Source organism: Aegilops tauschii, chromosome 3, assembly GCF_002575655.3.
Source record: "Aegilops tauschii subsp. strangulata cultivar AL8/78 chromosome 3, Aet v6.0, whole genome shotgun sequence".
Classification (NCBI taxonomy): Eukaryota; Viridiplantae; Streptophyta; class Magnoliopsida; order Poales; family Poaceae; genus Aegilops; species Aegilops tauschii.
The window spans coordinates 126,036,763-126,106,757 of record NC_053037.3 but is presented as its reverse complement, the minus strand read 5'-3'; the positions used below and the strand labels follow the sequence as shown (position 1 = coordinate 126,106,757).

The following is a 69,995-nucleotide window of genomic DNA, read 5'->3' as shown; positions in this document are numbered from 1 at the left end:
GCTGTGTTACAAGGTGTGAGTATTGAGTAAGACTCAAGACCTGACCACAGCAGAAGATAGAGAAAGGACGAACATCGTCCCCTATGCTTTAGACGTAGGCTCTATAGTATGCTATGCTGTGTACTGCACATGTAGTGTGCCTTGCCATGAGTTGGTCAAGAGGGTACAATGGTGATCCGGGAAAGGATCTCATGACAGCGGTCGAACTTATCCTTAGTACCTGGTGGATTAAGGAATTTTCTCGATTATGGAGGTGGAAAGGAGTTCATCGTAAAGGGTTACGTCGATGCGAACTTTGACACTAATCCGTATGACTCTGAGTAGTAAACCGGATTCGTATAGTAGAGCAATTATTTGAAATGGCTCCAAATAGCGCCTGGTAGCATCCACAAGATGACATAGATATTCGTAAAGCACACGGTTCTGAAAGGTTCAGACCCGTTGACTAATAACCTCTCTCACAAGCATAACATGATCAAACCAGAACACATTGAGTATTAATCACATAGTGATGTGAACTAGATTGTTGACTCTAGTAAACTCTTTAGATGTTGGTCACATGGTGATGTGACCAGTGAGTGTTAATCACATGGTGATGTGAACTAGATTATTGACTCTAGTGCAAGTGGGAGACTGTTGGAAATATGCCCTAGAGGCAATAATAAATGGTTATTATTATATTTCTTTGTTCATGGTAATTGTCTATTATTCATGCTATAATTGTATTGTCCGGAAATCGTAATACATGTGTGAATACATAGACCACAACCTGTCCCTAGTAAGCCTCTAGTTGACTAGCTCGTTGATCAACAGATAGTCATGGTTTCCTGACTATGGACATTGGATGTCATTGATAACGGGATCACATCATTAGGAGAATGATGTGATGGACAAGACCCAATCCTAAGCATAGCATAAAAGATCGTGTAGTTTCGTTTGCTAGAGCTTTTCCAATGTCAAGTATCTTTTCCTTAGACCATGAGATCGTGCAACTCCCGGATACCGTAGGAGTGCTTTGGGTGTGCCAAACGTCACAACGTAACTGGGTGACTATAAAGGTGCACTACGGGTATCTCCGAAAGTGTCTGTTGGGTTGGCACGGATCGAGACTGGGATTTGTCACTCCGTGTGACGGAGAGGTATCTCTGGGCCCACTCGGTAATGCATCATCATAATGAGCTCAATGTGACTAAGGCGTTAGTAACGGGATCATGCATTGCGGTACGAGTAAAGAGACTTGCCGGTAACGCGATTGAACAAGGTATTGGGATACTGACGATCGAATCTCGGGCAAGTAACATACCGTTTGACAAAGGGAATTGCATACGGGATTGACTGAATCCTCGACATCGTGGTTCATCCGATGAGATCATCGTGGAACATGTGGGAGCCAACATGGGTATCCAGATCCCGCTGTTGGTTATTGACCGGAGAGGCGTCTCGGTCATGTCTGCATGTCTCCCGAACCCGTAGGGTCTACACACTTAAGGTCAGGTGACGCTAGGGTTGTAGAGATATATGTATGCGGAAACCCGAAAGTTGTTCGGAGTCCCGGATGAGATCCCGAACGTCACGAGAGGTTCCGGAATGGTCCGGAGGTGAAGAATTATATATAGGAAGTCAAGTTTCGGCCACCGGGAAAGTTTTGGGGGTTACCGGTATTGTACCGGGACCACCGGAAGGGTCCCGGGGGTCCACCGGGTGGGGCCACCTATCCCGGAGGGCCCCGTGGGCTGAAAGTGGAAGGGAACCAGCCCTTAGTGGGCTGGGGCGCCCCCCTTGGGCCTCCCCCCATGCGCCTAGGGTTGGGAACCCTAGGGGGAGCTTCCCCCTTGCCTTGGGGGGCAAGGCACCCCTTCCCCCCCACTTGGCCGCCGCCCCCCTTGGAGATCTGATCTCCCAAGGGCTGGCGCCCCCCCCCAGGGGTCCTATAAATAGTGGGGGGGGAGGGAGGGTAGCAAACTACAGCCTTGGGCGCCTCCCTCCTCCCCTGCAACACCTCTCTCTCTCTCGCAGAAGCTTGGCGAAGCCCTGCCGGAGACCCGCTACATCCACCACCACACCGTCGTGCTGCTGGATCTCCATCAACCTCTCCTTCCCCCTTGCTGGATCAAGAAGGAGGAGACGTCGCTGCACCGTACGTGTGTTGAACGCGGAGGTGCCGTCCGTTCGGCACTCGGTCATCGGTGATTTGGATCACGGCGAGTACGACTCCGTCATCCACGTTCATTGGAACGCTTCCGCTCGTGATCTACAAGGGTATGTAGATGCACTCCTTTCCCCTCGTTGCTAGTAGACTCCATAGATGCATCTTGGTGAGCGTAGGAAAATTTTAAAATTATGCTACGATTCCCAACATATATATGATATGGATAGGCCTCCATTTCACACACATTTCATGCAAAATTTTGTTTGAGATGTCATCGACACATATTCCCACAAATACATTCACGAAATCAACCTCCCCCCCAAAACACGAATGCACAAGCCATTTGTCTAGGTTTGTATCTCTCACACACACCCACGTAGGTGGGGGACGTGCGCGAAGAGAAGAGGTGCACGCACGGCGCACGTACTCCCGTGTCTTTCCCAACAACACCCGCGCGGGTACACGGTGGAGCTCATTTCTGTACGAAAAGGCAGCCCACGTGGTAACTTGACACGTGTACTGGTTGTCCACTAGATGGAGGGAGGATCGTCTACCACGGGTGAACAAACAAATTGCGACTTGACGCGTTATGTTAAAAAATAGGCAAACCATGTGGGGCCTACCTTAGAGGCAAGGCTCTATACACTGGAGTACTTTTGATGTGTCCCATCAACTCGCAGAACGAGGAGAAGCTTGCTTAGTACGCCGTCTCCCCCGCCCACGGCGCAGTGGCTCGCAGGATGAGGTGAAGCTTGCTTACTACGCCTTACACCCGCTCCCTCGCCCACGCGCGGTGGCTCGCAGGACGAGGAGAAAAATTTACTAATACTCCCTCCATTTACTCCTCGTCCCTACCTTGGTTAGAGAGATTATCATATTGTAGATTTCAATATAAACTACTAGTACATACTCCAAACACTGATGTATATAGACGTATTCTAGAGTGTAGATTCACTCATTTTGCTCCGTATGTAGTCCATATTGAAACGGACATAATAGTACGCACTCTCCCTCGCCCCTCGACCCTCGCCACGTGGTGGACGTGCAACAATTCATTCGGTCTCATATAGCCAGAACGATATATACTGCAATGCCATTATTGCTCGACTTCCCGAAGAGGCGAAGAGCCAATCGCAAGGTTAATAGTTTGGAGATGCCAAGCGCAAGGTTTATAGGAGAACGAGTAGTAGGTGCCGCGTCATTTATAAATAAAGTTTTTTTTCTTCAGTGGCACGTACGCAATATAAATAGGTTCGTATGGAGAGAAAAGGAAACCGCTCCACTATATACATAGGTAGGACGAGCCTACACGGTTGCTTGCTGGGGTTGCTCTCTTCAGTTTTCACACTCTCTCGCACAAAACCACTGTGGCCACATCTCTAACATCCCGGCGGATCACATCCGCCGGGGGAAGGGGTGGATGCTTAGTGTAGATGCGGTCGCCGTTGCCGACGGTGAAAACCCACTGTCGGCACGTCCCGATCAGGGGTCCCCGCCATTCTCTCTCACAAAGTCGGTGAGGTTGCCTTCGTCCATTGCTCACTGCCGCGACGTGGGTAGTTGCCTCCTCCCGCCGCCCTCCTCTAGGTTGAGCTACGTCCCGACATCCCTAAGGTACAACTCCCTTTACAGCCGGCTTGCACCACTGCTCCAGCTGCCCACATCACTCCATGTGGTTATTTCTCTACTTCTTTGCCCCGCACATACCTCTACTGGCTTCTACGTACTGTATTTGTGATGAGTTTATGTCTCATCAACTAGTCCCAGTAATCTTATTCTAATCACGCTTCTTCAATTTCTTTGCCACAGGGATGCTCATCTCGATTTTGGTGAAACTGCACAAAATGATCCGATGGTCGAAGGGTTGCAAACTTCATTTCTTAGGAAGCGCCGACGTTGCCAGCAAATTAAAGCCTGGTTAGGGTTTACGGTTCAAGGGTTAGGGACTGCATGGATCATTTTTTTCTTCAGCTGTCTCTGTTTCAATGGCTAGGGACTGCATGAGTAGTAGTAGTACTGTACGCCTTACGCCCGCTCCCTCGCCCACGCGTGCGGTGGCTCGCAGGACGAGGAGAAAATTTTACTACTCCCTCCGTTTACTCCTCGTCCCTACTACCTTGGTTAGAGAGATTATCATATTGTTTGGAATATATATGTCCTTTAGTAGATTTCAATATGAACTACTAGTACATACTCCAAACACTGATGTATATAGACGTATTTTAGAGTGTAGATTCACTCATTTTGCTCCGTATGTAGCATAAAGTTGAGACACTTATTTTGGAACGGAGGGAGTACATATTTGCTATGATCTGTCAATCATTGAGATGCAATAGCATGCATGTTAGTCTCCTTTGTATTTGATGAAATGTTGCAACGGGCAACCTTGGACGCAAGATACATGTAACAGAAGCTGGAAGCTTCATAGCGTTGTACTATCTCGCTGATAAATTACAGTACGTACTATACAAGTACTTCCTCCGTTCCTAAATATAAGTCTTTGTAGAGATTTGACCATGAACCACATACGGATGTATATAGATGCATTTTAAGTGTAGATTCATTCATTTTGTTCCGTATGTAGTCCACCTAGTGGAATCTCTACAAAGACTTATATTTAGGTGTCGCACGGTGTCCAGAAAATATGGTGATAGTGTGAGGTGGGCCATGTAATCACTGAGCCTGCGTGTTTTCACTGCTCTTGCACTCCTCCGTCGTAAGAATGGAGAAAATTGTAATCTAGTAGTACCTCCTTTCGCCAAAAGTGTGGGACATCCAGCAATCCTACCACCTCAGTAATAATGACCAATGAGCCGTCAAATCACATAGACCCAGCAGTAAGTTGGACGGACGAAGCAACCATCACTCTTGAATCCGCTTCTCCCTTCAACGCAGGCGCCAGTGAGAGGTCGCGTCCGCTCTGCCCGGGCATGAATGCGGCACCGATTCTTTGGAGCGGCGCTGACCGTTTTGGGCGGGAAGCGTGCGCGGGCGATGGAGGGGCTTTGGGTGGGCCAGGCTGGTCAGGAGCGGGCGTGGCAGCTGTCCGCATGTCCCTACTGGACGCCCGGAAACGAGAGGATGCACCGACTCTCGCGGCTAAAATCGTACACTACACACCATCTCTCTGTAGGAGTAGGTCGATCTGTCGCTCCCTCTAACACACACATGTTGTTTAACACACACGCGCACACGCACATGCACACGCACACACACACACACACAGGTTCATAGAATAGGAAAATCATGCGAGTGCGAAGCCATAGGAAGTGAGATACAAATGGAGTACGTACAAGAAGAGAAGAGGTGACGAATATTCCATCAAACCTGGACTAAGGAGTAGTACTCCCTCCGTCTAGGTGTTAAGTCATCCTACGGAAATCAGATATTCCCAAAATGTTTAGGCATCGTCCATTAACTTCGCATCTCAATCCCCTCCTGGGCTCGTTGCTAGCGAGCGTTGTTACTTAGGGAGCGTTTGGATCCTTAGCAAGAACAACTTATAGCATAGCCGGGCAAGGTTAGGCGTTTGGAACTGTTAAAATATGTTAGCTTTTGTGTGCCAGCTAGCTTGGGTGGGCTAGAAAAACCTTGCTAGCTCAGGAGAGCCCGATCGGCTCGCTTCCGACGGCAAACTTCACGTAGTAGTAACATAGACTATTAACATATGCATGTTGTACTAGTCCAAGTTACTCACCACTATGACCAGCCTAAGCAATGTAACCAAACGCTCCTTAATTACTCTGCCTTGTTATCTCCCCCGGAAACCCAATGCATGGAGCGCAACTACGCGTTGATCAGTCAAGAAATCAAAGTCGGCTTGCATGCGAGTTAACACGTGGCCCTGCATGGTAACTAAAACGGCATCTCTTAGTTGTTTGGATTAATTGTTGCGTTTAGAGACATAAATCAGGGCTTTGATTGGAGGAATGATCGGTCAAGTTTCTCCTTCTCCTCCAATCTGCTTGCACCTTGGTCCCGCTGCACCTTCTAACGTGACTTATTACACCTAGACGGAGGGAGTCGTACGAGATACAGTGGCACACTGACTTAGGTCGAATACAAGTGCCCAAAATTGTGTGCATGTTATAATAAGGATTCACTTAAAATAGTATGTGAGCGAACAGAGGGATCAATTGGACAGTGTTCCCGAGCAGTAGCGAGATGTGTGAGGTAAGATACACCGCTGGCGCTTTTAATTTTTCTTATTAATTTGTTTGTTTCACCCTCTGACTGGTGGGACCCAACGTACTACGTGGAGAGAGGTAAGGTGACTAAGGCTGCATTATTTCTGCACCACTGTGGATAGTCTTACCACCAAAGCTACATGACACGATTATGATTTAAATCCCAATGACTCCCACACACAAAAAAACATGGCATGCTTGTCACACGAATGCAGGAATGTATAAAAGGTTATTTTCCTCTCGTTGAACATAACAGGAGGGTTGTGTAGCTGGTTAGCCTGTTCGCTCATCAAACTTGAGGTCTCGGGTTCGATAACTACACTTGAGCATAATTCGTGCCAGGAGGATTCTTTGACTGGTCAAAATGGATGGATACGGAGCTATACGATCTCATAGTGACCGTATAATCACCCCATCACGTATAAGCTGCAGCCTCGGCGCTTGTTTTCTAGGGTTTGCACTCTTCACACTCTCTCCAGTATATATATACACGTTGGAGCCTCAGCGCTTGTAGTTGCTCTCTTCACACTCTCTCACCATCTCCAGATCTAAACAAGACTTCGTTGGCCTCTCTCTCTCCCCTCACTGCTGGTCTGCTTGTAGTTGCTCTCTTCACACTCTCTCACCCTCTCCAGATCTAAACAAGACTTCGTTGGCCTCTCTCTCTCCCCTCACTGCTGGTCTGCTTGTAGTTGCTCTCTTCACACTCTCTCACCCTCTCCAAATCTAAACAAGACTTCGCTGGCCTCTCTCTCTCCCCTCACTGCTGGTCAAAGAGCCGGCAGGATCCGTCCACCAGGAAGGGAAGGAGGCTTAACGCTGTCGCCGTCGGCGAGGGAGAGAATCCACTACCGACGCAGCTGTTCACTTTCACCCAGCGGCGGCACGGGAGGGCCTCCGACCCCTTCTTCTTCGCCGCCGTACATAGTGTGGGTCGAACGGCCTCCGGTCGCCCACCGAACCACACCCCAAGAACCTTAAGGTATAATTTACTTATTCTACATGCATTGCTCTAGCTGCATGTGGGCTTTTTCCGCTTCTGCACTCGAATCTAGTTGTTAGATCAAACAGGAAAGTAGTGGGGAAAGTTGTATACCATGAATCTAGGACATGGTTCAAAGAGGAAAGGAATGGGGGAAAGTAGTGGGAAAAGTTGTATGGCATGAATCTAGGACATGGTTCAAAAAGGAAAGGAAGGGGGAAAGTAGTGGGGAAAGTTGTATCGCATGAATCTAAGACGTGGTTCAAAGAGGACAGGAATGGGGGAAAGTAGTGGGGAAAGTTGTATAGCATAAATCTAGGACGTGGTTCACAGAGGAAAGGAAGTGGGGAAAGTAATAGTACAGACTGGCTATCCAGCACCTACGTTGGTCGAAAAGGGAAAACAATGACAAACGCAGTACGCACATCTGTAACGAACCGATCTTTCGTTTTGGGGGACAAGGCTGTAGAGTTTGAGCAGGACTAGATTTGCTGCCCTCACATAGGGAAAGGTGTCTAAAGATAACAAAACTGGGACCAACACAAATATGCTCCTTGGTTGTTTGTTCTTTGTTGCAACAGACTGTGCATCACCCCAGTACATCGGTAGATGCACATGGTGCTGGTGCGTCCACTGTCCCGTGCAACTCTTTAGCTGTTGTTAATCTAAGGCCCTGTTTGGTTAAAAACTCCCTAGTCCCTACCTGCTTGGTTCCAGGGACTAAACATGGACTAGAGGTTATTAAATGACATGCTAAAATACCATGTTACCCCTAGTAGTGAACTAATAGGGACAAGGTGCGATGCGTGGCAGGGGCAACTATTGGAAAAAGTCCCAAAAAGAGTCTCCCTCGGGGTCTTCTTTCTTTAGTCCCAAATGCCCACTTTTAGTCCCTAAAAGTCCCTCCTGTTTGGTTTAAATGGGACTGACACGGAGTTTTTTTAGTGCCTCCACCTAAATGTCCCTGTAAACAAACACCCTCTAATAATGCCGCTGGAAAATTGATGCAATGCCACAGTTAAAAGCAAATTACATGTTTAACAAATTTTATTGTTAATATAATATCTCTGTTAATATAAATCAATGCCACCGTTTGAGAAATGCTACTGTCTTGCTTTCTTTCCCATTTAGATAAGGTAGATGCTTCTTTTTGTTGGCTTCTGTATCATCCACCGTTATTGACCACTAGTTGTTTCCTTTGCACCTCTGTGTAAACAGGGTTATCTACTTCACCTCGTTGCCATTGTGACCTTTTGTTGCACTGCTCAAAACACTTTTGTTTTAAGAGTATTTTGTGCAGTTCAACCAAAATGTCACACCGACAACGTTGCTTGATTTTCTTGATCTTAGTGGAACTGCACAAGAGGAGATCTTACTTCCTATCCGTGTTGGCAAATTTGGTTCAGATCTTCTTATTGTGAGTTGTTTGAATTCTGCGTCATGAGAGGTCAGTACTAGCCTTCTTTCACATGATTCTGCAGTGTGCTTTCATATGTTGTGCTACTTGTATGGTAATGTTGCTTGATTTTAGTGAACTGCACAAATGGAGACAAGACTTCCAATCTGTATGTGCACCGTAATATCCCATTGAGGTAAGATAAGGGTATTTCACAACTGTTGGCCTGTATTTTGCCACTTTCATCAGAAAATTAATGTCATTGTTTAGTGCTATACTTGTGCAACCTAACTGACATGCCAAATCTTACATTGAAGGCGAAGCTTGTCTACTATTGAACCAAGTGATGAAGGGGAAGAACAAGCGGAAGAAAAACAAAAATCAACTCCTGGTGCTGTAATGAAGCACTGGAACTGTGATGACACAAGTAATGATATAGTTTTGCATCTTAATTTATTGCTATGGCTGGAACGAGCAATTGTTTTGCCACTGATTTGATGCCACTCTTAATGTAATACGTAATTATCTCTACTTGTGCAAACAGGGATCTTCTTTGAAGATACCATATATTTGAGTGGAACTGCACAAGAAGATGTTGGAAACATTAATCTAATCGAGGAGTAAGTAGATAGCAACAGATGGTTCCGGAGAAGTGCTTCATCTGTATGCTCTACACAATAAGCCTCCTGACAAAGGTTGGAACTCGCTCACTGATTTCATCCATATGATTGAGCTTTGTCATCTCTATTGGTGTTGTGCTACTATTTAGATACTGTCATCAAAAAGTGGTATTGTCCTTGAGAAGTGCTTCATCTGTGCTCTTTTAAATATTTCCTTTCCTTTTTTCGAGCAAACAGGGATGCTAGCATTTAGTTATCCTCTTGTCTTTGCACAACAGGATCATCCTCCTCTGAAGAAGAATATGGAGTACGTGAAGTGACTAGTTCCGATTATGCCAGGATGAAGAAGCCCTCTCTATCTTCTCATCACAAGGAGCAGTTGAAGGATGGTTACATTACCCCCACAAGACCAAACTAACTTCAGCTCAGAAGGACTGACAAATCTCCATTTTCTTGCTGTGATGCGCGAGTACAATGTTGTTCTAGGATTCTTTCCAGTGAGTTCCATTTTTGTAAAAGTGTGCTCTACATGGACCATGTAGGTGCCTGTTTAAACTGTCAATTCATAGTACAGTTTGCTTTATACTAATCACTTTTTTTGTATAACAGGGGTGCTCAGCTTGATTTCAATGGGAACTGCACAAAATGTTCATGAATACATCGAATCATTCATTTCCACCACAAGAAAGGAGGTGCCGATAAGTTCAAGGCATTGCAACATATAAGGGCGAAATCATACAAGCTACACGCGAATTTGGTTGATTTTGGTGGAACTGCACAAAAAGAACAGCTGGTTTATTTAGCACGAGGTGCCATGTCAATGTCCGAACTGATGGCAAACCCTGCCCATTCCACAATCGTAGGCATTTGATATTTTGGAATGGGAAACCCTTGTCAAATTTTGCTCATCGATTTTAGCAAGAAGACATGCGTTTGATATTTTCGAATGGGATGCCCTTTGCTGTCAGCAGCGTCGATCCATTTTTTTCTTTATTCTTTAGTTGTGAAGTAAATATTGGCTCTGACATGGGAATCGCTGAGATGCATAATCATCGATTGTTTTGAATGTTCTCTATGACATGTGAATCGCTGTGATTGCAATGTACAGGAACGCTAAAAAGCTGCTCAAACTCTTTGTGCTCCTTATGTTCCTTTTTGCTTTGCACATTGTGAAAGTGCATACTTTTTTCTATAAGATTGGTCAAAGTAGAGATACTTTGACTGCAGACAAAACTTGTATGCAGACTAGAAAGGACCGGAGGGAGTACATGTGAAACTGCTGCAAACGAGGTGATCACCCTGGGAATAATGCTAGTACGTATTGTTTTGCATGTTCATCCAATACCAGTGATACAAGAATTCGAACTAATCGAAATAAATTCATTCATACATGGTCGGATTTCATATAAACATGCCGGATTTCATTACATTTCATACATTCTTCAACTAAAAAGGGATGCGCTAGAGGTATAATTAATTAACCGAAGCTACCCACCTGTGTCCGGCTGAGCCGAACAGAAGCTTCAGTGACTTAACTGCAGGTGCAGTTGCGTAACTGACATGTGGCCCAGATGCCTGTTGAGCCCACGTGTCAGTCAGCCAACTGCACCAGCAGTTAAGTAGAAGCAGTGTCCTTCTCCAACATAGCTCTCCAACTCCACGTCGCCGCCAAGAAGCTAACCGGCCGTCAGTGGTCAACCCGCCTAGCTTGTCATAGCGATTAGGGTAACTAGGAGCCCAATGACCAGGATCCCCACATGACAAACACCTTTCTTCTTGTCATTCTTCTTCTTGAAGTTCGTGTGTTGCACAGCCTTGTTCTTCCCATCAAACTTGCCCTTGTTCTTGAACTTGTGGGGCTGGAAGTTCTTCTTCTGTACCAGATTGGCACTAGATCCTCCCTCAATTCCTTGAGCACGTGTGTCCTTTGCTCTCGCCTTTTCTTCCACATCAAGAGTGCCAATGAGATCCACGAAGGAGGAAGCTTAGTGACGATACCTCCGGCAACAAACTTGTCCGGTAGCATACAACCGAAGTGCTCAAGTTCTCTAGCAAATGACTGTATCTCATGAGCTTGCTCAACCACAAAGCGCTCTTCAATCATCCTGTAATCATAGAATTACTCCATCATGTACAACTCAGTGCCAGCAACCGGAGGGTAGCAGCGGTGGCCTTACTTGGACCTGAGCGGCGGCGACCTAGCTACCGTGTTCTACTCTTCCTCATTTTCTGTGTGGCGGCGCCTCGTTGGCAGTGGGGCGGGGCCTCGGTGGAGCCGGCGATGTCCTCTATCTCGTTGCCGGCGGGCGGCGCCTCGGCGGAGCGGGGGAAAATCCTCCCCCTCATTGCCGGCGGGGTGGGGCCTCGGCGGAGCCGGCGGTGTCCTCTGCCTTGTTGTTGGCGCTGCGGGGCCTCGGCTGAGCAGGGCCTCGTCGACGCCAGCGGAGCGCGGACTCGTCGGAGCCGGCATTGTCCTCTGCCTCGTCCTCGGTCTCGCCAAACAGCGCCTCGGCCGCTTCATCGCCCTCTTTGTAGGCGGCCGCAGCCTCCGCCACCCGCATGCGGTACCGCCAGTGCTCGAGGCGGCCCTCGCGGGCGGAGCGGTACGAGTTGAGCAGCGCCTCCTGCTCCGCCCGCTCCGCGGCGATCTGCTCCTCCGCCTGCAGGTGCTCCTGGAGGAGATGGTGGTTGTAGGCGGCGTCGGCATGCGCCTCCCGGAACTGCTCCTCACGCTTCTGCCTCACCGTGTCCATATATTGGGCACGGGCCTCGCCGATGGTCATGGTGCAATGCACCGGCGAGGATGGCGTGGAGGAGGGGGTTGGCGCCGGATCGTCGACTACCATGTTCTCCATTGGGACGTCGTCGTCCTCCGGCTGCCTGCCGGCCAGCCAGTCGGCAGCAATGGTTGCCATCTCCTTGTGGTCCGTCGTCCGCCCGTCCTGAAGAGCGCTGGAGCGCTAGGAAGCCATGGTGGGCAGTAGTGGTGTGGACAGGAGAATAGGAACGGATGCGGATGACTGCGGCTATGGCCGGCGCAGTAGTTTATATAGCAATGGTGGGCGACGGAGGGATGGACCTGTGGCGCCGGAGTAGCCGCCTCGGCAACCGCGTATCATTAATGTGGGCGGCAGAAGGACGGACGGACGGCACTTGTGTCGTTTGAAGGCGGAGCAATTGCATGCACCGGGAAGCGGGGCGGTCGGCGCTGACCGTTTCGGGCGGAAAGCGCGCGCGGGCGAGGGAGGCGGTCTGGATGGGCCAGGGCAGTCAGACTCATGCTTGGCAGCGGGTCGGTCCAGCAGCCGGACATGCTGGCTCGCCAGCTACCTCGCCGAGCTGAGCGACGACAATCAGACGATGGACGTAGCTTCCGACCAGGAGCCGGCGCCACTGTCCAAGCCGGTTCATGCCGTGTTCACCATAGAGCAGGTGCGGCCGCACTTCGACGCCCTAATGGCGGAAGAGCTACCAGCGCAGGAGGACCTGTGCTGCAACCTCCGTCTCCTCAACGAGCACGGGTGAACAAGCGAACGACAATGCAGTCGCAGACATGTGGCCCTATGATCCTGGCTTCCCGAATGAGCAGCGGGCGTTGTATCAGACCATCCGTAGGGCCCGCGAGGCCCTCTCCGTCGTCCTTCGAGTTGTTGTGCTCGCCGTGGCGCCACCGTCTCGCCTTGTCAACATGGTCAAAGGACATGAGGATGAGGAGATGACTTTACTTGGAGAGGATGATAGCAAGTGCCTCCTCATTAGTATATAAAACTATAATTTTTTTGCTTCCTCCTGGTTTCCTGACATCACGGTCCCACACAATTGTCAACCTATGTAGTCAATAAACGAGAGAATTGCACAAGAAGCGGCCGACAGCTGGGACCAAGCAGCTCGAGCAGTATTTGTGTTTTTGAGGTGTTAGCACTGCAGAGTTTTTCTTGAGCGATGTTTAGCCCAGATATTAATTTTTCTCCTCTGAACAACAACGAAAACATCGCTGCAGCTATTAACTGGGCGGGCTATGGCCCGTCCAGCCCAGGCCAGATATCTATCCCAGATATTAATTTTTTTCAAGCTGAAAATGGCTAGCCCAGCTATACTTTTTTTAGGAATACATAGGCAAGGTCAAATTGTTATTCTCCACCCCGCTGGGCTGCAAATCTTTTCTAGGAGGGATGCATTAGGCTTAACAAGAAAATGGGCTTTAAGAAATAATAAATGGGATGTAATTATAAAAACTGGGCAGTAACTATAAAAAATGCACCAAACACGTAATTACTTTATAAAATATTATTTTTGGATATTGAAAATTTTAATTTCATTAATTGTTGCGAGCGCAATGTTTCGTTGGATTTTTACGTAATATAAATTTATATTGAAATTGTATTTAATCTGACTAGAAATTTCGGGATAAAAATATTTCGGATCCCATCAAAATGTGGGAAATTTTATTGAATTCTGTTTTGAACGGTTGGTTGAAATGGACTGTACTTTTAACAAACTGTAAATGGGCTGTAGTAAATTCCATTAGAATTCAAAAATTGGCTGCACATTCTTACAAATCACAAATGGGCTATAAGTTCTCTGCCACACACTTGTGGCCTTACTAAGTCGACGCGTCCCCTAAAAAAAGAGAGTTGGCGCGTATGCAAGGCTTTGTCAACTTATAGTCAACACACGGTTCTAGCAGCAGTGGCCGTTGGATGTCCATCCAACGGATGCCGTGCTTCTTCTTCAATCTCGGATATTCTAGCTTCACCCGCCCAAAAAAAGATTCCTCCCCCTGACATCTGGGGCGCACCGTTTCGGAAGCTGACCTGTGGGCCTACAAAATGACGCGTACCAAGGGCTTCATCAACTTAGTCAATATAAATGATTCTAGCTGCAGTGACCATACGATGTCCATCCAATGGCCGTAGTGCATCTTCAACCTCTGGTCTTCTTGCTCCAGCCGCCCAAAGCAGCGCCGGTCGTGCCGCATGCTCCTGCCTCCTGTGGCCGGCTGTGCTGCCGCAGAGGCCTCACCGCCCCCTACTATTCCCACCGCTAGCCAGGCCCTGCGGCGACGACAGCCTCACACCGCAGCCGAACCAGTGAACCCTCGTACTCCTCTCCGCGCGGGCTTCCACTGCCGCGTCTTCCCCGGCTCCGCGTCGTCCCCTTCCTAGGCCTCGCCGTCGTCCACCGCCCTGGTGCTCTCGGCGCGGCATGGTCAACGTGGTCAAGGAACGGCTTCCATCGGACGTGGACTGTACGTGGAGAGGCTGACAGCTGGGTCCACGACGGCAGCAAGGAAGTGCCTCCTTATTACGCGGAAAATAATGATTCCTCCACCTGACAGCAGGGACCCACCGGACGGGCCACCGTATTTCATGAAAAAAATGTTTCCCCCCTGACTGTTGGGACCCACCGGACGGGCCACCGTATTGCGCGAAAAAAACGTTCCCCTCGCTGTCAGCTCGGACCCACCGGAAGTGCCTCCTTATTACGCACAAAAAATGAATACTCCCCCTGCTGGTTGGGACCCACCTTGGTGGGAGGCTGACTTGTGTGCCTACTAAGTTGACGGGGACGGAGTGCTTTGTCAACTTAGTCAATATGAACGATTCTAGCTCCAGTGACCGTACGATATCCATCCAACGGCTGTAGTGCTTCTTCAACCTCTGGTCTTGTTGCTCCAGCCGCCCAAAGCAGTGCCGGTCGTGCCGCATGCTCCTGCCTCCCATGGCCGGCTGTGCTGCCGTGAAGGCCTCACCGCCCCCTACTATTCCCACCGCTGGCCAGGCCCTGCGGCGACGGCAGCCTCACACCGCCGCTGAACCAGTGAACCCTCGTACTCCTCTCCGCGCGGGCTTCCACTGTCGCGTCTTCCCCGGCTCCGTGTCGTCCCCTTCCTAGGCCTCGCCATCGTCCACCGCCCTGGTGCTCTCGGCGCGGCGTGGTCAACGTGGTCAAGGAACGGCTTCCATTGGACGTGGACTGTACGTGGAGAGGCTGGGTCCACGGCCGCAGCAAGGAAGTACCTCCTTATTACACGCAAAATAATTATTCCTCCACCTGACAGCGGGGACCCACCGGACGGGCCACTGTATTTCACGAAAAAAACGTTTCCCCCTGACTGCTGGGACCCACCAGCTACATCTTTGCATGCAAGGAAGTGCGTCCGGGCAAAAAAAACGATTTGCCCCCCTGACTGCTGGGACCCACCAGCTACATCTTCGCAGGCAAGGAAGTGCCTGACAGTCGGGACCCACCTGGTCGAAGCGTACGTAGCGTTGTCATTCTGGTCGCGAACGTGTACGTACATACTGGTCGATGTAGAGGCGCGCACGTGTCGTAGTAGAGGCACGCAGGTAGCATGTACACGTACGTACAGCGGCTAGTGTGCAAGAAAGAAAATACGGCCACGTACATACATACGGGCAGGGTCTCGAACGCCTACTTGCCCATACGTACGGCCAGGGCTCGTGTACATGGCTGGGTCGGAACGGAGAAACAACATCGTCGTCGTGTTCATGGGGAGCCAACCGGCTGAGTCGGAACGGAATGCGTCGTCGTGTTCATCGGGAGGGCTTGGACGGAACAACCGATAGAAACGAGGCCTGGCGTACCGCAGAACGGAGGAAACGACCTTGTGTTCGACCGGCCACGTTTGAAATGGGATCCTGTTCATCGGGAGGGGTCTGGCGTACCGCAAAACGAAGGAAACGGACCTCCTATGGTCGAAACGGGGGTCCTGTTGATCGGGAGGGGTGTGGCGTACCGCAAAACGGAGGAAACAGACTTGTGTTGGAGCGCTATGGTCGAAACGGGGGTCCTGTTCATCGGGAGGGGTGTGGCGCACCGCAAAACGGGACTCCACGGGATACTATTCATCTCACCATCGACCCCCTCCAGCCTCCACGGGCTACTTTTCATCCACCGTCGACCTCCTCCAGCCTCCACCTGCGACTGTTCATCCACGGGCTCCTGTTCATCCAGCCTCCACCGCGCGCTACTCCACCGGCTACTGTTCAACCCGCCCTCTCCACGGGCTCCTGTTCAACCACCCCTCCACGGGCTACTGTTCATCCAGCCCTCCACCGTCTACTGTTCATCCTGCCCTCCACGGGGTGGTCCTGTTCATCCTGCCCTCCACGGGGTCTGTTCATCCAGCCCCAACCGGCTCGATCGATCGGGGTACTGTTCATCCAGAGGCAACACCACGGGGTCCTGTTCATCCACCCCCACCGGGAACTGTTCATCCAACCCCCCCCCCCCCCCGCCGCAACGCTCACTGTTCATCCAGAGGCAGCATCGATCGGCTTCAGTTAGCAGCAGTAGCGAAGGAATCGCTCGATTGGGTTCAGTTAACAGCGATCGATCGATCGCTCGGGTTCAGTAACGTGTAGCCTGCAGTGCAATCGCTCGGGTTCAGTTAGAGCCCAACGCCTCGCTCGGGTTCAGTTAGAGCCCAACGCCTCGCACACACACGCGTACGTATGAGAGAAACGCGCATCGCTCGGCCCCCGACCACCCACCGTAACCGGGGACTCCCCGATATTTTCCGCGCCCTCGCTTCTACCATGGTTTTTTCCATCATGGACGGCCCAAAGAATGTCATGCAGCTGCGTCTCCGGCCCGCCCAGGACGAAAAGCCCATTTTCTGTCATGATTTTTTGTCATAGAAGTAGGACCCCACCAAATCTATGATGATACCGGGTTTTGTCACAATTATCGTCATAGAAGTGTCATAAGTATGACAGAAAAAAATTTCGTTCGGCCCAAAATGTCACGGATGTGTCTTTTTTTTGTAGTGAAAAGACAAGGAAAAGGAAGCACTTATGTTGAGGCAACGGGCACGACCACCTTAATCCTGGGCAGGGCCTTCCGAGGCTTGGGTGGAACAATTTTGTCCTGCTTCGTGGCCTTCTCTGCTGGGTCTGGGGTTGACGTCCGAGTCCGCTTTGGAATCTTTGCCCTCGACGGATCTGCTTTGCCACATCCGCCCGCAGGGTCTTGCGACTATTTAGAGCGTCGCTCAGAGCGGGGCGGCGAGTCGACTTCCTCACTGCTACCAGAGTCCTCGCTGTCCTCCTCGCTGTCATCTGCATATTGCCAATTGGCGCTTTCACCATCACTCTCTGCTCCTTCCTGGTGTTGTTCCCCGTTCGACATTGAGTACATTTTGGTGAAAACCTACAAGACACAAGTTACAAGTGTCAGTCAGACTCAAGAACAATTGCGTATTGAAAAAACACTTGGTAAATCGAGCCTGACCTCATCTGGAGCATTGTTGGCGTCGAATGGCAAAATTCTCCTGGCTCCACAAGGGTTGTCCTTATTACTAGTGATGCTTCGTAGCCATGATACGTCTCCAATGTATCTGTAATTTATGAAGTATTCATGCTATTATATTATCCATCTTGGATGTTTAATGGGTTTTACTATGCACTTTTATATTATTTTTGGGACTAAATTATTAACCCAGAGCCCAGTGCCAGTTCCTGTTTTTTCCCTTGTTTCAGTGTTTCGAAGAAAAGGAATATCAAACGGAGTCCAAACGGAATGAAACCTTCGGGAGAGTTATTTTTGGAACGGAAGCAATCCAGAAGACTTGGAGTGTACGTAAGGGAAGCAACGAGGAAGGCACAAGGCAGGGGGGCGCCCACCCCCTGGGCGCGCCCTCCACCCTCGTGGGCCCCTCGTGGTTCCTCTGACCGACTTCTTTCACCTATATATATATATATATCAATATACCCTAAAACCATCGGGGAACAGAATAGATCGGGAGTTCCGCCGCCGCAAGCCTTTGTAGCCACCAAAAACCAATCGGGACCCTATTCCGGCACCCTGCCGGAGGGGGGGGAACCCTCACCGGTGGCCATCTTCATCATCCCAGCGCTCTCCATGACGAGGAGGGTGTAGTTCACCCTCGGGGCTGAGGGTATGTACCAGTAGCTATGTGTTTGATCTCTCTCTCTCGTGTTCTTGAGGTGATACGATCTTGATGTATCGCGAGCTTTGCTATTATAGTTGGATCTTATGATGTTTCTCCCCCCCTCTACTCTCTTGTAATGGATTGAGTTTTCCCTTTGAAGTTGTCTTATCGGATTGAGTCTTTAAGGATTTGAGAACACTTGATGTATGTCTTGCATGTGTGTATCTGTGGTGACAATGGGATATCACGTGATTCACTTGATGTATGTTTTGGTGATCAACTTGCGGGTTCCGCCCATGAACCTATGCATAGGGGTTGGCACACGTTTTCGTCTTGACTCTCCGGTAGAAACTTTGGGGCACTCTTTAAAGTACTTTGTGTTGGTTTGAATAGATGAATCTGAGATTGTGTGATGCATATCGTATAATCATACCCACGGATACTTGAGGTGACAATGGAGTATCTAGGTGACATTAGGGTTTTGGTTGATTTGTGTCTTAAGGTGTTATTCTAGTACGAACTCTTGAATAGATCGATCCGAAAGAATAACTTTGAGGTGGTTTCGTACCCTACCATAATCTCTTCGTTTGTTCTCCGCTATTAGTGACTTTGGAGTGACTCTTTGTTGCATGTTGAGGGATAGTTATATGATCCAATTATGTTATTATTGTTGAAAGTATGGACCCTAGGCCTTGTTTCCTAGCATTGCAATACCGTTTACGCTCACTTTTATCATTAGTTACCTTGCTGTTTTTATATTTTCAGATTACAAAAACCTATATCTACCATCCATATTGCACTTGTATCACCATCTCTTCGCCGAACTAGTGCATCTATACAATTTACCATTGTATTGGGTGTGTTGGGGACACAAGAGACTCTTTGTTATTTGGTTGCAGGGTTGTTTGAGAGAGACCATCTTCAACCTACGCCTCCCACGGATTGATAAACCTTAGGTCATCCACTTGAGGGAAATTTGCTACTGTCCTACAAACCTCTGCACTTGGAGGCCCAACAACGTCTACAAGAAGAAGGTTGCGTAGTAGACATCAAGCCACTGAGCCACTGTCTCCTCGGTGACCTCCTCCGGGTGGTCCCGAGCGGTGTCATCAACGCCCGAATACATCCACATCAGGTGGTCACGAGCTTGGAGAGGTTGTATGCGTCGACTGAGGAACACCTCCAGCAGATCCATGCCAGTCACTCCGCCCTGGACTAATGCAACGACCGCGTCGACTAACATTTGCACCTCCCCCTTCTCCTCAGTCTCTACAGTCAGTGAACGAGGAGTGCGGAGTCTCTCCAGAGAGAAAGGAGGGAGACCGGGCGACTGACCGGGAGTCGGAATATCTTTGCAATAGAACCAGGTTGGCTGCCATCCTCTAACTGACTCGGGAAAGGTCATGGGGGGGAGTACTCCTACCTCTCATTTGGATCCCTAACCCCCCGAACATTTGGATCACGTGCGTCTTTTCGTCATCTGGGTTAGCGTTCTTCACCGACTGAGATCGACTGGTGAAAATGTGTTTGAACAGACCCCAGTGCGGCTGACACCCAAGGAAGTTCTCAGACATTGAAATAAATGCGGCAAGGTACAAGACTGTGTTGGGAGGAAAGTGGTGGATCTGAGCACCGAAGAAGTTCAAAAAAACCCCGAAAGAATGGATGCGGGGGCAGGGAGAAACCTCGGTCGACGTGGGTGGTGAGGAGGACGCGCTCACCCTCGCGCGGCTAGGGCTCGGATTCCCCCTCCGGCAACCTCCAGGACCCATGAGCAATCAAGCCGTCGGCGGAAAGATTCTCCAAGTCTTCCCTCACGACGGTGGAGCGAATCCAGTCCCCCTGGATCCAATCAGGAGGCAGACCGGACCGAGACGACGACCCCCGAGCCGTCTTCTTGCCCTTCAGCGACGCCGTCTTTGCGCGCTCCAGAGCCGCGATCTTCTCCTTCACCATGGCGGCGGAGCTTGAGAGGAACGGGCGAAGGCATGAGAGCAAGAAGAGATGAAGCGAAGAAGCGGGGAGAAAGGAGAACGAATGGAGTGCACAGTGCCTTGCATCGGCCTCGGCGCTTTTTATGGGCCTTCTTCCGAGTGGCTGACCCGTGGGCCCGAGTGATCCTATCGCATCCCGTGATAGGCGCTGGCTCGATACGTGGCGAAAAAGGCGGCGCGAAGATCGAGGAGCCCCTATCTACTCGTTCCGCTTACTGCGCCACACCCCGTCCCGCGCGCTTCTCCAAAATTTCGAATCCCGTGAGATCCGAAGACTGCAGAGCAGTCGATCGCATCAAAGATATCGCATTCCAATTTACTCGAAGATTTGCAACATAATTCACTCGGTGATCTCAGAAGCCAGAATCAATCGAGGCGACTGATGCAGGGTTAAAGTACTAGTATGCTTTCAGGACCTTGATGAAATGCCTCCGAAGCATTGGATTGAGTCAGAACCTTCTTCAACCCTTCTTCACTCAGAACTCAATCCATTCAGGGGCTAATGACGATGACATGTACCTAGGGCAGGGTCTTAGGCCTGACCTAGACACCCTACCCAAGGACACTGCCCTAAAGTCAGAGACATACAAAGTACAACAAAAGATGCCGATTGAAATCACCCTGGAGCGTAATCCACTCGACGAAAGATTCCACTCAGATATCCCAATTCCACTAGACCACGGTAATAACACTCGACCGCACAAAGAATCACTCGGAACACAGAAGGCCTAAGGTCACCCCAGGATGGCAATGGTCAGGCATTCACTCCGTCGCCATAAAGATCATTAATAGCAAGCGTTACTTGTAACGTCCTTGTCTTAACTCACATTGAACCCTATGTAACCGAGGGATGCGAGGGGCCTAGCGCACTCTCTATAAGCCACCCCTCCTCTGGCACAAGGGTTCGCACCCCCTGTAACTTTCACACATATCCAGTCGACAAAGCCTTCGCGGCACCGAGACGTAGGGCTATTACCTCCTCCAAGAGGGGCCTGAACTCGTAAACTTGTGTGTACAACCGCGCCATAGCTAGGACACTGCCTCCTCCTACGTACCCCCTACTCTTACTATCAGACTCACTCCCACGACAACCGGTGCACCGGATCCCGCTGCACATTAAAAAATGTTTGAAAAAATCTGGAAAAAATAAATTAGTGCATTGACACAACATCAATGTATGTTGTCACAAAAATTCAAATCAAAGATAGAAATATTGCTCGAGATACAAAAATGACAAATTTGACATCAATGTGCTAATGGGCCAAAACTGCAGCCCAACTTGTGTTATGTACTATTTAGTATCAAATTTGTCATTTTTGTGTCTCGAGCTATGTATCAAATTTTCATTTGAATTTTTGTGACAATATACGTTGATGGTGTGTCAATGCACTAAATTTTTTCCGGATATTTTCAAACATTTTTAAATGTGCAACGAGGGACCGGTGCACTGCTAGCACCAATTGCCCCGATGCACCAGATACACCCCTCTGTTTTTTTGTTGATTTTTTTAAATCTCAACCGATGCCACAAAAAATAGAAAGCATCGTACATAGAGTAACCTGAAATAATCTAAACCAAACCAGTACTTCCTTAGAAGCAGGTTGACTCACTTCAACCTGGACGGCAGGTTGATTTCAGGAAACTGTTGGTTTTTTTGTTGTTGCAAAAAAGCACGACAGACAGGCAGCAGCTTTCCTCCGTTTATTAGTAGGTAAAATATAGATTAGGTAAAGATATAAGGCCTATTACATATTTGAGATTTAATTTCACCAATTTATGAGATGTATGCCATAGAAAAAATATGATTGAAAACACCTTCCAAATACTAATTCGATGGTAAACACCTTTCAATTGTGGCTCCGATTCTGCTAGAAATAGGAGAGCTTAGTAACCACTTTATTTCCTTTGATATTCAGCATATTAATAGGTCAGCAAACTTACCGGCGCATCTCTGTGCTAAGCATGCTTGCACTCTGAATGTGACCGAATGTTGGATGGATGTAACTCCTAGCTTCCTAGTGACCAGCCTTATGGTTGACTATCCTAGGAATGCTCTCATATGAATAAAAGCTCTCTGAATTGCCCGCAAAAAAATACACATCATGTATTATTTGTCTAATCAATGGTTAAAGTAAATTGTGAAATGTGTATTAGGCCCTTCACATCGAATGAAGGGGGTACATTGTATCGACATCCATCGTTTCTTTAAGATCTATGCAATTTGCTTTAGAGGGTGTGTACTAAAGCAAAGCTTTTATACATATGGGAATTTTCAACGAGGCTAGATGAAAAGGCAAAACAATTAAATCAAATTCAAGCTTTCTTACGTGCCATGTCGCAAAATGTACCCATAGATAAGAACAATTAGCAAAATGTGATACACGAGCCTAAATTATTTTTTAATAAAAATAAATTGTGTTACAAACTAAACATCATGACTTTAACCACTATGAACAAAACTGGGTTCTATAATGGCTTCCAGGTAACGGCCCCATCCAACATGGCATGTATGGGAAAGAACATTCAATCTCTTTCCTCCCCATTTTAATATGACCTAGATCCCGAACCTTCAAAGTGTTCATATGGTAGGCCATTACATTGCCGCTCGGTTCAAACAGAGCAATCTCTTTGTAAGGATGAAATCCAAGAAAATCAATTGTCGAGTTAGAACCGTGCTTGGCAACCCAATCTTCAGCGCTAACCACATTATCATTGTTCGGATCCCATTCAGAGTTGTCTTCGACTAGCTCTTCGTCATTGTCGCTTCCTTGTAAGATCCAGGATCCCCCAGCAAAGTTACAAGGGCATTTAGGAACATGGTCAAAGTTGATGTCATTGTTTTTTTTACCAGTGAAAACAGCAGGAGAGCCTCCTACTGTTGCTTTTTTCTTTATTTCTTTAAAATGTTAACCATTGGTTAACATTATAGATAAGGGTTGTTTTACATGGCTTTAAAAAGAACTCAGAAGGTGCTAGACTAGCCTATGTAAAACAAGATATTACAAAGATAAAGAGTTGCTAAAGCCTTCTAAAAAAGGTTAATTTTTGAGGGTTGATCCTGTAACCCAAGATCACAAAATCTTCCTTGAGTTTCCTCAGCCACTCAGCATGTGTGGCCGCCTCTCCATCAAAAATCTCTCTGTTGCGTTGCTTCCAAATATTCCAGGAGGTCAATATGGTTATCTCTTTGAACAAAGGTCCCTGCCACCTTGCCCTAGCTCTCTCATACTTGTGTTGTATGTCTGGATGATTATCCCAATCTATGCCCACAACCTCCTAACACTTTGCAGCAAAAGGACACTCATAAAATAGATGGGCATTTGTTTCTAGAGCCTCCATATTGCACATTGGGCAATTGTGATTTTCTCCAATATTAAAGTGCCTTCTCAGCAGAAAATCTCTTGTGGTGACCCTGTCATGCAACATCAACCATGCAAACACTTTATGTCTCATGATACATTTTGTTTTCCAAACTGAGGTGATGCATTGGGGAGCCAATATATTTCTGAACATGAAATTGTAGAACTACTTCGGTTTAAAATCAGCATCACCCCAGCAAAGGATCCATTCATCAGTCCCCATAGCTTCCAGGTTGATTCCTTCCATGATCTCTTGTAAATTATCCAGTTCTGTTCTGGCTTCCATTGACAGAGGAAGCATGAAGTTGCCCGCGTGATCATTGTTGTTGTAGTACTGCGCCAATGAGATGTCCTCGTTGTTAGCAAACGAAAAAAGATGCTCATGGGAGTCCATCAGTGGTCTTTCATTGATCCAAACATCTTTCCAAAGCAGAACCGTGTCCCCCGCGGCAGGTATACAGGAGGTAATCCGACGGTAAATATCCATCAGAGAGAAAACATCATGCCACCAAAAAGAACCACAAGGTGGTTTTGCATGGGGAGGTGTATCGTCATAATGGGCATTCCAAACTAGCATTACCCAGGGGACATCCTGTTTGTGAATGAATTTATGCAGGTACTTGAGCAGTAGAGCATTGTTTTGGATTTGTAGGTTTAAAATTCCAAGACCCCCTTTTTTCTTTGGGCGACAAACCATCTCCCAAGCAGCCAAGGAGTGGGTTTTAGCATCTCTGTCCACTTCTTTCCTCCATAAACAGTGCCTTCTTGCTCTATCAAAGATATCAATCAACTTGAGTGGAAGTTTTAGGACACACATAGCAAAAGATAGCAGTGACGATAGCGCAGAGTTAATCAGCTGAACTCGCTCTCCATAGGATAACCAGATAGCTGTTCATGTCAACCTTCTCTCAATTCTGTCGACCAAAGGCATTAACTCTCTAACAGTGGTTCTTGTTGTACCAAGAGGCAAACCTAGATAGGTAAACGGCATCTCCCCAACTTGACACCCAAGAGCATTGGCCAGATCCAGAGCTTTTTGAGCATTTACATTGATTGGCATTAATTGAGACTTAGCGTAATTAATTTTCAAACCAGTTGCCCGGGCATAAGAATCAAGAATCTCCTTAATTGTCTGCAGCTCTTGTTGATTTGCTGGGAGTATGATTAATGTATCATCGGCATATTGTATGACTGGGTAGTCTTCAGAAGCAGGTTGATTAATTGGAAGTGAGATCAAACCATCCAGCCAGGCTTTATTAATTAAAGACTGCAGTAAATCTGCCGCGAGCACAAACAGCAAGGGCGAAATTGGGTCACCCTGTCTCACACCTCGCTTACACTGGAATTATGTGCCATGTATACCGTTTAGTAGAATTGATGAAGATCCTGACTGCAGCAACATCTTAATCCACATACACCACCTGTCATCAAAACCCTTGCACTCAAGCATTTTCAAAATGAAAGAATGTTCCATCGTGTCGAAGGCCTTCTCGAAATCTAGTTTTAGAATTACAATTTCCTTGCCTGATTGTTTACATTGATGTAAATACTCGAAGGCCCAACCGAGACAATCTTGAATTGTCCTAGTTTTAATGAATCCATACTGGTTTCGATGTACTACCTTTAGAATCCAGCGTTGAAGCCTTTCAGAGAGAATCTTTGTTATAAGTTTGAGCACACAGTTTAGCAAGGAGATTGGTCTATAATCATTGACCGACTCAGGTGTCAGCTTCTTCGGTATTAGTGTGATTAAAGACGTGTTCAAACATTGCAAATTGATTGTCCCCTTCCAGAAGTCCTCACACAGAATGTAAAAGTCTTCTTTGATTATATCCCAACATACTTTAAGAAAGAGCCCATTGAAACCGTCAGGCCCTGGTGCACGATCAGTCGGAATGATTTTGATCACATTGTCAATTTCTTCTTTCGTAAATGGTATTGAAAGTTCTTCCAGACCCTGACATTTTTGGATTAAGTTGGCAAGCTCAAAATCATAGACAGGCTGAGATGACACCCCCATTCTCTTCTTAAAGCAATCATAAAACGCTGCTGCCTTTTCATCATGATTTTCTATCAAGCGGCCATCAGATAATACTAGATTTGTGATGGCATTTCTCCGCAGTCTTTCAGTTGCACGTGCTTGAAAATATTTAGTATTTTCCTCACCTTGGACAGCCCACCGAAACGTGCAACGTTTTTTCCAGTACTCACTTTGATATTTAAGCAAACGTAATAGATGTGCTTTTTTTTCTAAAATTGGCTTCAGGAATAGACAGCTGCCTCAAATCCTCAAGGTTGTCTATATGGAGCAGAATTCTATTACAGTTTTCAATTAACAGTTTTAGCTTAGAGATCGATTTACTCCATTTTTTAAGGCATACCTCAACCTCTTTAATTTTGCAGAAATTCTTGTGGCACTGGAGGAAGCCTTAATGGGAGCATTCCATGATGATTTCACCCCCTCCAAAAAACCAGGGTGAGAGGGCCAAAAAAATTCAAATCTGAAAAGCTTAGATCTTGGGATCGAAGTTTCCACAGAAAGAATACAAGCACATGATCCGAGATTGGACGGGCAAGAGGTTTTGCAATTGTATTGGGGAATTTCAAAATCCATTCGGGAGAAGAAAAAAAACCGGTCTAATTGCTCTAGTAAAGGAGTTTGTTCAACACCCACTCCATCTTTCCATACGTCTCGTTAAGGAACCATAGCTAGAATGCATCACGTGCAACACGGAATGCGCAATAGACACCCTTCTTGGATTTGCCGAGACGAGGTGCATAAGACGCTAGCTTCTTTCCTTGAGGGCACTGAATTACTTGGTATTTATTATTTGACAAGTTCATTCTGCAAAATATGGGATCATCATTAGAACATCTGGAATGTAGTTGCTGTGTGATGAAGAAATTAAAAAAATGCGGAATCCGAACACATATAAGGTGTGAGAAGATATACATATATACCTCAAAACAAAATCGTCTTCGCAAGAGACGTAGAGTGCTCCATGCCAGTAAGCAGCGTAACGCAATATGCGTCTTTCTTTCGACCTACAATCGGTGACCGTTCCGCGGCCTTTCCTTCCCGAACAAACGACCTCTCCTCCCACTCACCGGTCTGCGACGAGAAGACATCCACGACGTACGGCGAAGGCGTCCACTCCATCCCGGACACCGGCTTATCCTCGCACGCATGCTTGGAAATGTGTCCCGTCGGAAGGTTCCATGGTATGTGTCACATCCCTAGCTTCTAGTACTGCCTAGTTTTTGCTTTTTGCTTGCATCATGTTTAAAATTTTGGAACTTGAAATGGGGATGTTCAAACCCTAGCACCAAATCAATCCAAATAGGTTCAGCTTAAAATAATTTTCAAAGAATCCAAAATACCTTGAGAAAAGTTCATGATTTTTGGTTAAGGTGGAAACCTCTGCCAAAAATGGTGCACATTTTTCTAGGTAATCCTGGATTTTTAAATTAAATCATATGTATTTGAATTGGGGCATTTAAATTCTATAAATAATTTTAAATGCTCCAACAATTCTGAAAATACCTAAGGGCCTCTCTAATAATTCAGTTAATGCCCACAATTATTTTCAGGAATTATAAAAATGATTTGGTTTATAAACTAAATCAAAACAGAGAAGAAAAATAGAAAAACTGAAGAAAATAGGAAAGCAGAGAGAGTGTGTGCTCACCTCGCAGCCCACTAGCGGCCCAGCCCACCCCCACCTTGCCGGTCATCTTCCTCGGCGCGCCAGAAGGACAGAGCGCGTGTGGCCGCGGCACGCCGGCACGCGCCCCGCCACCTCCTGCTTCTTGCCGCTGCCCCAACGCGTTCGGATGACGCCACGCATCACCCGGACTCTCTCGCCCACCCCCGCTCGTCCTCATCCCCTCCCCCTCTCGCTTATGTGCTCACTGAGAGGAGGCCGTCGCCGCCGCTCGCCGTAGATGCAGCCACCGTACTCCCCTCTCCCTGTCGCTGATCCCAGCAGCACCGCCACGTTCCCCTCGTCCTCTCCACCAAGCTGTACGACGCCGGAGGCCCTAGAACGTCGCCATCTTCCTCGTCTGCTCCGACGAACGCCGTCGCTCGATTCGCCGACCTTCGAGCATCCCCGAGCACGCTGAGCTACTCATCGACCTCCCTGTGAGCTTCGCCGTTTTCCCCTCTCTTCCCCGCGTCATTTTCGCCCTCTAGCCGCAGCCCTGAGATCACCCGAGACCGTCGTCTGCCATGACCGGCGAGCCCGTGCTCCCGAGCCTCTCTTGCTCGCTCCAGGGGTACTGATACGCTCCTGGCGCCTCTAGGAGGATGCCTAGCCACTCCGTTTGCTCGCCCGAGCACTGCAGCCCCGGACTCGCTTGAGCCGAACTCCGGCCGCCGCCGCGAGCTCGTCTCCGGCGAGTACAGGCCACCCCAGCCGCTGTCGCTCACCCAGTTGGCTGCGGCGCACCTTCAGCTACCCATAGACGCAAAACACGCGCAAAACCGAGCCCCATAGCTGTTTTCCGGCAAGTTTCCGCCGCAGTTTGAGGTTGCCGCCGGCCAAACTCCGGCGGGCTGACGTGGTCGCTTATTTAGGTGCTAATCACCACTAATCCCCCCTAACAGACTGACAGGCGGGCCCCGCAGCGGGTCAAATCCTAGTCAACACGGGATTAACTCCCAGTTAAACAGTGAGCCAATGACATGTGGGACCCGGTCGTCAGGTTTGACCTGGTCAGCCTCTGTTGACTTGCTGATGTCATGCTGATGCACTGCTGACGTCATAAATATTTTCTGGAATTTAAAATAAATCAGAAATGATTTATGAATTTAAGAAAACAAACTAAACTTCAAAAATTCATAGAAATTCAACCGTAACTTCAAATGAAACAAATTATATATGTAAAATTATCAGAAAAGTCCAATCTATCCATTTATGCTGTTTTCATGCATGACAAAGCAACTTAACCTTGTTGTATAGATCAAAACATGATAATGCACATTATAATTCATAACTTGAGTTTGAATTTGAACCCTTGGTTCAAATTAGCTCAAACCCTTCTGGTTTTAGTTGCATTAGCTTAAATCACAGTATATTGATATGTCATGATCATGCATCATATTGTGCATTGCATTGATTGTATTCTTCCTTGTTTGCTGGTATTTGTCCCCTCTCAGTAGACGTGGTTCCGACGATGAGATCGATGGCACCGATGAAGAACTATACTATCTTCAGAAGTGCCAGGCAAGCAAAACCCCCTTGTTCATTCCGATACAATCCCACTCTCTCACTCCTGCTCCCTTTTACTGCATTAGGACAACAATGATTCAACTGTTACATGCTGCGGTAGTTGAACCCCTTTCCTCTGCATGACCTGTCATTGCCACAGTAAATAGATGAAACCCACTAGCATGAGTAGGAGTTGTTTGAGCCCTGGTGTGCCTACTCATTCATGCTTGTTTGTCATGCTTGCTACTGCTTAGAGTTGAGTCAGGTCGGATTCATCGGGGATGAATTGGAATGTGGTGAACATGTCCTGCTGTTGAGAGCTAAGTGTGTGAACACGATTTGGTAAAGGTAGCGGTGAGAGGCCATGTAGGAGTACATGGTGGGTTGTCTCATTGCAGCCGTCCTGAGGAACTGAGTTCTGTGTTTGTGATCCATGAACAGTTACTACCACACATTGGGCTCCGGGCGCTCCAAGCTCTCTCGACTTATTAACCAACTCGATCTCTGTCCAGGAGTTGCAACTAGTTTCTGGTGTTTGTAGGTAGTGTTAGTAGTCTACCAAGTGGCACCCAGTACAGGTGGGCTTGGGACAGGCTAGGCACAGTGGCACGGTGTACCAAGTGGCACCTGGATGGTGGGCTTGGGAACCCTGCTCACATCGTTTGGGGCCGTGAGCGACACCCCGGCCGGATCTCCTTGCGGATGGAACCCGAATAGGCGATAAACCTGGACTAGAGACTTGTGTGGTTAGTCAGGTCATGGCCGACTCCCTCGCCAGGCTTCCGCTTGAAGGTTGCCGAGATACACGACGTGTACATGGTGGTATGTGGCGAGATCGTGTGTGAAGAAGTACACCCCTGCAGGGTTATAAATGATCTATTCGAATATCCGTGTCCGCGGTAAAGGACTTCTGGGTTGCCTGTACAGTTCATAGATAACTTGAAGTGGATACTCTAAAACTCGCAAGATAAGCGTGAGTGCTATGGATGGCGTTCTCGTAGGTTGACGGGAGCGGATCCATAGTGGTGTATTGTATGGTGAATATGTGGACTCGTGTGCGCCACCTCAAAAGAGTTACTTGCAGTCGTAGTTCAGGTTAGCCACTGAGTCAAAGCTGGCTTGCTGCAGTCAAACTCCACCACCCCCTTTGTTGGTACCGATGCATATGTAGATAGTTCTGATGTAAGTCTTGCTGGGTACATTTGTACTCACGTTTTCCTATTTTATGTTTTGCAGAGAGACTTCAGTCTTGCTAGTAGTTCCGCGTGGACTTCGACATTTAGCTTGTTACCTCGGCTACGATCGTGTGCCCTCAGCAGGATCTTGTAGATAGTCAGGCTTCTCAGCCTTGTTCTTTTATAGTTGTCTGTACTCAGACAAGTTAAGCTTCCGCATGTGCTTGTTGCTTGTATGCTCTGTATGTTGGGTCATGAGACCCATGTTTGTAATACTTGGCTCTTCGGAGCCTAATGAATAAATACTTTGAGTCGTAGAGTTTTGTTGTGATGCCATGTTGTATTTACACATATCGAGCATATTGTGTGTATGATTGAAATGATTGGTATGTGTGGATTCGACAACCTAGTTGTTTATCCTTGGTAGCCTCTCTTATGGGGAAATGTAGTCTAGTGCTTCCACTGAGCCATGGTAGTCTGCTACAGCCCGGTTTACCGGAGTCCTGCTAGCCCAGTTACTACTGCTCCGGAACACTTAGACTGGCCGGCATGTGATCCACTTCGTTCATGTGTCTCTCCCTTCGGGGAAATGTCACGCGGTGTCTTCCAGAGTCCTGCTAGCCTGCTACAGCCCGGGGTTCCCGAAGTCCTGTTAGCCCAGTTGCTACATCCCGGATTCACACGCTGATGACCGACACGTTCGATGCTGGTTCATGTATGCCTGTCCCCGTAAGTTAGTGCCACTTTGGGTTCACGACTAGTCATGTCGGCCCGGGTTCTCTGTCATATGGATACTAGCGACACTATCATATACGTGAGCCAAAAGGCGCAAACGGTCCCGGGCCAGGTAAGGTGGCCCCCGTGGGAATACCGTGCGTGAGGCCACAAAGTGATATGATGTGTTACATGCTAGATCGATGTGACTTAGGATCGGGGTCCTGACAACTTTGGTATCAGAGCCTGACTGACTGTAGGATTACCAAGCCAAACTGGTCGAAGTTGAGTCTAGAAATGCTTTAGTTATATAAGGGAATTGATTGTGGATGGGAACGTAAGGCTCTTTTTACTCCTTTACCTTATGCCCTTCTGATCCGAGTCATCCTATCTTTCCTACGGGGTTAAGGAACTTGGCTTTCTCTTCTTTCTATCAGGATCACGTGTTACTAATCCATAGACTTATAAGATTGATGGATTCAAGGCTCGGTTCAGTTTCTAGTACTTCCGTATGTTGACAGTTGATCTCGGAACCTTGTTATTGTGATGTTGAGTGGTTATGCCACAATTTTGCAGGATGTCTCAAATCTTTTTGAGCATTTACAGCCGTTATGTTGTCCGAGTCATCCCAGGTTTCTAGATATTCTGATGCATTTGCAAATCCCCTCTTCCCGTTTCCAATGTCCTTGTGGGCCAGATTAAGCACACTAAACTGTTTGTTGAGGTACTCCATTGCCTCGACATATATGCTGGAACTATTATTATGACCCTAGGTGTCTTAGAGAACCACCCAGTAATCTAGCAATGCTTTGTATCCCAAGTGTGATGATTCTAGCCATTATTCCCGAAAGCATCCCGTGATGCCATTGAGTTAGTAGGCATTCTATTTCTGGGTTCTTGAGCCCAAGATTCACTCTACTTACCTCATGTTGATAGCGTTTGCTAGTTCCTTTAGGATATTAGTAACCTTTGCGATAGTCCTCGAGGTCCGTGGTAAATCCTCCTTCCAATACCATGAACTACTTATGGCAGAAGTTCCTTGTTGAACCAAAACATCACAATAAGAGTGCTCTTGATCAGTTCTCCATTCTGCATTGTGAATCTGCCAGTCCTACCTTTCTGCATGGATTATCTGGAAGAAATATGTTGAACTTGTTTGACATACTAAATCTATGCATCCACAACTCAGAAAGTGATATGTTCCTTTGAGTTGTCCCTTCTTAGTTGTTAACTGACCTTCGTCTGTCAATTGTTGGTCAAGACTAGTTGTCCATCCGTGTTATCGATGCCTTCTACTCTTGTGGTTCGTCAAGCCATTCTATTCCGGAATGACTAGGAGAAAACAAACTCCAGTACCTCATCCATATCTAGGATTGGGTCAAAGTAGTTGTATTCCACAGATCAAAATGTCAATCCAGTTTTTGTTCTGTTCTACCTTGGAGTATTACCATCTTTATATCAAGAATGTCATGGGAATTGCACACCATCTCATGAATTCTTGGTATAGTGATACTTCTCGCCATCATTATTCATTCCTCGGTCTCTGTGTTGTTGTGATCGGAATGCCGACAAGTGAATTGTGATGTGTGAAATCAATATTCCTAGCAACTCCGTTGCTTGGTAGTTAAAGGACAATACTTTCATTCTTAGCATGCTGATTACTGAATCACCATCCTGAGATTGATCGTGCTACCTAGTCCATTTCCCTGGTGCACTCTTCGATCAATGAGTTAGGATTGTATCAATCCCTTGCTCTTTTGATCCCATCGTCTTGCCTTAAAAAGCAAGATTGTTCTCGAGCTTAATAACATATCGATGGTTCGTGATTTTTTGAATATCTTCTCGGAAGTATCACCAGGTTGGCCCTGACTGTTATGTTGAGCTCGTGATCAAGTTGGTTTCTTGTAAACCACCCTTTCTCTAAGAATCTGTGTCGGATACCCTGAGCTAGTTGGTTAAGCTAAACAACAACTTGGAGAGTTGGAAGATGAAAGCTTGTCCCACTTAGTTCATATTCAGAGGGATATCCTTGTGTTTGTGTGGTTGTTGAAGAAAGATGATATCTTCACCGATTGGTCCCTGTGATTAGTTGTTGGACCTATTGACTTATCAAAACTTTGATTTGAGTATGGGCTATCTTCAAATCAAATCAGAACCAACGATATTTGTAATGTTGTCTTACTCGTGGTTGATTCCTCGAGCATACACTGTTACATCTTTTGGTCTGACCAATACTATCACATTGTTCACATAATGGTGGAAGTCCAGTGATATGGAAATTCCGATGAGTTGCTGTTGAGCCCATCAGCGGTATTTTTTCTCCTCCATGATTCATGTTGAACATCAAGCTAGTGTTGGAAACTTTTGTAAGCATTATCTTCGTGTTCCGTTCATGAAACCTATGTTTGGATGAAAGGAGTGACTTCCTTTGATTCACGTGCATTAGATGTAAGTTGCCGCCGTGAATTCGAGAAAGTTTGTTTTTGCTTCCTTTGGAATCATCCCAAGTCAGTCATGCCCGTGCGAAGTATTCTATGGTCTGATAGACTGATCATCTTCATTCCATATGTACCCCCTAGCACACCAAGCCACTGATTGATTTGTTCAAGGAAAGGAAGTTCCTTCTTAAGAGCATGCCTTATGCAAGGACTTCAATATCCTCGATTATGGTTCCCCACCTGAACTCGGTAGTGTTTTATTATAAGACTGCCACGTGGTCACGCTTGTCTAGGACAGTGTGTTCACAGGTGTGTAGCAAAACCTGCTCATGTTTTGGAGCTTGCTATCGTAGTTCATCTCCCGAGAGTCTCGCAACGTTATCTCGTCGACTTGTGTTGCAACTCTTCTTTTCAGACATGTGAGTCTGAAGTATCCTGTTTCTAACCAGATCTGAATCTCAGGCAGATATGATGGTTGGAACATTCCAACATTTGCATTTTGTTCCTAGCTTGCACCGTCTTTGTGCCATTTCACTATGGGCTGCCTCCTTAGTAATTCTCATACAGGATCATCTTCAAAAGTGGTCCTGCCATGGGTCCCTTCCATTTCCAGTGATAAGAAAAGATCATCCATTACGTTGTCTTCAACAAGGTAGTCCACATCATCCATTCTAGTCAGGGTATGTCATTCTTTCGAACTCCTTCAAATGATTGCTTGAGATTTGCCCGAGGCTGGTATAGAGAATTTTATTGATCTCTGAATCAAAAGTAAATCTTTTTACCACTTAAGGGATAATTCTACGAGTCATCCTTCTCTAGGGTGTCTCGTTATGGTATCATGGCAACTCAAATCCTCGCTACTTGACAACCGTTCACCACCCTCTTAGGTGTGGAATTGTTGTCTACCTAGTGAACCCTCGTCATCTGTTCCACTCCATCCCTCTAGATGTGTGCTTCGTGTCTCGGCTCGAGAGATGTTGCTATGTCTCATTCCGTGAGTTGATCCTGAGTTGTTCGATCTTCGAGAAGATCGATCCTTCCAGAGTTTCCTTTTCCTCTCGTTGTCATGTTGGCTGGAATTCTCAGAGCAAGACGACGAGACAAAGATGGTGATTGAATCAACGCCTTTATGAAGTGCAACCTGGATCGTGAAGATTATGCTAGTTTGTGTCCCCCCTTCATCTTACCCTACGCTTGAATCTCGGGACGAGATTCTTGTTTAGTGGGTGTGAGTTGTCACATCCCTAGCTTCTAGTACTGCCTAGTGTTTGCTTTTTGCTTGCATCATGTTTAAATTTTTGGAACTTGAAATGGGGATGTTCAAACCCTAGCACCAAATCAATCCAAATAGGTTCAACTTAAAATAATTTTCAAAGAATCCAAAATGCCTTGAGAAAAGTTCATGATTTTTGGTTAAGGTGGAAACCTCTGCCAAAAATGGTGCACATTTTTCTAGGTAATCCTGGATTTTTGAATTAAATCATATGTATTTGAATTGGGGCATTTAAATTCTATAAATAATATTAAATGCTCCAACAATTCTGAAAATACCTAAGGGCCTCTGTAATAATTCAGTTAATGCCCACAATTATTTTTAGGAATTATAAAAATGATTTGGTTTATAAACTAAATCAAAACAGAGAAGAAAAATAGAAAAACTGAAGAAAATAGGAAAGCAGATAGAGAGAGAGTGTGTGCTCACCTCGCAGCCCGCTAGCGGCCCAGCCCACCCCCACCTTGCTAGTCATCTTCCTCGGCGCGCCAGAAGGACAGAGCGCGTGTGGCCGCGGCACGCCGGCACGCGCCCCGCCACCTCCTGCTTCCTGCCGCTGCCCCAAGCATCCGGATGACGCCACACATCACCCCAACTCTCTCGCCCACCCCCGCTCGTCCTCATCCCCTCCCCCTCTCGCTTCTGTGCTCACCGAGAGGAGGCCGTCGCCGCCGCTCGTCGTAGATGCAGCCACCATACTCTCCTCGCCCTGCCGCTGATCCCAGAAGCACCGCCGCATTCCCCTCGTCCTCTCCACCAAGCTGTACGACGCCGGAGGCCCTAGAACGTCGCCATCTTCCTCGTCTGCTCCGACGAACACCGTCGCTCGATTCGCCGACCTCCGAGCGTCCCCAAGCACGCTGAGCTACTCATCGACCTCCCTGTGAGCTTTGCCGTTTTCCCCTCTCTTCCCCGCGTCATTTTCGCCCTCTAGCCGCAGCCCTGAGATCACCCGAGGCCGCCGTCCGCCATGACCGGCGAGCCCGTGCTCCCGAGCTTCTCCTGCTCGCTCCAGGGGTACAAATACGCTCCTGGCGCCTCCAGGAGGATGCCTAGCCACTCCGTTTGCTCGCCCGAGCACTGCAGCCCCGGACTCGCTTGAGCCGAACTCTGGCCGCCGCCGCGAGCTCGTCTCCGGCGAGTACAGGCCACTCCAGCCGCTGTCGCTCGCCCAGTTGGGTGCGGCGCACCTTCAGCTACCCGTAGACGCAAAACACGCGCAAAACCGAGCCCCGTAGTTGTTTTCCGGCGAGTTTCCGCCGCAGTTTGAGGTCGCCGCCGGCCAAACTCCGGCGGGCTGACGTGGTCGCTTAGTTAGGCGCTAATCACCACTAATCCCCCCTAACAGACACTAACAGGCGGGCCCCGCAGCGGGTCAAATCCCAGTCAACACGGGATTAACTCCCAGTTAAATAGTGAGCCAATGACATGTGGGACCCGGTCGTCAGGTTTGACCTGGTCAGCCTCTGTTGACTTGTTGATGTCGTGCTGATGCACTGCTGACGTCATAAATATTTTCTGGAATTTAAAATAAATCAGAAATGATTTATGAATTTAAGAAAACAAACTAAACTTTAAAAATTCATAGAAATTCAACCGTAACTTCAAATGAAACAAATTATATATGTAAAATTATCAGAAAAATCCAATCTATCCATTTATGTTGTTTTCATGCATGACAAAGCAACTTAACCTTGCTGTATAGATCAAAACATGATAATGCACATTATAATTCATAACTTGAGTTTGAATTTGAACCCTTGGTTCAAATTAGCTCAAACCCTTCTGGTTTTAGTTGCATTAGCTTAAATCACAACATATTGATATGTCATGATCATGCATCATATTGTGCATTGCATTGATTGTATTCTTCCTTGTTTGCTGGTATTTGTCCCCTCTCAGTAGACGTGGTTCCGACGATGAGATCGATGGCACCGATGAAGAACTATACTATCTTCAGAAGTGCCAGGCAAGCAAAACCCCCTTGTTCATTCCGATACAATCCCACTCTCTCGCTCCTGCTCTCTTTTACTGCATTAGGACAACAATGATTCAACTGTTACATGCTGCGGTAGTTGAACCCCTTTCCTCTGCATGGCCTGTCATTGCCACAGTAAATAGATGAAACCCACTAGCATGAGTAGGAGTTGTTTGAGCCCTGGTGTGCCTACTCATTCATACTTGTTTGTCATGCCTGCTAATGCTTAGAGTTGAGTCAGGTCTGATTCATCGGGGATGAATTGGAATGTGGTGAACATGTCCTGCTGTTGAGAGCCAAGTGTGTGAACACGATTTGGTAAAGGTAGCGGTGAGAGGCCATGTAGGAGTACATGGTGGGTTGTCTCATTGCAGCCGTCCTAAGGAACTGAGTTCTGTGTTTGTGATCCATGAACAGTTACTACCACACATTGGGCTCCGGGCGCTCCAAGCTCTCTCGACTTATTAACCAACTCGATCTCTGTCCAGGAGTTGCAACTAGTTTCTGGTGTTTGTAGGTAGTGTTAGTAGTCTACCAAGTGGCACCCGGTACAGGTGGGCTTGGGACAGACTAGGCACAGTGGCACGGTGTACCAAGTGGCACCCGGATGGTGGGCTTGGGAACCCTTCTCACATCGTTTGGGGCCGTGAGCGACACCCCGGCCGGATCTCCTTGCGGATGGAACCCGAATAGGCGATAAACCTGGACTAGAGACTTGTGTGGTTAGTCAGGTCGTGACCGACTCCCTCGCCAGGCTTCCGCTTGAAGGTTGCCGAGATACACGACGTGTACATGGTGGTAAGTGGCGAGAGCGTGTGTGAAGAAGTACACTCTGCAGGGTTATAAATGATCAATTCGAATAGCCGTGTCCGCGGTAAAGGACTTCTGGGTTGCCTGTACAGTTCATAGATAACTTGAAGTGGATACTCTAAAACTCGCAAGATAAGCGTGAGTGCTATGGATGGCGTTCTCGTAGGTTAACGGGAGCGGATCCATAGTGGTGTATTGTATGGTGAATATGTGGACTCGTGTGCGCCATCTCAAAAGAGTTACTTGCAGTCGTAGTTCAGGTTAGCCACTGAGTCAAAGCTGGCTTGCTGCAGTCAAACTCCACCACCCCCTTTGTTGGTACCGATGCATATGTAGATAGTTTTGATGTAAGTCTAGCTAGGTACATTTGTACTCACGTTTGCCTATTTTATGTTTTGCAGAGAGACTTCAGTCTCGCTAGTAGTTCCACGTGGACTTCGACGTTTAGCTTGTTACCTCAGCTACGATCTTGTGCCCTCAGCAGGATCTTGTAGATAGTCAGGCTTCTCAGCCTTGTTCTTTTATAGTTGTCTGTATTCAGGCAAGTTAAGCTTCCGCATGTGCTTGTTGCTTGTATGCTCTATATTTTGGGTCATGAGACCCATGTTTGTAATACTTGGCTCTTTGGAGCCTAATGAATAAATACTTTGAGTCGTAGAGTTTTGTTGTGATGCCATGTTGTATTTACACATATCGAGCATATTGTGTGTATGGTTGAAATGCTTGGTATGTGTGGATTCGACAACCTAGTTGTTTATCCTTGGTAGCCTCTCTTATGGAGAAATGTAGTCTAGTGCTTCCACTGAGCCATGGTAGTCTGCTACAGCCCGGTTTACCGGAGTCCTGCTAGCCCAGTTACTACTGCTCCGGAACACTTAGACTGGCCGGCATGTGATCCACTTCGTTCATGTGTCTGTCCCTTCGGGGAAATGTCACGCGGTGTCTTCCGGAGTCCTGCTAGCCTGCTACAGCCCGGGTTCCCGGAGTCCTGTTAGCCCAGTTGCTACAGCCCGGATTCACACGCTGATGACCGACACGTTCGATGTTGGTTCATGTATGACTGTCCCCGTAAGTTAGTGCCACTTTGGGTTCACGACTAGTCATGTCGGCCCAGGTTCTCTGTCATATGGATACTAGCGACACTATCATATACGTGAGCCAAAAGGCGCAAACGGTTCCGGGCCAGGTAAGGTGACACCCGTGGGAATACCGTGCGTGAGGCCACAAAGTGATATGATGTGTTACATGCTAGATCGATGTGACTTAGAATCGGGGTCCTGACAGTATGTCCGGGACCGAGAGCACCTCGTAGTGCTGCGACACCGTCGGATCAAACACGAGGTAGTGACCGCTCATGCAGAGATCGCAGCACCGGGGCGGCGCTGCGGGCAACTCCACCCACTGCAGCCTGGCAGGGTTGACCACGTGGCCGCAGAGCAGGAGGAGGAGGCCGTTGCAGCAGTCCTGCACGCCGCAGTCAAACACGGAGGGGGTGTCCGGGTAGTCGAGGCTGGCGGCGATCCGGCGCGCCGTGGTGCGGCGTGAGAAGAGCGCGGGCATGGGGTGCTCCATCCGCTCGAGGGGCAGGTCCGGGTCGCGCAGCTCGAGGAAGACGCCGTCGAGCGAGAGCGGGAGAAGGTCCGTGCGCAATAGGCGGTGGCCGTCGACGGCGGCGCGCCATTCCTTGCGGACGCAGCGGGCCGCGAGGCAGCGGGGAGGGAGGCGGCGGAGGACGTCTAGGAGCATGTCCTCGGGTAGCTGCCTGGTCATGTCCATGTCGATCGATATGAGGAAGCGTCGGGTAGGAGACTTGGGGTTCTGTACCTATATCTGCCTACTAGTACTCGTTATATTACCACATGATGGTTCACGTTACGTGCAGGCAGAGCCGGACAAGACTCTTCCTTGTCCGAGTGGAGCGCAACTGCACGTAGACGCGCCGTGTGTACGCTCCGTCAGCTCGTCGATCGGAACAATTTTTCCTAATAAAATTGCTACAGGCTGCAGATTATACAAGGACACCAATGTAGAGTTGACGTCCACTCACGGAGGCAACATATGCGAACGATCTTTTCCTTCCCATCCGAAGCTATGTACTCATAACTATTCCTAAGGCTAGTCATAGTGGGTAGTAACTTAGACTAGTAATATATGCATGTTATTAGTCTATGTTACTACCATCATAGTGGGTAGTAACACAAATATAGTGTCATGCAAGCCTTCATTTATTATATTATAGACTCATTTTGCATTTGGGTGCGTTATGTTACGGTAACATATTATGTTACCACAAGCACCTCTCTCCTCATTAACTCCATGCCACATAAGCATATATGTCTTAGGGTACGTTATGTTACTACCTAAATTACTCCCACTATGGCTAGCCTAAAAGCAGCTCTAACCGATCCCCTATAACCTGTTAGACGAGTAAAAAGTCCAATTTACTTCTTTAAACCGAAACAAGCCGAACTAGTATAACCATTAGGTTTTACTTTGAGCGAATGTGAGGAGTAAACATACTCAACCTCTCGGCCGCCGGCCGCCATGTAATATTTTCCCACACCCACGCACCTCACCTCACCAACCAGTGAAAAAGACAAATAAAAATAAAAAAATCAGAAAAAACATTGAAAAGCGCAAAGAAACTAAAAATATGAAAAGGAAAAAATAAAAAGAAAATAAATACAAAAAACACCTTGAAAAAACCATACAGAAGCTTCCCAAACCAGCGTGGAAGGTTCCTAGACCGCACAGAACACTTCACGGCTTCGTGATGAGCCGGTCCATCTTCTTCTACATAGCGGGCGAGCGCCACTATGAGTATCGCAGCGGGCCATACATATCAATTGTAGTCCCCACATTACGGGATGGGAGGCTAGCAAACACGTACCCCATTTCTGATGGGTCGATCGAGTGCGCGGGCGCGAGGCCTTTTTTCCTAGATTCTTTTTTCGTTTTTAAAATTTCCTTTTATTGTTTCATTTTTAGCAAAATTCAAAAATATGTCTTCATATTTGAAAAAATATCCACGAATATAAAAATGTATGCAAATTTGAAAATATTCATGAATCCAAAAAATACTATTTAAAAAAACAATCATGATTTTGGGAAATGCTTGCAAATTTAAAAAATATATTCATGAATTCAAAAAATGTTCTATACTAAAAACTTTGCAAATTCAAAATATATTCGTGCATTCAAAAAATGTTCAAGATTTTATAATCAGTGTGGATTCAAAAAATGTTGCAATTGTTAAAAAATGTTCACGAATTTGAAAAAAAAATGAATACAATTTTTTTGCAGATTTGTAAGTGTTCTTTTTTTTTAATTCATTAAATGTTCACTAATTTTAAAAGTGTTCTGATATGAAAAAATGTTCGTGTATTCAAATAGTTTTCATGATTTGTTTTAATTCATAAATTTTGAAAAAAATTCTCATATATTCAAAAAATATTGTGAATTCAAAAACGCTCGCAAATTAGAAAAATGATAGTGAATCTATAAATAAAAGATGGAAAAATAAAAATAATCAGGGGAAAACCGAATGGAAAAGCAGAAGAAAAAACCGGTCAGGAAACTGGTGGAAGAAAATCGCGTAACTGGCCCGGCCTAATAGGCATTCGCAAGCGCTGGAGGGTGCGCGTTTGAGGATCCACCCCTCGGTAGATTGTGAACAAAAAAAAAGGATCCAGCCCTCAGTCTCCCCTATGGCGGCCTTGGCCTGTGCATCTAATGTGCGCCGCCTCCTCCTCCACCCCGGCGCCGGAGCTCCGGCGAGATCCTTCTACTCCCAGCCCTACCAAGGTACACCCGCCTAGCTACTTTCCTCCTGACCCGTAACCTTCGTGGTTCTTTCTTCGCCGTTCGTCGTGGTGAAGCGGATTGGGATTCCTGTGCGCAGCCAAGGTAGGCGTGGTGGAGTTCTTGAATGGGGTCGGCAAGGGGGTGGAGACGCACGCCGCGAAGCTGGAGGAGGCCGTAGGAGGCGATCTCCAGAGGCTGCTCGAGACCCGCACGCTACGGCTCAAGAAACTCGGCGTCCCCTGCAAGCATGTTAGTCTCCTCCCTGCTCAAGATATTCCTTTGATTTAATTGGTGTGTCCTTTGTAGTTTCAGAGAAGGATTGGTGTGGTTTTGCTGGCTACACCCTGCTTCTTGGGGCATTTCGTTGTGTAAATGTATAGTTTGGTTAGGTTTTGTTCTCCAATGTTGTGATGCTTGGATAAGAGCCATCGGCTTAGTTTGGTATTAGATGGTTCATGTGCACGAACACAAAGGCCCCACCCTTCTTGATGAAGTAATTTGAGGAAGTCTGGCAATTTTGTTCAAAATATCTTGATCCGTCTAATGTTCTAGGCATAGGATTGCATATAAGTTGGCACACACATATCCAGAAAGAACCAATTAAGATGTTCAATAGCATGATTTAGGATAGCATGCAAATGCCAGAGTAAACCGGCAGTGGCGGAGCCAGGAAAATATTATCAGGGGGGCCGAGGGCTGTTAGAACTGGTTGGAGAGGGCCAAATCATTGGAAAGTAGGTTTTTAGCAGCAAATACTCACTAATTACCCACTGTTCATTAGCTAATTAGCAGCAAATATTGGATGTTAGGGGGGGCCAGGGCCCCTGCTGGTCCCCCCTGTCTCCGCCATTGTAAACCGGGGTTCGGACATCACATTGTTGACTCAGTGTCATACCTGTGTGGAACTCATTAGCATGTGATGGGTCCTTGGACGGCGTTTCCACCAGGTAAGACCTCTCCAGGGTTTAAAATCAAAGTTATCATAAAAGAAGTCCCTGACATATCCTATAGTGATGTCCTAATAACCAGCATTTATGAACAATTGCCACAAAATTAGGAAAAAAAATTGGGACTGCAATGTCAAAACTCTTAGTTAACTTGAGACTGATAAAAAGGTGATTAAAAGACGACCCTGCATAAATGTTATAATTGTAGGAAATGCACAAGTAAACTGAACCAAATTAATCTGAATGTCGTATTCAGGCTTTAGATAGCATTTTACTAAACCAGACGTCTAATAGAAACATCCCAGCTCTATTTAGTGAGGTCCAGTTTGCTTCCAAAGCTATGAGAAATGGTAGGCCTCCTAGTTATGTTCGTCCACACGCTGATTACAACAATAAATATGTAAGCATAAAGATTTGCCATGTATAGAATGTTAAATCAACCGTATGCAAAAGTGTGAATGGAAACAAAAATGTTACCGATCTAGCTGAGTATCTAAGCTTAGCGCATTGTCCCATAACATGAAACAAGTATATAAAGAAATTCTGAGAACATCTTTAGGAGCAGAAACCTGATAGGCTGAGATGAGGAAACCAAACTAGTTTCTTTGTGTATTATTATTCTTAAGCTGCAGAATGGCTCAATGAGTCTAATATGTTAAGAAAATAAGTATCATATCTAAAAAAATGTTCATACTACTACATCTGTCAGTATAAATGAATTGAATGGTTCTGATCAAGAACTTAATTAATAATCACGTTAGAATTAAATAAAAATTGCGGCTGCACATAGCAAGAACTGTGGAAACTCCCTGAATCTGTACAAATAAACCCTTAGACAATGTACATGTTATCTAGACAACATTTTCTATCCAAGCATACAACCAGAGCTGTTGCTGGACCAGGAGTACAACTGGCACTGTTTTAACATATTACCAAGTTCGAACAGATTTATCAAACATGCTCCATGAGTCCCCGATTTAGAATGGAATTTGTAGATATAAAAACGGTAGCCAGGAAAGGAGATTCCAGTGCACTAACATTCAGGTAGCAACTTTGTACTTGTTTGTTTCCTCTAGTTACTATAGTCAACATGAAATAGCAGCACCAACGGACAAAGCTTGGACGTCACTGGATTTCTTAGGAAGTAGGTAGCTTGTAAATGTGTGCGTAACATTTGGTAGATGTTCCAATTGCTTGTAAAATACAGTGATCGGTGTTCTAAATAACAGCAGCCAAACGAGTGCATGAGAAGCATTTCAGATATTCGACATATCCAGGTTGCCAATCCACACAAATTCTAAAGATAGCTCACAGCTCGCTAGCCGCTATTTGCCATCATCAACATTTACTGTGATATGTTTCTTCTGTTTAATTTCCTTTCTATCCCAGGCGGTTAATTTATGATTAAATTATGCTTGAATTAAATTACTAATTCGGTTTCTTTGCCATGGTGCAGAGGAAGTTGATTTTGAGTTTTGCCCACAAGTACCGCCTTGGTCTTTGGAAGCCCTGGGCAGAAGCCAGGAAAGTGCAGTAAAGTTGATTTGTTTTCAAAGTGTCCACTTGGAGAAATTATGTGCTGTTATTGGGCCGAAGCATGCTTGGGGCATCGAATAGTTGTGTTATCAGTTATTGGTTGGAGTAATTTGGATGCCGCGGTTAGAATGTTATCTGATAACTGATAAACTCTCATGCACATCCAACCAATAACTGGCCCACTTGATGGTACTCTTTTGTAGGATTTCTCTTTGTTAGGTTTGGGCATCATCACTCTTGTTGTTCTGAAGTCATTCGGCTCGCGTACCTTGCTCTCCCTGTGTTATCCCTAATAATATGTCAATTGGACTACTGATGATTATACCAGAATGTTGTTATGCGTATGGGCGATTGGTAGAACCAGGGATCCTACCGGACCTGCTCCGTAGGTTGTAGGGGAAGGATGGAGGAGGGCGCGCTGGCGGCTGGGCGCCGTCGCGTAGGAGGAGGATGGCGGCGGCGGCTAGAGTTAGAGGCGGCTAGGGTTCCGGCTCCTCTGAGAGCCGGGCAATAGGGATAATAATATTCTTATTGCTTAATTCCAAAAAAAGTCTTACAACCTATATTTATAACCTAGATAACTTGCATAAGAATTAACCTAAGATAACTTGTGGGCTAAGATTGCCCGGTGGGCCTAGCTAAACCGGCCATAACACTTCTCCCCGCCTGCACAAACAACTCGTCCTCGAGCTGTAAGGTGGGGAAGCGCTTGCGGAACTCCTCGAGGCGATCAACCAGCGTCAAACACCTTCTCGACAGCTGGGGCGGCCAGGTCAACGGCGACGGCGTCCTCCGGAATGTAGTCTGCAACCTCCAGGTAGAAGAGTCGCGGGCAGGCATGGCCGGGCGTGTAGGGCTCGTCGCAGTTGAAGCACAACCCTTGACGGCGACGCTCGAGTAGCTCGGCTGAGGTGAGCCGGCGGAACGGGCGCGTCGCGGTCGCGGCGAGGGGTGCCGCAGAAGCCTACGCAGGCCGACCCTGCGCGGAATCCGGCCCGGGTAGCGACCCAGCGGTCCGGGACGGTGATTCCTGCTGGATGGCCACCGCGCGGCGCTCGAACGCACGGGCGTAGTACATGGCCGACTGGAGATCCTGGGGTCCCCGAAGCTCCACGTCCACGCGGATGTGATCCGGAAGTCCACCGACAAAGAGGTCGGCCCGCTGCTGCGCCGTCACGCCCGACGCATGGCATGCCAGGGCCTGGAAAAGCTCCACGTCCACGCGGATGTGATCCGGAAGTCCACTGACAAAGAGGTCGGCCCGCTGCTGCGCCGTCACGCCCGACGCATGGCATGCCAGGGCCTGGAAACGGTCGGTGAAGTTCTGCACCGTGGAGGTGAAGGGAAGGCGGCCGAGCTCCGCCAGGCGGCTCCCGCGAACCGGAGGCCCAAAGCGAAGGAGGCAGAGCTCGCGGAAGCGCTCCCAAGAGGGCATGCTGCCCTCGTCCTGCTCGAGGGCGTAGTACCAGGTCTGGGCTGCACCGCGGAGGTGGTAGGATGCCAGCCAAGTGCGCTCCGACGCGAGCGTGCGCTGGCCACGGAAAAACTGCTCACACTGGTTGAGCCAGTTAAGCGGGTCCTCCGTGCCGTCATAAGTGGCGAAATCAATCTTGGCGAACCGTGGCGGCGTCTGGGTCGGCGCGCCATGGCCGACCGGCTCGGCGGTGCGGAGCAGTGATGATGACGGCGCCCGGTCAACGGTGGGGAGGCCGTCGTAGGCCCCCGCGGAGCCGGACGAGGCCCCAGACTGCAGCGTGGGTACCGGTGGGTCCCCGGCCTCTGTGTAAACTGGCGGTGGCGACGTCCCGGTTAGCCAGGCCGGAATCGGGGACGGTGACGGCGGAAACCGGACCTACTGGATCGGAAGTCCTCCCAGTGTGGACTGGCCCAGTCCGTAGCTGGGCGGTGGGAGCTGGACCGGCGCGGTTGGCGCGGCTGGGGCCGGCGTGGGCCAGTGCGGCCACTGTGGCGTTGGGGCGGGCGCGGGTGGCGCCGCGAGAACTGGCGCGGGCCACTGCGGCTAGGACGGCGTTGGGGCGGGCGGCGGCTGGAGCGACGGATGGGCCCCGGCGATCGCCGCGGGTACCGAGTACCAGGGCAGGTACAGCGGCGGCGGGGGCCCGCCGGTGTAGCCCGCCTGGAACGGCAGCAGGGGCGTCCCGCTCGGGCCCGACGTGTTCTGGATCGGCCAGTGCGTTGCCGGGTGGCTGTAGGCGGGGGGCGCAGCCGGCAGGGCGGTGTGCAGGGCGACCAAGTACAGGGAGATGCCCTGGACGGCCGTCACGAGGTCCCGCAGGGTGCTGGTCATCTCCTCCGGCATGAAGATGGAGGTTGTCGGCGGCGCGGAGGTGATCGGGGCCGGCGGCGTTGGGGACCCGGCAGTGGTCATCGGGGCGGTGGTGATGATGGGCAGCGGCGGCGTGAGTGTTGATGACGACATGATCGAACCCGAGTCTCTGGATACCAAATTGGTAGAACCAGGGATCCTACCGAACCTACTCCGTAGGTTGTAGGGGAAGGATGGAGGAGGGCGCGCCGGCGGCTGGGCGCCGTCGCGTAGGAGGAGGATGGCGGCGGCGGCTAGAGTTAGAGGCGGCTAGGGTTCCGGCTCCTTTGAGAGCCGGGCAATAGGGATAATAATATTCTTATTGCTTAATTCCAAAAAAAGTCTTACAGCCTATATTTATAACCTAGATAACTTGCATAAGAATTAACCTAAAATAACTTGTGGACTAAGATTGTCCGGTGGGCCTAGCTAAACCGGCCATAACAGCGATCATTAGTTTATTTTCTTCTTTAGTGCAATAGCATTGGTGGGTCCAATTGTTCTGAAAACAAAACACGGAAGAACCCAGCAGCAGTAGTGGCGTAGCACTGCCATCAACTCATCGCAAATGTGGCTTTGAGGGTAGCAGAAAACTAGGAAAGTAGCACAGCAACAAATGGAACAAAACAGGAAAACAGCTACTAAGACCAAAGAAATATCCCCAAAATAGCCACATATCTCGAGAGCTGTGGGGGTCCTACAAGACCAGCAATAAAGCATGCAGGTGCTAAAGCGTCAGTGCAACTCCAACGCCGGTCATCATCTTCTTTTTTCGCGAATACGCAACGGCTTGTCTATCATTTGAAAAACGCCGATCATCATCAAACTGACGGCACCATATATCTGCCGACGCGTCCGACGTGTCCGTAAACGGTAGGCAAGGCACCGATCATCTAACCAGAGGCACCAAATGTTTGCTCCTGTGTTGTCGCCAGAACTCGCTGCAGTCGTCGCTCCCATATCGCCGCCGGCCTGACCTTGTCGATGATAGTCGAAAGTCTTCGTGCACGTGCCCCTAAGGACCAGCGCCCCGGAGCTATAGTCGTCGCCGTTGAATCCTTAAATCGATCTGAAGAACCTGATATGAAATATCGCCATTGCGTATACACGACAAGAAACCCTAACCTCGCCGCCCCGAGGAGCTGACAGGAATCTACGTCGGAGCTCCGTCTAATCCGTCCCAATGGACGAACTTGAGGAGGATCGGAGCCCGGAAGATTAACTCGAAGAAGAAGCACCGCTATTCGTCCAACCGCCGCCTCTGCGAGGACTAAAACCCTACCTATCTACTAGCCGGATCTGAGGCACCAGAAATCCCCTCCCCCGTCACCGTCCGCTAGAACGGCAGACGATGGGGAGGCGAATCCACAGGTTTGCCGGTGAAGATCGAGAGAAGGAAAGCTTTCGCTAGTCGCATTGCAAGAGAGGGGAAAGGAAAAAAGTGGAACACAAATACCTACTCGGTCCCTTAACACCATACCTAATCCAGCTGCACCGTCACCACGACATAATTTCATCGGTTGAAACAAAATTTTAGAAATGACCAAGATTAATTTATTTGACACAATGTGAACATTTTATGATAATCCTCTTACCATTTTCTTACAGAGCGAATCACGTAATGACAGAAATTTTGCAACGAGCCAACGAGCGGGGAGTTCCCGAGATTCCGCGCAAATCCTCTCCCCATTTCTCCGAGATCCCTCCCACACAGAAACGAAGCACACGCAGCCGACTATCCTCCACAGCCAATCCGTCGCTAGGGTTCTGCCGCCACGACCCGCCGGCGCCGCGGTCGCCAGAGATGGACGCCGCGGAGATTGCGGTGAAGGTCCGCGCCCTCGAGGCCGCGCTCGCCGCCAAGGCCTCCCGCATCTCTGACCTGGAGGCTAGGGTCTCCCTCCTCGAAGCCGAGAACACGCGCTTCAGGAAGGCCGTACCCAATGTACAGTCAATGGATCATTCAGGCGACCAGGGTCCAACCTTCCGCCGATTGGACGAGGGTTTCGGCGGAAACAAGCAAAACTCAGTGGGATGCCATCTGGTGAATGGTTCTGCCGAGGTCAGTGACGGCGGGCCGGAGGGGATGGCTGTTGGCGTCGCCATTAGGAGTAGCGCGGAGGAGAGCCTTCTTGCCGGCACAGTGCCGCCGGTGACTGGCGAGAGCGGCGGCGAAGATGAGATTGAGGATGCTGATGTGGGTCTTGAAGACGATGATGTTTCGATTATGCCTAGAGGCAACAAGCGTAAAGCGGTGATTACCAGCGATAGCGATGACGAGGACTGGAATGGCAAGGATGGTAAAGCGCAGGAGAAGTTGGGTGTTACACCCAGTGGAAAGCGTTCGTTACGTGGACTCAGTGATGATGAAGATGATGCTGAGGATGTTCCAGAGCATGTGCCATGTGTAGCTGAGGCAGGGATTGAAGATGAGGATGATAGAATTGTCATTCGTGAAGTGGTTCAGAAGATGAGGGACAAGAGGGGGAGAGGAGATGATGATCAATTAGGTGAAGAGTATGGGGAGAGTGAGGATGATTCAGCAGAAGCCAGCAGTATGGAAGGATTTATAGATGATGCGGATTGTTCAGAAAATTATAATGAAGAGCCTGTTGAGCCAGAAGAGTCTGACGGTCAGGTGAACTATAAAGATGTTATGGATGAGATACGTCGCAAAAGGAATGCTAATGGTAAGGGCTGGGACTACGAGGCAGAGATGCTCTCAGCATTTGCTGAACAGGATGAACTTTGCTTGAAAGCTGTATGCGCTCTCTACCGAAAGCAAACTGAGGAAGAACAGTCAGTAAAAGCCAGCATGGTGCATAACAGACAAGGATTTAGCCAGATGGATGCTGTTAGGTATGCCTTGGTGCAGTTAACTTGCGTGTATGCAGTGCTAGTACAAACTGTAACTGATAGCTCTATAATTAGTTTACACAATTTTGCATGCTGCATTTGTGATTAAGCTTTACCTCAACATTATTCATGCCGCTAGTTGCCTGCAAAATGTAGACTTCAGAAGGAGACTTATTAACTTGCATCGAGACCTTATCTACTCCAAAAGGTCAGTTTTAGGTAAGAAGAGATTCTCAGTGGATTAACAGACATCCCTCATGACGGTTGATGTGTTGACCATGCCTTACACTGATTTCGATGTTCAGTTCTATTTGGAAAGTACCTCGGTTTTCCATGTGCATTGTAGGGCCTTGTCAGACTACATTGGTGTCAAAATTGAGCTACCTTGATTACTGTTAAGGATCCTCGTAATCACGTATACAGGATGTCCTAACTAGCACTCATTGGTGGTGTATTTATTCTGGTTCTCAAGTTTAATTTTTGGTCTATTTGCTGTAATGGTTTAACAAATACTACAGCACCTAACATGATTTTCTTTGTGATGATTGAATAATAATACACATCAAGCATATGTAGTATTTACTTATGTCTTCATTTTTCAATGTATTGCTCCAAACATAAGAGAAGATCAAGTGCTAGAATTCAATAAGAGTTTCTGTTTGTCTCATGATGCAAATTGTTTTCTTTGTTTTGGGGATCTCACATAGCAGAGTTTCTTCTGGATGGTGATGCTCTTGGACCGCCTAAGAAAACTGTCGATGATTTGCAAAAATACAATCCAGATGCTCTTGAGTTCTGTCGGAAGATCGCTGCTCATTACTCAAAACAGCTTTTTGCGATATATCAGAACAAGGAGGACCCCTACTTCCCCTGACTGGTAATGCTAACTCCAGATGCTGACCTTTGTGTGGCCCTTGTAATATTTTGCATACTCAAGCCTGTCCTAGTCATTTTTTGTGTATATACGTTCAGTTGTCGTTTCTTCTAATGCAGTTAGGGCATGCTAAAGTTAGTTTTGGGGGATGGTAACCATCCTATGTAAATCACTAGGATGCATGTTTTTAAGAAGGGTCTGTCTGTGTTGCATCTAGATGTGAGATACTATCTCACATCTAGGTGTGACGTCACTTACGAAAACAAAGACAAAACACTCCTGATCCCGATCCCCGCGCGTGACTTGTTTGTTTTGTTCTCGGCCTGCATTGTTTTGTTCGTCCCACCCAACCCACCCAGTCCAGCTACCTGTCTGCTGGGCCTTGTTTATGGCCTTTGTTTGTTCTGGGCCTTGTTTGTTGCTCTTTTTTTCTGCCAACACAGCCAGCCCAACTACCCCACCTCCTGCGCCTTGTTTGTGGCCTTTGTTTGTTCTGGGCCTTGTTTGTTGCTCTTTTTTTCTGCCAACACAGTCAGCCCAACTACCCCACCTCCTACTTTTTTGCCTGTTTGTTTGTTCTGGGCCTTGTTTGTTGCTCTAGAAAAAGGTTGCTAGGTTGGAGAAGAAGCTAAACCCAGACAGGGTTTATGCAGCTTCGTGCCTGCTTTACAGCTGGCCAACCCACCCCACCCTCCTCTTCCCTTCGTCCTCCACCCCGCAGATCACTAGCTAATCCATCCCATCTATTCCCCCACCCCTCCTCCCCTTCCCCCACAGCCGCCATGGATGAGCAAGACTGAAGAAAGTAGGAGAAAAAGCAGAGGAAAAAGGCAAAAATTCCAGAAGTAATCATCACGGGCATGGAAGGCTCTTACCAGGGTGAGTTCGTAGTCCCCCCCCTCCCCCCCTCCTTGTTCAACCTTCTGGATACTTGTCTGAATGCTAGATCTGAAATTCTGCTCCAGACAACAGACAAGCAGGTGCTGTTGTATATCCTTGTAGCCTCTCTCTTTTCCATCTGTTGATTGGAGAAACAAAACAGAGGCTGGTCTGTAGTAAAAACACCATATCATGAGTTGGCTGTAAAAAAAAACATTTGAAAATCTGTTGTGTTGTTCTCTGAATCAAGAAACATGGGTGAAAAAAAAAGAGCAGAGCATGTGTATGACATTCAGTCAAAATTTGGTGTGTGCCAAATGTGTGTTTGTAGTGTGCCAAATCAATAAACAAGGATTTCTGTGAATCAAGAAACAAGTTCAAGTCAGTGTGTTTGTAGTGTGAGAATGTTTGATGTAGGGAGGAAGTTGATTTGAAGAAAGAATGCATGCTGACAAAATTTGGTCTGTGTGCCAATTAACAAGTACCAACTCTGCTAGAATCCCACTGTTGTAGTTTTCATGTTGACAGAAAAAATAGAGAAGAAAATCAAAAGTATATTGTGGTTTCAACTTTCAGTGTTGATCATACAGAAAACTCATGACACCTACACACTTTCAGTCTATGCATGCAAAAAATCATAAAGCATCAGGTTTTTGAATCATCTATTGGAGCGAAAAAAAATTGATTCATTCGAACATTGAATTTTTGCAGCAAATGAATTGTCCTATGCAGGGGACTACATTGGTACTCAGGTACGATTGTGCTTCTAAAAAAATCTGATTCAGGACAGAAAGCAAAAAATGAAGTTTAAAGCTTACTTGTATGTTTTGATTGCAGCCAGTGCGCTCCCATTACCCGTGGTTTGACCCAAGGATTTCTCAAATGCAAGGCGACAGGGTTAATTTCCTACAGATGATCCCGCCTTAATCATTGGCCTATCCGGGCCATCAGTTTGGAACATCGACACATCCTCTTGCTGTTGTGAGTAACAATTGCGTTCCGGTGACTGGACAACATGCTACCCCAGTTGTCAAACATAAAGAAAATGTGAGTATCTTGTGAGTATCCAAATTGATATAAAAACTGTATGTGCATGAAAAAATTAACAGGGCAAAACAAATAATATGCAGGCATTAGTGTTGAGTCCAGGCTTTGGCATGAACATGTCATACACACAAATGTTGCTTGCAGCTGAATCGGAGGTTTGAACTGCTCTGTTGTTCATAAAAAAAGAGTATGATGGTTGGTTTGAGGATATTTGGCTTGAACTTTGTTTTTTATTTTGCAGGATCCTCTATTTGGTTCACCACACACAGAGTACTATCCTGTTGGGGCTGAGGTACGATCGCAAACTGAATTTTATAAAAAACATGAAAAACATGCACAGACACATATATGTTGAATAAGAGGGAGAAGTCTTATACATGTTTTTTCTCAACAAAAAATGCAGAACGAGACATTTATGGTAACTGGACGGAACACAAGGTTGGGCGAGCTAGTTGACATGGACAATCCAGAATCAAGCAACTACATTGAACAAGATGATCCTAGCAATTGGATTAACAACCAGAGAGATTTCCAGGAGGCTGATTTAGCATTGCAAACTGTCACATGGGATGATGGCGTCCCAGCTCCTGGTGCAGAGCTTTTGCAGGCTCTAGGCATTTGTCCTGGAGACAATCAAAATGAAGACAATACATGCAGTGAACATTCAGACACCGATCCAAGTGCATTTAACAGAGAGCTAGTTGTTGCTGAAGAAGATGCTAATCAGGTAGTTGCTGGACATGGTGATGAACATGGTGATAACGAATCTGTGGACGATGACGTTAACCAATTCTCACCAGATGACATTGACAATTTCCTCGAGAATGATTCGGTTCTTGCTGCTCAAACTTGTAGCCAAGAGGTTCGCAGCCGCCATGTCCCGCAGATGGGTATGGACTTCGAAACATCGAAAGCAGCACAAGCATTCTACAAGAGCTATTCTTGCTTGTGTGGATTTGCTGTGCGAAAAGCATCAAACTACTGTGGCCAAACTAGCACAGGGGGTGGCGAGTCCCGATGTATTTTCAGATGCAACAGGTCTGGGAAGGTGCTTGATGAGGAACAAAAGGAGGCTAAGAGGAAACAAAGGAAGGAGAGGTGGCAAGAGCGAACTGGAAAGCTAGCACCAGAGACAAGGAAGAGGAAAAGGAATGTCATTGATGTCACAGGGTGTCAAGCTAAACTGGTAGTCAGCAAAAAAAATGGCAGATGGTTTATCACAGATATCAACCTCGAGCACAACCACGAGTTGAGTCCACCGGATGAATCAAAGTTTTTGAGATCGCATAAGCAAATGACGGATGAAGAAAAGTTGTTAGTGAGAACATTGAACTCAGCAAAACTGCCAACAAGAAAAATAATGGACATACTATCATTTTTAAGGCATGGCCCGCTTCCATACACGAAGAAATATGTGACGAATGTGAGGGCATCGATCAGGAAAGAGAATGATGGCAACGATATGATGCAGCTGCTGGACTACTTCAGGAACAAGCAAGCAGAAGATCCAAGATACTACTACAAGTTTAAGGTTCATCCGCAAAAACCAAGCAAAGTGCTGTGCATTTTCTGGGCTGATGGCTACTCAAGGAAAATGTATGATCTGTATGGAGACAGCCTAAGTTTCGACACAACCTACAAAACCAACAAATACAATCTGCCATTTGCCCCATTTGTTGGTGTGTTCGGGCATGGACAGAACTGCTTGTTTGCATGTGCTATCATTCAGGATGAGACGATCAACACGTTCATTTGGCTCTTTCAGACATTCCTAGAGTGTATGGGCAGGAAGCAGCCAAGGACCGTTATCACGGACCAAGACACGTCCATGAAGGAGGCTGTCCCTGAGGAGGCTGTCCCTGAGGTGTTCAACCTCTCCAAGCACAGAAACTGTCTGTTTCATGTGAAGAAAAAAGCTGAAGAGAAATGTTGCAGGACTTTTGTCACAAAAGGTGATCTCCATGCTGATTTCACAGACATTGTGCACAACTCCCTCACAGTTGCAGAGTTTGAAAAGTTGTGGCAAGAGATGGTGCAGAAGTATGACATTGGTGCTGTTAACTATTTCAAGATTATGTGGAAAGAGAGGAGAAGGTGGGCACCTGTCTACTTCAAGACAGATTTTCTCCCACTCTTACACTCAACATCAAGGAGCGAAGGCATGAATGCCATATTCAAGGACAATGTAGCGTCGACCGACAATGTGATTAGTTTCATGACAGAATATGAGAAGATATCTGAACGCATACAAGACATGGAGAGGGAGCAAGACTCGTTGACAAGGACAACGAAACCAACATTCTGGGTGCACAATGAGCTTGAGATTCAGGCATCACGAATGTACAACCGGCAGATTTTTTACCAGTTTTAGAAACAAATGAAGTTTGCTGCCCAACTGCATGTGGATGTTGTTGAAAATGGATCAAGGTTTGAGGTTTACAAGTCGAGCATGCTTGCGGAAAAAGATTTCAGGACACGATGTTACCTTGTACTAGCAAACCTGAAGCAAGAAGAATTTGCTTGCATCTGTGGGAAGTTTCAAAATGATGGCATTGTGTGTGCACACATACTGCGTGTGCTTGTCAACCTGAACATGGCCGTCCTACCAGACAAGTATTATATTCAGAGATGGAAACCAAAAGACAGAAAATATGTAAGAGACAAGCAGTTCAATGTTCCCATGGAACTGACTGAGGCAAGCAGACCTTTGAGATATTCACAGCTATCAACAATTCTCAATGAGATGGCTTCCGATGGGGCAAGAACGAATCAAAAGTACTTGTATGTTGTGAACGAAAGTGAGAGAATATTTGCTGGGCTTGATGAGATGACCAAGGCAGATGAGTTGAGGGAGCTTCAGGCAAGAGGAGTTGCTGTGGAAAAAGAACCTCCAATACAAATGCAAGTACCCCACCCTGATGGCTATGACAACTTACAAGACCCAGATGTTGTTGTATCTAAAGGTCGACCAAAAAGTCGTTATCTAACAGCTAGGGAGAAGTTCCTCGCAAAAAAACAAAGTAAATGCAGCCACTGCAGGAGCCAAGACCATAATATTGCTACTTGTCACAATCTGCATATTGATAAGTCTGAGTTTGAGAAGAAGAAACCAGCAACTAAAAAACCTACAGGTATTTATTTGTTTCCTATCATTTGCTTTTTTTGTCATTAAAAATAAATAAGTCCATATTTGAAGAAAAGATCAAACTAGTAACTAACCAAAAAGAAAAAAAACAGGTCCTTCTGATTCATCAACTAGCAAACAGAATGGAGCTAAGCGTCAACGAAGGAAGGCGCCTGCCACACAGGTTGAAGGAGTGCTGTAGTTCAGGCAGAAGATTTTTGAAGAAAGTGAATCGAAAAGAAGACATGTAACACCTAGGCAGTGCGGGAAACCTTGAAAAAAAGAAACATGTACCCAAAGCGGGAGAAAAATACTTCATTGTAAGAAATACGAGAGAAAAAATAAAACTTTGGTTGGTAATGTTTGTACCTGGATATAGTACTTTGCACATATTATTTCTTCTATATTGCTTGAGGTGTTTCATAATTTCATTTGCATTGCACTTTCTTCGCCCACCCCCCTCTCCTGTAGACACGTTTGAAAAAATCCGATGTCTAGTGTATAAGGAGAAGAGACATAGCAGAAAAGAAAAAGGAAAGGTTAGAAATTTCTTGAATGATAAATGGCAAAAAAAAAAATCATTGTTGATTGAAATCCAGTGAGCAGAAAAATTAAAAATGAGGTTTTACCTGCATTTGCTTCTCCTTTTCTTTTTGTCTTTGTGAAGTAGTTTCACCAAAAAAAATGATGCAGTATATTCTTTAAAAAATAGAAAAAGAAAAGAAGGTTCGAATAAGAAAAGCATTGGCACAGAAGACAAAACAAATACTTTCCATTACCCTTCAATGTAAAAAAATGTTTTTATCCGAACAAAAAATTCTTTGCATTACTCTGGTATATCCGTTGATTTTCCCAAGATACTCATCGAGCGAACACAAAAAACATGTACAAAAAAAAAGAGAAAGACATCTAAAAAATCTAGAGTATTTCTTTAGTTCTTCATTCTTTTTGCCCCTCCCCCCCTTGTAGATCAATGTTGTCCTCAACTCCCTGAGAGAAAGTTTGTATGTTAGTTTATTGTCTTTCCTCTGTATGTGAAGAAACGGGAATAAATTTGTTGCTGTAAAATACCAGTTTATTGACGAAAGTACTTGACAAGTCTTTTGGCATCATCATCAGTGTTAGGATTGCTGAAGAGGATATCAACAGCAAGTCTGACCCTTGCATCTGCCACGTCCTTCATCCTGAATTGGGGCTGGAGAGGATTCCGCGAAGCAAAAGTTTGCATCCACTTGAGCACAAAAATCCCGCAAGCATCTATGTGTTTTATGCAGAAAAGAAATGATTAAAAACAACATGAACATACATTGATCACAGAAAAGAAAATGAAAAACAAGCATCTTTGGATGTGTTTTTGTGTTTCCCACAAAAAAAGAGCGGAAATGTACCTTCCAATTTGCTTAGGCATGTTTGGGTATTCTATACCAAAGTTTCTGAACCCCATTCTCCTGAGTCTCGACTCTTCCCATGTTTTGAGAAAATTGTTTATCTATGAAAAGTTGAAGAATGGAACACGTAAATGGCTAATTTGTTGCAGTACCAAAATCAAGAGAAAGGACAACTAAAAATATAACAGTCTCGAAAAACATTGCTCTTACCATCAAATCTTTTACCTCCATGTGAAAGGGTGACTCGCCATCATAAACTGAATCTAGGAAAATGAATTTTCTTGCAACAATATCAACAATAAACAATATCCAGTGCTCGTGATGTACTGATGGAAAAAACAGCTGCAAAATTTGGGAACAGATTCTGAGGGTATGAAAAAAAGAAAAACAGAAATAGAAAGACAAACTTGTAAGCTGTCGGGTTAATATCAATTTTGCACCGTACACGTTCACTTTCATGTAGAGGCAATGTTGTTCCTGCTCCACTAAAACTTATAAGTGCTCTCCTTCTCATTGATATCCTTCCTTCTTCAGTAGTCCATGCTTGAAGAAAATAATCCTATTTTGAGGCAAAAAAATTTAAAAATGTCAAACTTCCACATAAAAAAGTGCGTTAATTGTTGTACGAACAAAATTAATAACTTCAGAAAAATGTTTTGAGTTGAAAAAATGTTTTAGTTGACCTGAAATTGTACTTACAGCGATAGTAGTGAAGAAGTAGTGCTTCTTTGATTGCCTTGGATGGTTATCACGAAAGAGCAACCGGTAGAAAACATTGAAAACATAAGCTTCCACATGTCCGTTGGTGTCGAATGAATTGCCGAGTTGTCCAAGGGATAGACTGGTTTTATCAACCAACACTGCCCTTCTATCAGGTTCAATTTTGCCTAGTGCCACAATGTTGCTGTGTAGCTGCTTCTCAGATGGCGTGAGAGGGCCTCTCAGATCGTTATCGAAAGGTGAGCATTGATACTTGCTTGGGCGTACAAGCCTTTTGGGAGGCAGATTTTCCTTGCCACTTGAGTAACTGCCTAATGTAAGGTTGCTGTTGTACAGATTGTCTGCTGTGTTTACCATGTTAGAGCATGAACCATTGAATACTCTCTCCCCCAGAATTTGAACGTCCGGAGATAACTACAAAACATACAAAAAACACCAGAACATTAATGATTAGCTTGTGTTGTATTAATAAAACATAAAAGAAAGTTATTGGTACACAGAAAAGACGGAAACACAGATTTACTTGCAACTCATCGATGACAGGGATTGGTTGATCTTTGGTCCCATCTTGGTCATCTTCTTCGATGACCTCGTCTGTAAAAAGCCTCTTGCCAATAAATGGTGTTGTCAAGTAACTTTGCAAATTTGGACAAAATGTTGAAAGGGATGTGTTCAGTAACTAACCAAAAAAGAGCACCACAAACACAAAAAACATTTAAAATACCCCCAAAAATAAACATCACAGAAGCAAATATAGTAACGTAAAAAAAAGAAAAAGGTTGAAGGCAATTGGATTTATACCTTCTTGTTCTTTTGTGATGAGCTTACATCATTCTCATAGTTCTGTGTTCTCATTGGGTAATAACACGTTTTTGCATTGTCCCATGTCTTTGGTGTGTGTGCGGCAGGAGATGTGTGAAAAAAAAGTGTGGCATTTTAAAATCAATCACAAAAAAAGGGTGAGTGTGCTTTTTTGGTATCTAAAAGGAATTTGCTTATAAACGAAAGGTAGCAACGACAAAAAGAAAGGGAAGAAAAGTCAGAAAAAAACATACCAAGTCAATAATGTCGTCTATTTCTTCGAACCCAGGAAGAAAGTTTCTGTACTTGCACATTTCTGTTGTCGCAGGCTCTTTCTGCGCATAATGTATGGATGAATCACCCAGTGCTGTTTGCTCATGCTAGAAAAGACAAGGAATAAAAACAGAAACAAAAAGAAAACACTTAGAGATGGCTTTTGCAGATGGTAAGAGGGTTTTTCATACACTAGTACATTTGATAAAAAGAGATAGCACCTGTGAGCTGAATCCTTTGATTATGTCCTTACTTGTATTCGATTTATATTTTTTCTTAGCTTCCTGAAATGAATAAAAAATTGAGTGGGTGAATTTTGTAGCAAAAAAGGTGAAGTCAAAAAAAATGCGTGTGGACAATAATTACCTCTATCTGGGCTTCATATGCATTCGAGTCCGTGTCTAGATCGCGCCACAGTTCTGGCTCTGTTATTTCGTTCCCACAATCATCATGGTCAACAAAAATTCTGCAGGTAGGTGTCATATCATCAAAAAAGAAATACTTTTGTCTTGCAATGTCCAATGGATGCATAGTGTGTTGGAAATCTTCCACATGTTTCTGCTTGTCATCTATACCGCCTTCACATATGAAAAAAGAAAAAAAAAAGGAAAAAGTTAAAACAACTGACAAAAATCGGTTGCTACCGGTAACATGAAGAAAAATGATTGCCATGTGTACTGAATGAAAAAGAGAAGAGTTGTTGGAAGTACTATTTGATAGTGGTATGTTGATATCAATATCAAGTCCTGCATGTTTCCCCTGCTCCCTGACTTCATTGAAACGAAAATCATCTGCCACAAAAAGAAAAAGAGGCATGAACAATAAAAATTAAAAAGAAACTGCAAATCTTCAGTAAAAGAAAATGTTTATAGGAGTAAGCTCGTTTTGGAGACATGGGTCTGAAAGTTTTTTGTTGGAAAAAACCTTGGTTATTGTTGTCTTGTGGGGAGGCAGTGGTATCTAATTCCACACACTCAATTGCTGCTGCTTCGTTTGCTTGATACATTGTCTTGCTTTCGGTGCAATGCTGAGTTTTAAAAAAGAAGAAAAAGGTTGAGTTACATGTAAACAAAAAAAACACAGATCAAACAAACTATCAAAAAAAAAAAGATGGCGCTAAGAGAAGCTCAAAGAAATTCCTTGGAGGGTGTACCTCAGATTGATTACTGTTAACAGTGTTATGTTGGAAACCTGAGAAAGTTGGTGGTACATGTGTGTTGGCTTCATCCTTTGAGTTCATGTCTTGTTCTGTCGTTTCGAGTGCTCTTGCCAATCTAGCTGATAACAACATGTAGTTCAGGCTAGTGCTCTTTTCAGGTGCTTCTTTTTGAGTCGAACAATCACTAGCATTGCACTTGGGAAAATTGGTATCTGCATCAAGCATATTCATCTCTGGTTGCTGTGTTGCGACGTTGCTATTCTGCATGGTTTGTTCCTAACCCACAAACATGCCCCAAAAAAGCATGGTTGTCAGAGATATTTGTAGAATTCTTGGTGCAATAGAATGCTTTAACATTTGTTGTTCATATATATCTACATTTTTTAACAATTCCACAATTCACTCCCTCGCAGGTTAGTTTGCATGAAAAAGGTGCATGGTAAGGGACAATTTATTTTAAAAGAAGATGTGACTATAAGGGGTTTTAAAAAAACAATAACCATTAAAGCTTCTTTTTCGAGCTCTTTCGTGTGACCATTGCCCGGTACTGACTGCATTTCAGCTTCCCCTCCTTCCACAGCTGCTTCAAGTCTGCTTTCCTGTGAAAATTATTGAGAGAAAAATTCAGAATATCGCAGAAAAAATGTGCTGAACATTGCACACGCAAAAAACATGGGTTTTCAAAAAAAAAAGAATTAATTACAAAAAGGAGAAAAATACCTTTATTTTAACTTCCAATATATTGTCCTTAGTTGTTGAAGTTTCTGACTGCTGTGTACTAGTCTTCATTCTCTTCTTCCTGCCTCTTCCATCTGTCAACAATATAGGGGGGTTGTCATGTAAATTAAAAAACAAGCAAAGAATTAGAAGAAAAAGAATGAAAAAAATGATTCAAAAACACGCCACTGTTTATCTCAATCCCATTGGAATCAACTCTAACAGTACTTCCAGACCCATTATCTTCGTCAGTTGGCATATACAAATGGTTGGAGGACTCTAACTCGAGCAAAAGGCCTTGGAACATAGCAATCTTCTAGCTCGAGCAAGTATCCAAAACCGCCGTTCCTCACAACCTCCATCCTATGATTGCTTTGGCACACAACATCAACAATCTTCGCGAAATATCCAATGCTAAACCTGCTGTATGCAGTTGCTCTTCCTTTGTTCATGTGCCCTTTGGCTTTTCCTTTCTCTGGCCTTGTCCTCTGAAAATGAAACAAATAGCAAGCATTAAAATGGCTGAGGAACATTATTCTCTAGAAATAAGATATGTGGTTTTGGCTCAGAAATGTTAACAATGTGAAAACTATGAAAAGCACAAAGTTACCTTCTTCCTTTTCTCTTTCAAAGCACTCCTCTCCTGCTTCCTCTCTTGTCTTTTCTGTAACTGTAGAAATAAAGGAAAGTTTCTGTCAGAGAATTGAAATTATGAAAAACAACACAAGAAAACAAAAAACAGTAGCTTCTTCTAGTTCAAAACACATTACAAATGTTCTCAGGCCATCGATCAGCATGCCGTCTGATGCATCTGATTCTGTCATATCGACTATACTTTGCTCCTCTTGCTCATCCATGCTATCATCCCCTGAACCATCATTTTGACTGTTGTTGTTTGACTCCAAAGGCTCTGGAATTGTATCTTTGTTTAAAAGCTCATGTTTAAAAAAAACACAAAAAAAGAACCTAAGTTAAAAAAAAGTTATGTGTACATTGAGAAAAACTACAGTACTAATTAAACCAGAACATTGACTATTTACAAAGCTGAGACTACTACTAGGAAAGGAAAAAAGATCAAGTCATCCTCTCTAAGCATTTACTCATGAGTTGAAAAACTCTGAACATTGACTGATGGTCAACTCTCTGATAAAAAAACAGATTACTGAATATTACTGAAAATCATGTTTCAAACTATCTGAACATTGACTGATCCTCCTCGTTTGTCAGCTGGCTGAAATGATTCTGTAGAGTTACTGGTCTCTATATGTTGCACTGATGGTGCACTTATAGTTGGGCAGGCAAAAGCATTAGACATAAATAGCTTGAGGAAATAAAATAAAATAAAAACATGATCCTCTCTGAATACTAACTGGTTAGACGCACTCTCTGAATATAAAAATGCATGCTCTCTGAACAAAATAGAAAAACTGAAAAACACATGATGTATGCTCTAAAAAAATATTAGTTTATCGGGCACGAACAATGATGTTAGACACAAAAAAGGACTGGGATTTGTTTGACGGGCAGATAACAGTTTGCTGGCTTGATTTACAGAGTCAACTCTGAAAACTTACAAAATCAATTTACAGTGACTTAAATTACAGAGTCAGCTCTGAAAAATTAAATACTCAACAAACTGCATATCATCATTGTTCATCAACTAAACACCTCTGCCATCCCCACCCCCACCCCCTAGCACAAAAAATTGTTTCGGATAAGAAACAACAACCACAAGCTAGGCTGAAGTAATCACTTTAGGAAGCTAGCTTAGAAAACACACTATATGATTTGGTTGTTGCTCACTTCAAACAAAACAACAAACCCAAAAATCAACATATATGCGTACTGACATTCGTTTGTTAGGTGTTGCAAACAACCCCCTGTTGGCTCAACGGGCTCTTTACTCTGAATAATACTGAATAATACTAATAAGAAGTATACTGAATAATACTAATAAGAAGTATAACAAACTATGTCAGAGGAGGCGTGCCCACTACTTCATGTCTGAAGTCTAAAAAACAGAACAAATCTGTATTCAGTCAATAAAAAATAACATCAAAACCAGCCATCTCTTCCACTCCATGTAAGTAAAACAGTATTCCATTCCGCAAATAACATGCTTACAGCCAAACCCAGGCATGTGATATGCCTCTGTCGACAACTGTTGGGATTTGACATACACAACACAAAAGATCAGTTAAAACAGAAAGGCAAACAGAAAGACACTCTTATATTTTCATGATGTTAGCACTTTACTTGGGCAGGCAAAAAATGGTATTAGACGTACTAGGTTAAGGAAACTGACAAAATACTGAAGATACATGCTGAAAGATCATGGATGTCGCCTAGAGGGGGGGGGGGTGAATAGGCGCTTTAAAATAATTACGATTTAGGCTTGAACAAATGCGGAATAAACCTAGCAGTTAATTTGTCAAGCACAAAACCTACAACAACTAGGCTCACCTATGTGCACCAACAACTTATGCTAAGCAAGAAAAACTACTTAGGTGATAGCAATATATATGACAAGAAACAATATGGCTATCACAAAGTAAAGTGCATAAGTAAAGGGCTCGGGTAAGAGATAACCGAGGCACGCGGAGACGACGATATATCCCGAAGTTCACACCCTTGCGGATGCTAATCTCCATTTGGAGCGGTGTGGAGGCACAATGCTCCCCAAGAAGCCACTAGGGCCACCGTAATCTCCTCACGCCCTCGCACAATGCAAGATGCCGTGATTCCACTAAGGGACCCTTGAGGGCGGTCACCGAACCCGTATAAATGGCAACCCTTGGGGGCGGTCACCGAACCCGTACACTTTGGCAACCCTTGGGGGCGGTCACCGGAACCCGTCAAATTGCTCGGGGCGATCTCCACAACCTAATTAGAGACCCCGACGCTTGCCCGGAGCTTTACACCACAATGATTGAGCTCCGAACACCACCAACCGTCTAGGGCGCCCAAGCACCCAAGAGGAACAAGCTCAAGGGGGCCAAGCACCCAAGAGTAATAAGCTTCTCAACTTGTAACTTCCACTTATCACCGTGGAGAACTCAAACCGATGCACCAAATGCAATGGCAAAGGCACACGGAGTGCCCAAGTCCTTCTCTCTGAAATCCCACCGAAGCAACTAATGCTAGGGAGGAAAATGAGAGGAAGAACAAGAAGGACAACACCAAGAACTCCAAGATCTAGATCCAAGGGGTTCCCCTCACATAGAGGAGAAAGTGATTGGTGGAAATGTGGATCTAGATCTCCTCTCTCTTTTCCCTCAAAAACTAGCAAGAATCCATGGAGAGATTGAGAGTTAGCAAGCTCGAAGAAGGTCAACAATGGGGAAGAACACGAGCTCAAAAGATAAGGTTCATTGGGGAAGAAGACCTCCTTATATAGTGGGGGGAACAATCCAACCGTTACCCCCCACACCAGCCCCGCAGAGAGCGGTACTACCGCTTGGCCAGCGGTACTACTGCTCCCCCCCGCGATACTGCCGCTGGGGCCAGAGCGGTACTACCGCGGTGGTCAGGGCGGTACTACCGCATACGAGCGGTACTACGGCCCCCACTGCCGCGGCTAGTACCGTAAAACCCAACACGAAAAAGACCCCTCGAATCGAGGCGGTACTAGCACGAGACCGCAGCGGTACTATGGCTGGGGGCTACCAGCGGTACTACCGCTCTGGAGCGGTACTACCGCTTGTAGCACCCAAGCGGTACTACCGCTCCGGCCCGCGGTACTACCGCTGGGACCATAACTGCCATATCTTCTGCATATGAGCTCCGAATTGAGCAAACTCAAGCTTGTTGGATACAAGACGACGAGTAGCATCAAAACAGCGACTGGTTATAGTAAGAAGAGGCAAGGAAGGTATGCCAACAAAATAGAGGAGTGAAACCTCCAACCGAGAAGAACCGGCATAACCTTCCAACATCGAAAACATCATAGAAGTTGCGAGTGAACTCCGTTTTCGATGAACTCAAGCTTGTCATCAAGATGACCATAAGCTCCAAAACTCACAAAGAGAAGAACCAAACAAGAACCAATAAAGATGACGCAAGGATGCAATGGTTTGAGCTCTCTATGAACGATACGAGCAAGCTACTCATCGAGAGCCCCCCTTGATAGTACGACAATCGATCCTATAACCCGGTCTCCCAACTACCATCATGAGACCGGTAAAATAGAAAACCTATCAAGAGCAAACCTTTGCCTTGCACATGGTCCACTTGAGCTAGATGATGACGATCTTGACTCCCTCAAGATGGACCACCTTTCTTGATTGTGTTGGCTCGATGAAGACTAGTTGATTGCTCCCCCATATTCCACTATGGGTGAGCCACCCTTCCGCACATCTTCACAAGTCGATTGTCACCACAATGCTTCAAGCATTTGATCTCTTCGTGATGCTTTACTTGAACTTGCCCGCTTCACTTGAACTTGCACACCGCAACCTAACCCCACAAAGAACTCTCACGAAGACCATGGGTTAGTACACAAAGCATAATTGACAATGCTTACCATACCATGGGATCGCTTGATCCCTCGGTACATCTTGTGCGCTTTGTGTGTTGATCAACTTGATTCACTCTTGACTTAGTCTTGATCAACATTGACTCTTTCCAACTCTCTTCATTTGGATGATGTCTTGAAGGTAAACATGAATGATCACACAATCTTCTTCTTCAAGACATGCTTGCAATAAGCTCAACTCTCACATGACCAATCTTTGGATAAACTCCTTAAAACCAACACATGGACTTCAAGAAATGCCTATGGACAAATCCTTCAAATATAACTCAAGGCAACCATTAGTCCATAGAGATTGTCATCAATTACCAAAACCAAACATGGGGGCACCGCATGTTCTTTCACACGCAATATTGATGTGTAGCGAGCTGGTCAATGAAAAAAGATGACCCTCTCTAAAGATTGACTGGTTAGAAACACTCTCTGAACATTGGTACATGCTCTCTGAAGCTGATGCATGCTCTCTGAACAAAAATTTACAAAAACTAAAAAAATACTTGATGTATGCTCTCTGAAAATTTGCAAATCAACTCTACCGTGGACTTAATTACAGACTCAACTCTGAAAAAATTACATACTCAACAACATGCATAACAAACATCTTCACGCGCCCAAAAATCAAACATATATGCCTGCTGCCATTCATTGTTGGGTGATGGAAAAACAAACCTACCATTCAGTAGCATCACCTAATAAAAACCTACCATGTTCAGTATAACATCGCGCCTACCATTCATTCAGTATTGCATCCTGCTGTAGGATCCTTCAAGTACCCAGCAGAACAGAGCATCACATACATACACAAACAACTAACAGCTACCACCCCTCACCTCCCTTACTTAGCCTTCAAGGACCCCACGAGCCAGGACAAAATTTCAGGAAAATCGAGTTGGATGGCCACAATTTTGACTAATTTTGACGGTGTGAAGCAACAAAATCAAGCAGGTTGAAGGGATGGAGGAGGAGGTGTGCTGCTCACTGGGCAGCTCCTCGGCTGCGGGGAACTCCGGGACTGTGGGGACGACCCGCGGAGTTGGCTTGTTGGCGGCGCACAGGTCGTCGACGGTGGGGACGGCGCGCGACGGTCGCTTGTCGGCAGTGCAGAGGTCGTAGACGGTCGTCATGCCGCGACCCTCGCCTCCCGCGCGGTGCTCGCCCGCCATGTCCGTGGCGAGTGCCTCGCCCGTCGCGCGGAGGTGCACTACGGGGGGGGGGGGGGGGGGGGGGGGGGGAGATGTCGTCGGCGGCCAGCTCGGTCGCCATCGCCTTCGAGGTAGTTACCCCCGTCTCCTCCTCCTCTGCTCCACCTCCACGATTTCAAACAGTGCCACACGAAAAAAATGCACAGAGTAAATGTGTCGGTGTGGATAATTATGAGAGATCCATTGCTGCTTTGGTATATCTTGCAGAAATCCCCCTGGAAAAACTTAAAAACTGTTTCAATTACAAAAATGATGCTTCCCTCTCTAGTAGCAAAAAAAACTTCTTGTTTGTGGTTTGAACTAGCAAGTAGGCAGTGAGGAAAAACTTCAAAAATTTGCAAGACAAACATGACAAAATAAATTCGAACATTGAAAACAAACTAAAAAAATGTTGAGTTAAAAAAACAAGTTGTTGTTGAGCTTTTTGAGCTGTTACAAAAACTAAATGGTCAACCTGCATAAAAAGACCACCGTGGGTGCATGGGACACTCGACCACGACTTTTCCGCCTACGTTAGGCTCGGCGTGCTGACAAAAAAACACCGGCGTCTTCTTTGTACAACAGCCAACAAATTGCCCGCCATGCTAGTGTCGTTTATCTGTGCAAAAAAAAGGGCATGGTGAACGACATCTTGGGCCCTGTCTACCATCAAAGATAGCCTGATACCTACGAAGGTCACCAGCAAAATATTGTCCACTACCAAACCGTGGCATAAACTCCATGTTCAATAAGGGAATGGTCGACAAAAAGATGTTGGTGGGGGTCAACAAGAACAGTAGCAACAACAACACACAACAACAACAACAAACAAAAAAACATAAAAAACATCTCGAAAAGCTTGAGGCTTGACTATGAACTAGGGTAACTACAAAAAGTACACCTGCTCGAGTTGTGAAACACAAAAACATCTTGAGTTGCGACTCGGGGGGTGGAGTTGCAACTGGGACGAATACAAAACGTCTTTTGCGAGTCGGGGGGGTGGAGTTGCAACTAGGGCGAATATAAAACGTCTTGAGTTGCGAGTCGGGGGGTGGAGTTGCAACTACGATGAAACACAAAACATCTTGAGTTGCGATTCGGGGGTGGAGTTGCAACTGGGATGAAACACAACAACATCTCGAGTTGCGACTCGGTGGTGGTGTTGCAACTAGGGCGAATACAAAACGTCTTGAGTTGCAAGTTGGGGGTGGAGTTGCAACTAGGCGAATATAAAAACGTCTTGAGTTGCGAGTCGGGGGTGGAGTTGCAATTGGGGTGAAACACAACAACATCTCGAGTTGCGACTCGGTGGTGGTGTTGCAACTGGGACGAATACAAAACGTCTTGAGTTGCGAGTCGGGGATGGATTTGCAACTACGGTGAAACACAAAACATCTTGAGTTTGCGACTCGGGGGTGGAGTTGCAACTATGGTGAAACACAAAAACATCTTGAGTTGCGACTCGGGGGTGGAGTTGCAACTGGGGTGAAACACAAAACATCTCGAGTTGCGACTCAGGCGTGGAGTTGCAACTGGGGCGAACACAAAACGTCTTGAGTTGCGAGTCGGGGGTGGAGTTGCAACTATGGTGAAACACAAAAACAACTATGGTGGAGTTGCAACTGGGCTGAATACAAAAAAAAAATGCAACCCTTCGAGTTGCAAGTCGAGTGCTGGGGAGTAGCATGTCAAGGGCCTAATGGCAAGCCCCATGAAAACAAAAAGAAAAAAACAGAGCATACTCCCCCCTTACCTGAGTTGCAACTTGAGGCTTGAGTTGCAACTAGGGAAACTACAAAAAGTACACCCGCTCGAGTTGCGACTCGGGGGTTGGAGTTGCAACTGGGGTGAAACACAACAACATCTTGAGTTTGCGACTCGGTGGTGGTGTTGCAACTGGGGCGAAACACAAAAAACATCTCGAGTTGCGACTCGAGGATGGAGTTGCAACTGAGGTGAAACACAACAACATCTCGAGTTACGACTCCGGTGTGGAGTTGCAACTAGGGGGAAACACAACAACATTCTCGACTTGCGACTCGGGGGTGGAGTTGCAACTGGGGCGAAACAGAAAACATGTCGAGTTGCAACTCGGGGGTTGAGTTTCAACTGGGGTGAAACACAAAAACATCTCGAGTTGCGACTCGGGAGTGGAATTGCAACTGGGGGGAAACACAACAACATCTCGATTTGCAACTCGGGGGTGGTGTTGCAACTGGGGCGACTACAGAACGTCTGGAGTTGCGAGTCAGGGGTGGAGTTGCAATTACGGTGAAACACAAAACATCTTGATTTGCGACTCGGGGGTGGAGTTGCAACTATGGTGAAACACAAAAACATCTTGAGTTGCGACTCGGGGGTTGAGTTGCAACTGGGGAGAAACACACAACGTCTCGAGTTGCGACTCAGGGGTGGAGTTGGAACTAGGACGAATACAAAACGTCTTGGGTTGCGAGTCGGAGGTGGAGTTGCAACTACGGTGAAACACAAAGACACCTCGAGTTGCGACTCGGGGGTGGAGTTGCAACTGGGGTGAACACAAAACGAAAAATGCAAACCCTTCGAGTTGCAAGTCGAGGGCAGGGAGTAGCATGGCAAGGCCCTAATTGCAAAGCCCCATTAAAACAAAAAAGAACAAAAAAAACAGAGCCCCCCCTGAGTTGCAACTTGAGGCTTGAGTTGCAACTAGGGCAACTACAAAAAGTACACCCCCGCTCGAGTTGCGACTCAGGGGTGGAGTTGCAACTTGCGTGAAAACATAACAAACATCCCGAGTTGCAACTCGGGGGTGGTGTTGCAACTGGCGCGAATACAAAGACATCTTGAGTTGCTAGTCGGGGAGTGGAACTACGGTGAAAACACAAAACATCTCTAGTTGCGGGCTCAGGGTTGAAGTTGCAACTGGGGGTGAACACAAAAAAATGCAACCTATGAGTTTCCAAGTCGAGGGTGGGAGAGTAGCATGTCAAGGGCCTAATTGCAAAACCCCCATGAAAAATAAAAAGAAAAAAACAGAGGCTTCCTCCCCCCCTGAGTTGCGACTTGAGGTTTGAGTTGCAACAATGGCAACTACAAAATGTACAGACGCTCGAGTTGCGACTCGGGGGTGAAGTTGCAACTGAGGTGAAACACAAACAACATCTTCAAGTTATGACTCGGGTGTGGTGTTGCAACTAGGGTGAATATAAAACGTCTTGAGTTGCGAGTTAGGGGGTGGAGTTGCAACTACGGTGAAACACAAAACATCTCGAGTTGTGACTCGGGGGCTGGAGAGTAGCAACTCTCCACCACCTAAAATTGCAAGTCGATGGTTGGAGAGTAGCATCTCAAGGGCCTAAAATTGCACAAAACCAATGAAAACAAAAAGAAAAAAACAGAGCCTCCTCCCCCCACCTGAGTTGCAACTTGAGGTTTGAGTTGCAACTAGACCAACTACAAAAAGTACACCCCACTCGAGTTGCAACTTGGGGGCGGAGTTGAAAGTACGGTGAAACACAAAACATCTCGAGTTGTGACTCGGGGGTGGAGTTGCAACTGGCGTGAATACAAAAACAAAAAATGCAACTCTTCAAGTTGCAAGTCGAGGGTGGGAGAATAGCATATCAAGGGCCTAATTGCAAAAAACCATAAAAAGGAAGAAAAAAGAGCCTCCTCCTCCCCCCTACCTGAGTTGCGACTTGAGGCTTGAGTGCAACTAGGGAAACTTCAAAAAGTACACCCCGTCTCAAGTTACGGTCTCGGGGGGTGAGTTGCAGCTGGGGCGAAACACAAAAACATCTCGATGCGAGTCAGGGGTGGAGTTGCAACTGGGGCAAAACACAAAAAACATCTCGAGTTACGACTCGGGGGTGGAGTTGCAATTGGGGTGAACTTGAGTTGCAACTCGGGGGTGGAGTTGCAACTGGGGGTGAAACACAACAACATCTCGAGTTGCGACTCGGGGGTGGAGTTGCAACTGGGGTGAAACACACCAACATCTCGAGTTGCGACTCGGGGTGGAGTTGAAACTGGGGCAAAACACAACAAAACTCAGAGTCGCGACTCGGGGTGGTGTTGCAACTGGGTTTAAACACAAAACATCACGAGTTGCGACTCGGCGGGTTGAGTTGCAAATGGGGTGAAACACAAAACATCTCGAGTTGCGACTCGGGGATGGAGTTGCAACTGGGGCGAAACACAAACAACATCTCAGAGTTGCGACTCGGGGCTGGTGTCGCAACTGGGGCGAAACACAAAATGTCTTGAGTTGCGACCCAGGTGTTGGAGTTGCAACTGGGGGAAACACAACAACATCTCGAGTTGCGACTCAGGGGTGGAGTTGCAACTGGGTTTGAACACAAAGACATCACGAGTTGCGACTTGGAGGTTGAGTTGCAACTGGTGTGAAACACAAAACATCTCGAGTTGCGACTCGGTGGTGGAGTTGCAACTCGGGTGAAACACAAACAACATCTCGAGTTGCGACTTGGGGGGTGGTGTTACAACTGGGGTGAAACACAAAGCGTCTTGAGTTGCGAGTTAGGGGGGTGGAGTTGCAACTGGGGCGAATACAAAAACGTCTTGAGTTGCAAGTCGGGGGTGGCGTTGCAACTACGGTGAAACACAAAACATCCTGAATTTCAAGTCG

At 46.4% G+C, this 69,995-nt stretch overlaps 6 protein-coding genes across 10 annotated transcripts; 3 read left to right on the top strand and 3 right to left on the bottom strand.

Annotated features, from left to right (window-relative positions):
* Positions 1-38,468: 38,468 nt before the first annotated feature.
* LOC141042768 (uncharacterized) lies at positions 38,469-38,981 on the bottom strand. Its single transcript, XM_073511656.1, has one exon. The coding sequence runs from the start codon at positions 38,979-38,981 to the stop codon at positions 38,469-38,471; it is 513 nt and encodes a 170-aa protein (XP_073367757.1).
* A 1,853-nt stretch (positions 38,982-40,834) lies between these two features.
* Positions 40,835-43,814, top strand: LOC109776801 (uncharacterized). The gene is made up of 3 exons (XM_020335457.2): positions 40,835-41,009; positions 41,107-41,258; positions 43,413-43,814. The coding sequence occupies exons 1-3, from the start codon at positions 40,913-40,915 to the stop codon at positions 43,491-43,493; spliced, it is 330 nt and encodes a 109-aa protein (XP_020191046.1). The 5' UTR covers positions 40,835-40,912; the 3' UTR covers positions 43,494-43,814.
* A 365-nt stretch (positions 43,815-44,179) lies between these two features.
* On the bottom strand, positions 44,180-45,932 carry LOC141042767 (uncharacterized). Its single transcript, XM_073511655.1, has 2 exons — positions 45,579-45,932; positions 44,180-45,344 (listed from the first exon to the last, which is right to left on the bottom strand). The coding sequence occupies exons 1-2, from the start codon at positions 45,930-45,932 to the stop codon at positions 44,457-44,459; spliced, it is 1,242 nt and encodes a 413-aa protein (XP_073367756.1). The 3' UTR covers positions 44,180-44,456.
* On the top strand, positions 45,894-49,639 carry LOC109776802 (uncharacterized). The gene is made up of 2 exons (XM_045234712.2): positions 45,894-48,677; positions 49,385-49,639. The coding sequence occupies exons 1-2, from the start codon at positions 47,398-47,400 to the stop codon at positions 49,401-49,403; spliced, it is 1,299 nt and encodes a 432-aa protein (XP_045090647.1). The 5' UTR covers positions 45,894-47,397; the 3' UTR covers positions 49,404-49,639.
* A 1,665-nt stretch (positions 49,640-51,304) lies between these two features.
* Positions 51,305-54,958, top strand: LOC109776803 (protein FAR1-RELATED SEQUENCE 5). The gene is made up of 5 exons (XM_020335460.4): positions 51,305-51,474; positions 51,558-51,629; positions 51,716-51,766; positions 51,878-54,605; positions 54,712-54,958. The coding sequence occupies exons 2-4, from the start codon at positions 51,585-51,587 to the stop codon at positions 53,843-53,845; spliced, it is 2,064 nt and encodes a 687-aa protein (XP_020191049.1). The 5' UTR covers positions 51,305-51,474; positions 51,558-51,584; the 3' UTR covers positions 53,846-54,605; positions 54,712-54,958.
* A 392-nt stretch (positions 54,959-55,350) lies between these two features.
* LOC109776804 (uncharacterized) lies at positions 55,351-64,611 on the bottom strand. 5 transcript variants are annotated; one of them, XM_073510128.1, is made up of 19 exons: positions 60,427-64,611; positions 60,267-60,326; positions 59,846-60,144; positions 59,660-59,751; positions 59,440-59,538; positions 58,934-59,215; positions 58,705-58,807; positions 58,491-58,571; positions 58,147-58,358; positions 58,002-58,064; positions 57,762-57,887; positions 57,508-57,594; positions 57,230-57,385; positions 56,686-57,120; positions 56,432-56,545; positions 56,197-56,328; positions 55,987-56,087; positions 55,670-55,855; positions 55,351-55,588 (listed from the first exon to the last, which is right to left on the bottom strand). In XM_073510128.1, the coding sequence occupies exons 3-18, from the start codon at positions 59,961-59,963 to the stop codon at positions 55,741-55,743; spliced, it is 2,316 nt and encodes a 771-aa protein (XP_073366229.1). In that variant the 5' UTR covers positions 59,964-60,144; positions 60,267-60,326; positions 60,427-64,611; the 3' UTR covers positions 55,351-55,588; positions 55,670-55,740. The 5 variants fall into 5 exon arrangements, with proteins under 5 accessions (XP_073366229.1, XP_073366230.1, XP_073366231.1 ...); XM_073510129.1 differs by having other exon boundaries at positions 57,762-57,842; XM_073510130.1 differs by having other exon boundaries at positions 59,893-60,144; positions 60,427-64,112.
* Positions 64,612-69,995: the final 5,384 nt, after the last annotated feature.

Coding starts and splice junctions, on each gene's coding strand:
- LOC109776804 (XM_073510128.1), bottom strand. CDS start 59,963: ATGTTCCAAGGCCTTTTGCTCGAGTTAGAGTCCTCCAACCATTTGTAT. Junction 59,216..59,439: donor TCGAAAAAGAAGCTTTAATG/GTTATTGTTTTT, acceptor TTTGTGGGTTAG/GAACAAACCATGCAGAATAG. Junction 56,546..56,685: donor ACTTCTTCACTACTATCGCT/GTAAGTACAATT, acceptor GCCTCAAAATAG/GATTATTTTCTTCAAGCATG.
- LOC141042768 (XM_073511656.1), bottom strand. CDS start 38,981: ATGGACATGACCAGGCAGCTACCCGAGGACATGCTCCTAGACGTCCTC.
- LOC141042767 (XM_073511655.1), bottom strand. CDS start 45,932: ATGTCGTCATCAACACTCACGCCGCCGCTGCCCATCATCACCACCGCC. Junction 45,345..45,578: donor TGTACCTGCCCTGGTACTCG/GTACCCGCGGCG, acceptor CCGATCCAGTAG/GTCCGGTTTCCGCCGTCACC.
- LOC109776802 (XM_045234712.2), top strand. CDS start 47,398: ATGATAATCCTCTTACCATTTTCTTACAGAGCGAATCACGTAATGACA.
- LOC109776803 (XM_020335460.4), top strand. CDS start 51,585: ATGAACATGTCATACACACAAATGTTGCTTGCAGCTGAATCGGAG. Junction 51,630..51,715: donor TGCTTGCAGCTGAATCGGAG/GTTTGAACTGCT, acceptor TTTATTTTGCAG/GATCCTCTATTTGGTTCACC. Junction 51,767..51,877: donor ACTATCCTGTTGGGGCTGAG/GTACGATCGCAA, acceptor CAAAAAATGCAG/AACGAGACATTTATGGTAAC.
- LOC109776801 (XM_020335457.2), top strand. CDS start 40,913: ATGGCGGCCTTGGCCTGTGCATCTAATGTGCGCCGCCTCCTCCTCCAC. Junction 41,010..41,106: donor CTACTCCCAGCCCTACCAAG/GTACACCCGCCT, acceptor TCCTGTGCGCAG/CCAAGGTAGGCGTGGTGGAG. Junction 41,259..43,412: donor TCGGCGTCCCCTGCAAGCAT/GTTAGTCTCCTC, acceptor GCCATGGTGCAG/AGGAAGTTGATTTTGAGTTT.